This window comes from Pelmatolapia mariae, linkage group LG20, assembly GCF_036321145.2.
Source record: "Pelmatolapia mariae isolate MD_Pm_ZW linkage group LG20, Pm_UMD_F_2, whole genome shotgun sequence".
Lineage (NCBI taxonomy): Eukaryota > Metazoa > Chordata > Actinopteri > Cichliformes > Cichlidae > Pelmatolapia > Pelmatolapia mariae.
The window spans coordinates 868,115-930,000 of NC_086244.1; the positions used below are offsets into that span (position 1 = coordinate 868,115).

The 61,886-nt window shown below is 46.5% G+C and overlaps 3 protein-coding genes and 2 non-coding genes across 17 annotated transcripts; 4 read left to right on the top strand and 1 right to left on the bottom strand.

Annotated features, from left to right (window-relative positions):
• Window positions 1–10,526: 10,526 nt before the first annotated feature.
• LOC134618257 (tripartite motif-containing protein 54-like) lies at window positions 10,527–21,026 on the top strand. The gene is made up of 13 exons (XM_063463583.2): window positions 10,527–10,709; window positions 13,210–13,379; window positions 13,466–13,646; window positions 13,844–13,939; window positions 15,023–15,100; window positions 15,816–15,971; window positions 16,049–16,071; window positions 16,184–16,308; window positions 17,358–17,587; window positions 18,219–18,320; window positions 18,384–18,734; window positions 19,252–19,380; window positions 20,213–21,026. The coding sequence occupies exons 1-12, from the start codon at window positions 10,527–10,529 to the stop codon at window positions 19,336–19,338; spliced, it is 1,782 nt and encodes a 593-aa protein (XP_063319653.1). The 3' UTR covers window positions 19,339–19,380; window positions 20,213–21,026.
• An 8,317-nt stretch (window positions 21,027–29,343) lies between these two features.
• Window positions 29,344–49,237, top strand: tpd52l2b (tpd52 like 2b). Of its 12 annotated transcripts, none has more exons than XM_063463179.1 (10): window positions 29,344–29,545; window positions 33,033–33,190; window positions 35,229–35,377; window positions 36,382–36,441; window positions 39,634–39,681; window positions 42,762–42,863; window positions 44,991–45,017; window positions 45,538–45,582; window positions 46,778–46,826; window positions 47,220–49,237. In XM_063463179.1, the coding sequence occupies exons 1-10, from the start codon at window positions 29,527–29,529 to the stop codon at window positions 47,304–47,306; spliced, it is 744 nt and encodes a 247-aa protein (XP_063319249.1). In that variant the 5' UTR covers window positions 29,344–29,526; the 3' UTR covers window positions 47,307–49,237. The 12 variants fall into 12 exon arrangements, with proteins under 12 accessions (XP_063319249.1, XP_063319250.1, XP_063319251.1 ...); XM_063463180.1 differs by having other exon boundaries at window positions 45,541–45,582; XM_063463181.1 differs by lacking the exon at window positions 39,634–39,681.
• Window positions 49,238–49,623: 386 nt separating this feature from the next.
• trnae-cuc (transfer RNA glutamic acid (anticodon CUC)) lies at window positions 49,624–49,695 on the bottom strand. The gene has a single exon. It is a non-coding gene; the product is annotated as a tRNA-Glu (tRNA).
• A 168-nt stretch (window positions 49,696–49,863) lies between these two features.
• On the top strand, window positions 49,864–49,945 carry trnas-aga (transfer RNA serine (anticodon AGA)). Its single transcript has one exon. It is a non-coding gene; the product is annotated as a tRNA-Ser (tRNA).
• Window positions 49,946–50,608: 663 nt separating this feature from the next.
• Window positions 50,609–53,782, top strand: ppdpfb (pancreatic progenitor cell differentiation and proliferation factor b). 2 transcript variants are annotated; one of them, XM_063465335.1, is made up of 5 exons: window positions 50,609–50,779; window positions 51,794–51,888; window positions 51,972–52,049; window positions 53,128–53,221; window positions 53,318–53,782. In XM_063465335.1, exons 2-5 carry the CDS (start codon window positions 51,834–51,836, stop codon window positions 53,430–53,432), a joined length of 342 nt encoding a protein of 113 aa, XP_063321405.1. In that variant the 5' UTR covers window positions 50,609–50,779; window positions 51,794–51,833; the 3' UTR covers window positions 53,433–53,782. The 2 variants fall into 2 exon arrangements, with proteins under 2 accessions (XP_063321405.1, XP_063321406.1); XM_063465336.1 differs by having other exon boundaries at window positions 50,613–50,737.
• The last annotated feature ends 8,104 nt before the right edge of the window (window positions 53,783–61,886 follow it).

A 61,886-nucleotide genomic window follows, 5' to 3' on the forward strand; every position in this document is an offset into this window, starting at 1 on the left:
GCTCATGAAGTTTAATGCATAGAGACATTGAATAAACCTGGTTAAGAACATAAGCATATGCAATGAAGATCTGCTTGCTGCTTGTATGAGTGAGAGAATGGTGTGAATGGTTAATAAAATTGATGGAAAGATTTAAAAAGATGGAAAAAACACAAGAAAAGTATTAAAGCAGTTTTAAAAGGGTGACTTAGGAGCGCTGTTGCACTGATTGATAAAAACAAGTGATTAGTATAGAAAGAAAATGAAAATAATTGAATAATGTGATAAGGTTTAAACATGTATTTATCTTGTGACTGAGTATGAAAATTAGTTGGAGAGCTAATGTGAGTGATGACAGAGGACCTTGCTGTGTGTGTGTGATTGAGGCCTTGAAGGAGGAGTAGACAGTTCAGAGGTGCAAATTTGATTAAGAGGTTTATAAATTAGTGTTGACATATTGTGAGAACGTGCTTATATGTTAGGTTGAATGTGAGTATGGTAAAGTGCTTAAAGGGGGATATTGTGTACGAAACGGTGTAGCTTTTAAGTTTTGGGTGTGTTCTATGGGTGAAATTTAAGATTGTTGAAGATTTTTGAGGTTGTTGTTTTATTTTTAAAGAGGGAGTTTTAATAAACATGGACATGTTTAAGGGGTTTTGTAACAGTGCACTTATAAAGAAAAAACCTGTCAGGTGATTTTGTTTGTACTTTGATGAGCTAATACTCAGCTCTCTTTTTTCTCATTTTTGTTCTAAGCAGGCCTGCAAAAGACAACAATGAATAACGGCGCCGACAATAGTCTCAGGAAAACAAAAAGTAAGGTGACCTTTTCCGAATTACAATGGGTCAGATTGTGGGTCCCTGTCTAAGAGGATTGCAGCGAGCCAATCCAGTCCAAAAGTATAAAGAACTATCTTCTTAAGAAACGAGTAAAAAGAAAATAAATGATTATATAAATAAACTGAGTTTGCTGAAGGTGGTAAATCTGATTATTTGTGTGGAAGTCAACCAACACCCGATGTTAATGCGTGTGAGTGAATGTGTGGGTGAATGGACGGACCAGGAAGACCATAGGTTGGACCGACTGGACACTGACAAAAGACTGGACTAAGGTTGGACACATGACTGATAATTGTTATGTTTTAAGTTTTGTTTTATAACACAGGTTGGATCATAAGTGGACAAAGTGAGTATGAAATGTGATGTTCTGGTTAACACACAGGCTTTTGTTTATAGGACGTTTCAAGGATGCAGGCTGTGGATGGAGCCAAGAAAAGATTTGACATGATGATTAATTTGATTTCATTCCTTAAACACAGGTTTGAAGGCCCGGAGCATCTATACCTAATATGATATGATTAACTTTTCTTTTAATTCCCTAACCTGAGTGAAGGATTTTGAGTTTGTAACACATGAGATGTGTCACAAAAAGGGGGGTCTTAATATATGCGATTAGCTACATGAAATGTGCTCTTTTAGGGTTACTAAGCAAATGTCTACGTGACCTTTACCTAACAACCTTTGTGATGATAAACTTGTTTACCGACTTGCTCTCTTGTAGAACATACAGACTTAGGAAAGGGGAACCTCAGCTCTGAGTGTATTAGAGCTTGTAATTAAATGTGGGACTTGAAAAGAGGAAGCAAATTTGGTACAGGACGTACTTGAGATGATCAGATGAGAGAAGGAGAAGGTCAGGAATAGTTTAAAGTAAGATTGAGAAATTAAATGGGGTAAAAGGGGGTGTAGCTTCAGGGCAGTTCACAGCCCGGCGTAAACGCAAGGTGCTGTCACACAGCTTAAGTTATTTGGTTGATTTATTTTATGACAAAATAATAAGGAAATATTAAAAATATACAACACGTTGAGAAGATCTCTTTTGTTATATTTTAGTGTTTAACATGGAAGATGCCTCTCTGGAGCTTCTCTCCTGATGCTACCCCACCAAAAGACGCTTATCCATAGAGACTATGTCAGCTCCCAAACAGACAACAACAAACCAAGACTAGCAATAAACAATCTAAACATAAATAATAACAAATAAAGAACAATACAGAATAAAAATTTGAACCGAAGAATAAAATAGTGAAATGTGGATTATTAAATATTAAGTATTTCTCTTCAAAAGTCTCTGTTAGCTGACGCCAAGCGGTCGCAGCAGATGGCCGCCCGTACCTGAGCATGGTTCTGCTGGAGGTTTCTTCCTGTTAAAAGGGAGTTTTTCCTTCACACTGTTGCCAAAGTGCTGGCTCAATAGGGGGTCACAAGATTGGTGGGTTTTTCTCTGTATATATGAAGCGCCTTGAGGCAATTTTTGTTGTGATTTGGCGCTATATAAATAAAATTCAATGGGAATGTATTGAAGTAAACTTAAATGTCATAAACTAGGAATTAGTTCATTTCTCAGGGGAGAAAAGAAAAAAAAAAAAAAAAAAAAACGGGGACTGGTGTTAGGAACAAAAGCTATATTTTTAATATGAATCTCCTCATTATCTTGTTTTATGTACTTTAATAATGAAGGCTGGCTTGTAGAGCAAGGCCACCTTTTACTCACAAACAAGTGCTCAGCCAGACTGAAAAACAGGAAGTTTTAGTGCACAAGGCATATTAATAAATATAGACACAAAAAGAGGAACTCCCCATATAAACAACATTCAAAACTGTGTGAAGTATAAAGTACCGAAATAACACTATATAAGTCACAGCTGATGATTCTAATGTTAGAGAGCTCTTGCAACTGGCGTCTGAGCTGTGCAGAGGTCGCTCTTAAGACAGGTACTTATGTAGGTTAGCATAAGGTTGAGTCCAACAGAAGCAAGGCACAGCATGCAGCAGGGGTTGCCAAAATAATATAGGAAACAGCACATGTAGGGAGAGAACACTCACTAAAAGTTCTGACTACACATAGTGTGGTGGCTTATGTGAACTTGCAGGCGTTCACTATGACATCATTAGCACAACAGAGACTGAGTAAAGTTTTAGATGCTCTAAATCTGACACTTACTCATGAAGAAATCAATATGGCAGATTTAATGGGATTAGGAGGACCTAATTATTGTACTAAGAAAGCAGAACTTGAAGGGAAAGTCAGGGAAGATTTAAAAGCAGGACCTGTTGGGATTGGGGATTTAGAGATTCTTTTATTGCTATGATATAATGTGCGTTATGATGACTGCATTAATAACAGGTTGTACAGTATAATTTTAATAGTATTGCATATGTTTGTGATAACAGTGATGTCTCTATTTACAGGTTGAGTTTATTTCATACACAAAGCATAACTGTGCTTGTTTAGAGTTGATGTTCCGTCCAAAAGGGTTTTAAGCTTCACGGGTGAGAGTGTCCAGGTGATACATGTTGAGGGAAGATGAGAACATAGCAGGTTAATTGCATGCACGCTTACAAACACACCTGATTTAAATATAGGCCAGGCCGAAGGCATGCAAATTATGTGCTTGTAACTTGCAGGAATGGCGTGGAGTGTAATGAATGAATGCAAAACATGCTTACAGACACAAACATGACATAGATTTATTTTGGAGGGTAAAGGTGGAATACATGGTGCTTTGTTTCTGCTTAGCCAGTACTGAGGTAAAAGGTGTTAAAGATACATATGCAATAAGTGAACAGGAAATGTGTGAGGGTGAGCCGGGTGAAACAAAATGTTGTAGATAATGGAAATTGTCTAAACTGGTATTAACAGTAACTTTTGCATGTTATGTATATGCTTGAAGCAAAAAGAGGCGTAAATGATGATGGAAAATTTTGAAGTGTGTTTTCTAGCGGACATTTAGGCTGACATAGGGCTGGTGTATATTTTACCCGGGGTGTTTTTTAATAGAACTAAAAGCGTTGCTCACACACATAAAGAGTATTGAGATTAAGTAAAGTTAAGATAATGGATAGAGCCCAGAACATGATATTGTCAACCGACTTTGAATAATTAAAGGAACATTAGATGAACAAAGTAGGTTAGTGAGGTGTAGCAGAGAGAGGCTGTTTGTTTTTTATCCCTTACAGGAGAAGATTTCCACTAGAGAGGGACCCAGAAAAGGAGCAGAGACCACTTAAGCATGAAGTGTTTTCAAGTGGGAGCTGGTGTTTTATTACTGGACCACCTAGAGGACATGAGGTGGTTTTCTGATGTGCTGAGTCAGAGGACGGCTAGAGAGGGTCAGAGCGAAGGCAGTGGACCTGGGAATGGTGGTTTCGGGGCCCATGATGCCATTAATGGATGTGGAGGTGACAGAGTGGGTCGAGGAGTGACCCAAGGAAATGGTGTGGTGATGTCTCTGGAGAGACATCAAGAGAGGGAATTGTAATATTTAAAGAAATTAGGTCACTGCTGAACTGTATATAACCATCATCCTTAACATTACATTAATTATCATTTCATCAAAGTGTTTATTGAAGCTGCTGGCATTATGTTATAAGTTATATTATAGGGGTTATCATAATCAAATATTAACATGTTTATTACAGGTGCAGTTATAACTACTTTAAAATGATTGAGTTAATATATATATATCATAACTCAGAGCCTGAGTATATTGTTACAGTAAAATAGTAGCTGAACAAAGGCCTGAATGTATTCAGCTTCTTGTGGTATTTGAGTTTGCTTAGTTACAGGTGACGAAAGGATGTCCAGTCCATGGGGACCTCAAAGGCCTGAGATCTTCACCATATTTGGATGGATGGGGAACTTCTGTGTCTGCAGTTATCTCTTAAAATACATGGATGTTCTGTACATGCAAATTATGTGCTTGTAAACGCAAGAAGGGGCGTTACAATACCCTGATGTTATAAAAGCAATCTAGAGTGTATTTTGGGTAGAGATGTACAACTGATGTTTTGCAGTTTACACCTCTCCACGCTGCGTGCATTCAATAAAATCAATTGTTTGACCGACCTCTTCTGGACCATCATTGTTTTACTCTCGTCCTCAATTTCGAACCCGTAACACCTTACTCAGGGCAGATACACATGGAGACACAACCAGGTTCTCAGGTGTCTAGCCGAGAAAGTTGAGCGCAAAAGAAAATCCATCAATGCTCAACCTTTCACAAACCAAGAGGAGCGTCAGTTTTCATCAACATTTATCCGGGAAGGAGACAAGCCAAGGACGAGCCCCTCAACCCAGACCTGGGCCCGCTGAAGGTTGCCAGGGATTGACAGATGCAAGTGGACTTGGATCAGAGGCTAATTTTTCTCACAGAGATCGTAACAATTACTCTGCGACCAGACCTCGTCCTTCGGTCTAACTCCCAAAAACTTGTGTACGTCATTGAGCTGACGGTACCATGGGAGGAGGCAATTGAGGAAGCATTTGAGCGTAAGAAGCTGCGGTATGCCAACTTGGCAGCTGAGGCAGAGGACAGAGGCTGCAAGATCAAGGTGCGCTCGGTGGAAGTGGGGTGCAGGGGCTTTGTTGCCAGCACAACAGCAAAACTGCTCAGAGAGATTGGGAGCCGGTTCTCTAAAAAGGGCCAGAATTCCCATCACTAGTGAGCTTCTCTGGCTCACTGACTCGTATCATACTCCTTTCACCAAGTTTTACAGCCTCCCCCAGAGGAAACACAGACAGAGCATTATCATTCCCAACATGTAACATACTGACGATTCGTCACGCTCGTTGGTATGTTACACGCTGGGATGAGAACGTGTTGATACAGATGCATGCTTCTCGTCTGCAATGACAGCTGAGGTAAACAGCAGACTGCCAGCCTACACATGTACTGAAACACTACTGGGTGGATCAGGTCCACAGTACAAATAAAAGTTATTTTATTCTTTATTTAGCGCTAATTGTTTATATTATTCTAATATGGTAAAATATATTTGTCCTACAGTGGCCACCATAGCTAGGATTATGCACTTCAATTGGGTAGAACACAGAATTCTGCTGACATCTAGTGGTGAGGTTTAACACTACTCACACAGCTGGGCATACTTTGGACTTGGTCTTCACCTGTGGTGTTTCCCTTGACCACTTGAACTTAAATGATGTTGTTTTTAGCGACCATAAGTCACTTTTTTTTTTAATGTATCTGTCAACTCAGAGTCTCTTCCCCAAAGTTTTATTAGGCGCAGGCGCTTTATTGATGACTCTGTCATTTTTAAGTTTTCTTCCCTTTTTAATTTTAAACCTTCTTCTGATGATGTTGACATCCTTATTAATTCTTTTAATGAACACTGTCTTGCCATTCTTAATCAGGTTGCTCCTTTCAAAACCAGGCATCGCTCTGTTAGTTCCCGCACACCTTGGTTAAATAATCAAACCCGTGGTCTTCGACGCTCCTGTCGAAAAGCAGAGCGTCTCTGGAAGTCCACTGGTCTGGTTGTCCATCGGGAACACTTCAAAGAACTTCTTCACTTATATAATGAGTCAAAGAGGCCAGATCCTCTTACTTCAATAATCTAATAAATAGTCATTAAAAATAACCCAAGAATTCTGTTTGATACCATCAATAGTATTGTTTCTCCTCCAACTCAGCATGCTGTGTTACTTTCTTATGAAGACTGTAACACTTTCCTCAATTACTTTGTAAATAAGGCGATGGACTTGAGATCCAAAATCTCCTCAAGTGCCTCCCCTTATGAAGATGCCCCTCGTTGTCCCGGGTCATTTACTTCTTTTTCTCCAATCACACTCAATGACTTGATTGCAGTAATAGGTAAAATTAAATCCTCATCATGCTCTTTAGATATATTACCTCCCTCTGTCCTGTCTGGGACTCTCACCAGCATTGGTCCCACACTACTTTCCATCATCAACAATTCACTGAGGCAAGCCTGTGTTCCGTCTTATTTTAAAAAAACAGAATCTAGATCCTACCTCCACTAGTAATTATCGTCCTATTTCAAGATTGCCATTTATAAGTAAATTACTAGAAAAAATTGTAGAAAATCAGTTCAGGTCCTTACTATGCCAATTGCAGATTCTTGACCCTTTTCAGTCTGGCTTTCAAAAGCAGCACTCTACAGAGACCGCTCTCTTAAGGGTCTATAATGATCTACTAATGGCATCTGATGCAGGGAGTTGTTCTGTGATCATTTTGCTTGATCTTAGCGCAGCCTTCGATACCATCGACCACAAAATCCTACTTAACAGGCTGAAGGTTCTGGCTGGTATATCTGGCTCTGCCCTAGACTGGTTTTCTTCCTACTTATCAGACAGGACCTTTTCTGTTAGGACTGACAGGTTCACCTCTGACATTGCTGCCCTGACCTGTGGGGTTTTAGGTTCATTATTATTTTCTTTTTGTATGTTCTTTTAGCTGGCATTATTCAGTCTTTTAGTGACCTGTCTTATCATTTCTATGCCGATGACATTCAGCTGTATATGTCCTTTAAGCCTCATCAGCTGGATAGGCTGTCCACCCTAGTCCAGGCTTTAACTCAAATCTCTGATTGGCTTTCTAACAATTACCTTGTTTTAAACATGAACAAGACAGAGACCATGATCATAGCTCCTCCTGATCTATATTCTAAAATCAGTCAGGTTCTTGCCCCTTTCTGTTCTTCCGCTAAGCCAAATATTCGAAATCTTGGAGTAATATTTGACTCTTCTTTGGGCCTTGACTCACACGTAAAATCTCTGTCTCGTTCCTGTTTCTTTCATTTAAGGAACATTTCTAAACTGCGACATATGGTCTCCTTAGCTGAACTGGAAAAAATTGTCCATGCATTTGTGTCATCGCGTTTAGATTATTGTAATTCCCTGTTTACCAGCTTGGATAAATCATCTCTTTCCCGCCTCCAAGCTATACAAAACGCAGCAGCCAGACTACTAACTCGCGCTAGCAAGCGAGCTCACATCACTCCTATTTTATGTTTTTTACATTGGCTCCCAATAGATTTAAGAATTCGTTTTAAAATTATTGTTTTAACATACAGAGCACTAAATGCCCCCAGATTATTTATCCAAGCTTCTCACAAAATACACTGCTGCTCGTCATCTCCGCTCACAGACTCAGAGTTTGTTGGTTGCTCCCCGAACACGACTGAAGACGAAAGGGGGCGGAGCCTTTCAGTCTGTGGCACCAAGGCTGTGGAACAGTCTACCTCTACAACTACGTTTGGTTGACTCTGTGGAATCCTTTAAAAAGCAGTTAAAAACTTTACTGTTTAAACAAGCCTTCGGTTGACCAACGCTTTTTACATTTTTAATTTACATTTAACCTCTTATATTCTGCATTTTGCTATTTATTGTACTGTTTATTTTAATCTTTGTGCACAGCGCTTTGTGACTACCTGTCTATGAAAAACGCTTAATAAATAAACTTTACTTACTTACTGTGTCTTAAGTATTGTAGAAGAAGAGTGTGGAGACAGTTAAGATACATTTAAGCTTAACTACTGAATTATAGTGGTGAGATTTAATTATTATATAATAACTGATCCTGTGTGAGGAATAAAATGTAGTCTGGTTCAGAAGTGTGCAGTGCTGGGTTCCCTTGTTTCATAGAATAATATTATCAAGATGTGACAGTACCAAAGTGGTCAGCAGGAGGCGCTGTTGTGTCAGACTGAACAACAAGAAAACTAAAAACCCAAACTGCTGCAAGTGTTTCGCTGTTTCAGAGTCTCACAGGCTTACTGGCCGGGTGCTGGAGCTCTGAAACAAATGATTTTCACAGTCACACACCTGAACTGCCCCACCAACATGACCTCACTCCCAAAAAACAGAGAGCCCTTCAAAATAAAGGCCCACACAGGAAACGGTTAACTGTTGAGGATAAACGCTGTAATCTGACAGCCATTCTCAAACACTTACAACAGACAGATATTGTAAACTATCAGATAAAAGCTGTACTGATGTGTTGTCTTCCTCTGTGACCTGTTCGTGAAATACTGCTTCAGATCTAAAACCTTAAAAGGTCGAAGCAGAAAACCAGAGCTGAAGGATCGGGCTGAGCTTCAGTGATGGTGTAACTGAAGGAAAGGCTGTTCCAGCAGGGCCAGGGCTTAATCTGTCCACATACCAGCCTCCTCATATGGAGAGTGTGTGTGTGTGTGTGTGTGTGTGTGTGTGTGTGTGTGTGTGTGTGTGTGTGTGTGTGTGTGTGTGTGTGAGAGAGAGAGACTGAAACCCGACGCCCCCTCAGGTCAGCCCCCCTGCACACATTTCTGCAGATGGTGAGGAAGAACAAGCAGACTCAGAGAACAGGACAGAGTTTTGGTGAGGAAGACTTCTGGACTTCTCGCGGGACACATTTGGCGTCTCTGAAGAGAAGAGCTCACGAACCGTCTGACCTCCGGCTGTCTCTGGGTGGGTGAGCACCCGTCGAGTACTCGCAGCACCAGCAGGACGACGGCAGAGGTAAAACATCCAGTGAGTCTTTGATAATCCATCTGAAGTATCAAGAGGACCACTTCCTGCTAGTGGCTGTCTCTGTTTACTGTGTGCATCACTTAGAGAGTTCCTGAGTTTGACAGCCCACAGAAGGATCAGCAGTGTGACGTCCTGAACTCTTCCACCTGCGGCAGATACACAGGAAGGTGAGCTTGTTTCCTGTCTCTTTCTCGTGGCGCAGCTCTGTGGTCTCTCCATCGTCACCTCCGCACTCGTCAGCCTCATTAAACTGAACCACAACTCAAACTGTGTGGAAAAAGTGGGAGAGGAATGGGCTCTGAGTCGGGTGTTTGTGTTGTGACCGTATGCATGGAGTTGAACAGCATTCATCTCAGTATGTGGCAGACAAATGCAGCATTTTGATTGGCTGCTTTTCCCTAAAGTCCACACAGTTGACTGAGAGGTGCACAGGTCTGTGTGAAACCCAGAGAAGGTCCAGCAGATGAGCAGCAGCTGAGGCTGAGAAAGTGTTTAGTTACAGGAAATAACACTATGTTACACTGCATTTATATCTGATGTTCACACGAGCGGTGAACTTCAGTGCCAAAGGGAAAACCTGCAGTCTGAGCTCGTGTGTTCACAGGTGTCCCAACCCCCAGCCCTGGGAGACGCCGCGATACTAAATGAATTATTAATAATTGCATTAAGTCTGATTCAAAGTCTCATCTGTCACCTTATAAGAATTAATCTCCTGTCAGTGTAGCAAAGGCATCGCGCCTTTATTTTGAAAGGGATGCCAAAAACAGTCCAAACAGTGTGAATAAGAAGGCTGGACAGATGTTGACCATGGATGATTTTAAATGATAAAAATCCTCCCATGAATCACCACAGCTGCCAAACACTTGTCATTTTGCACAAACAGAGTCATGATGAACAGCCGTCTCACAAAGTCGGGGTTATGCAGCCATCTTGAAGTTTCTTTCATCAGCAGGCTGATTACAAGAGCAGATGTGCAGATGTTGGTACCTGTGAAATGAAATGCTTTGCTTCTCTCTTAGAAAAACTGCAGATTTAACTTTCACATCTTAGACCCCGAGGTTACGTCCACCTTTTAACTACAGTCTGTGTGTGTGTGTGTGTGTGTGAGTCACCGGTGCTGCTTCACAAACTTCACAGCTTTGTGTCTTTGCTGATGTGAAGTGAGTGTTTGTACTGCTTCTACCAGGAGGAGGTGAAGCTCGGCGGAGTGGCCATGTCGCTGTCAGCTGACCTGAGCTGCCTGCAGGGCAGCAGAGGCGCCGAGCGCGAGGTGGCGCTGGCCACGCTGGAGAAACAGCTGATCTGCCCCATCTGCCTGGAGATCTTCAACAAACCCGTCGTCATCCTGCCGTGCGAGCACAACCTGTGCAGGAAGTGTGCCAACGAGCTCTACCAGGTCTCACACACACACACACACACACGTGGTGTGCGGACAGATTAAGTGGATTATCTGTGGCTAAACTGGGACATGTGGATGTTTAACTGGTTTGCTCATGGAGGCACCACAAAGTCAGCTGTCATGAACACATTCACTGTTATTGTTCTGTGTGTGTGTGTGTGTGTGTGTGTGTGTGTGTGTGTGTGTGTGTGTGTGTGTGTGTATGTGTGTGTGTGTGTGTGTGTGTGTGAGTGAGTGAGTGAGTGAGCATGTATTCATATGCACAGCACAGACACACACACAGACACACACAAGTAACCAAGTAAAGATGGCTGCAGTGATGTCACACAGGTTGGTGAGCGCTCGAAGCTCCACCCTCATACAGAGGTTACCTGTCCATCACTGTGTAGCCCCGCCCTAAACCCTCCTCCACTACCTGCTCCTCTCTGACTCTAACAGGACCATCATTTCTAAAATGAACTTCCTTTTTGTTCACTCACACCTGAAACCATGAACCAATCAGGAAAGACTTCATGGAGCGCAGAGATCAGCTGAGCAGGACGTTCATTTTCTCACAGACTGCAGACGAGCTGCCCTCTGCTGGACATTAGAGAGAAGGAGCCCTATATTCAGTGTATTGTATATGCAGCGTGTACCATGCAGAGCCTTCTCCCCCAGCAGTTCACCTCCACTCGCACATCCAGGAGATCTGGAGCTGCATCAACAACATCTACACTGCTGCCATTTTTCTTATTTCACTGTCTGTGTATGAAGATATGACTCCAACTGTGCAGACATGGTAATGAAACCTGCTGCTGCATCACATCTGCAAACATTTTCATGTAAATCAGAGCCGTGCTAATGTTGACCTCCTCCGGTGCTCCTGCCTGAAGACAGAGGAGGGGAGGGGGAAGAAGAGAGGAGGTGGGAACAAACGCTGGGACTGTGATGGTAAAGGAGGAGCAGAGCGAAGGTTCATGGATGCAGTGAAGGAGGACAGGCAGAAGGTTATGTTGCAGAGGAAGATGCTGGGATAGGAGGAGGTGGAGGTAAATCTGCTTCGGTGCCCCCTAAAGGGAGAAGAACAAAGCGGTTTTATTAAGAGACGGTTGGAGGCTGCTCCCTCAGGTGGTACTCCAGTTCTCCGGGTTTGTCAGTGAAACCAGGAAAACTGCAGGTTAGCCGGTCCATCCACGCTCCTCCTCTCACCGATGACCACGAGTCTGACTGAGTGAGATCGTGGCTGCAGAAACGACTTCTGTGGATGTCTGGGAGTGAGGAGTACAGCTGCTCCTCCTCTATGTCAAAAGGAGCCAGCTGAGGAGCTTCCTAGACATCCGCCTCTGGAGGTTTTCTGGGCTCCTCTCTGGAGAGATCTCCTTTCACCGGGGAAGACCTGAGCTCCTCAGGAGGAAGTGGAAGATGTTTCTGGGAAAAAGAGGAGGATGAGCTGCTGTTCTGTCATGCCGTACAGCTGAGCTGCAGACATTCATCTGCTGTTCTGATGAAAGCCGTGTTGTTGTATCAGTCCTCAGCCTCTGGTCCCTCGATCTGCTCAGCAGCAGCTGACGATCGACTATTTCAGGAATCACCCTCCTCCACACTCCCTGCTGCTCTCAGTGTTGGAGCATCATCTCTAACACAGCAGTTTAACATGCTCATGCAGCACTGCATCATTAGACGAGTGGGCACTGATCAGCGTTTTCACTCTGACCAATCACACAGCACAGTTTATTCAATATCGTGTGAAGGAGAAACTGCAGCTCACTGAAGCTTTGCAACGTCTCGATCCGCTCTGGAGCGTCAAGCTCAGCGTTCCCAGGAGCAGGAAGCAGTCTCTGCCATCAAACAGCTCACTGACACTCTGACATATCCTTCATTCATCATGGAAGCTAATTCTGCAAGTTTAACCCATCCCAAGCATTAGGAGGCACCGAGCACCGACTCCAGCTGTGAGCAGTGGCTGGGGAAGGAGCTGGGAATGAAACAAAGGTTTGCTTAAATCCAGACAACTGCTTTGTTTGAATGTCATTAGTAAAGGTTGAACAGAAATAGAATAGAAAGAAGTCCCAGTCCATCCTGTAAGGGAGTGCAGACGTGGAGGTGAACATAAAAGCAAAGACGAGGTTTAGTTTGGAAAAGCTTCTAAAAATCTGACAAGCTTACATCCAACAAGATCACAGTAAAGCAGTGAGGAAGGACACAGGTGGGAACAGGTAAGCCGGGGCTGACAACAACAACAGGAAGTAAAACCACAATAAGACAGACCGCCAAAGTAAAACAGGAGGTGACCAAACACAGCTAATAGTACAGCTGCAGCAGATACACAAAGATCACGTAGTGAGGATGATTTCTGTCGCTTTGATTTTGTGTGTTCGGGCTGTGTTGTGTGTCTTCGATGCTCCAGTAACAGATGTTGTGTGATGGGAGGCTCAGCCGCTGTTTGCAGCCCGGTTTGTGCGTCACCATGTCGTTCGGGGTTAAGCTGGCATTTTGGTTTCTTGCTTCCTGTGTGCAGCCATCTCTGTTCCACGCTCGGACCACCATGTTGGTGAACAGCGGCCGTTTCCGCTGTCCGTCCTGCAGACAAGAAGTGGTGCTGGACCGCCACGGCGTCTACGGCCTTCAGCGAAACCTGCTGGTGGAGAACATCATCGACATCTACAAAGAGGAAATCAACAGCACCAGGTTGAGACACAGCCAGGTGATGTCTGACGACAGGTGATTAAAGCAGAGACGCGGTGTTTAACCACTTCCTGTGTGTTCACCTCCAGGCCCCTCCCTCCGCCTTCAGCTCCACCTCCTGCTCATTCAACATGCTCCGACCACGAGGGAGAAAAGGTGAACATCTACTGCCTCACCTGTCAGGTTCCCACCTGCTCGCTCTGCAAAGTCTTCGGGGCCCATCAGTCCTGTGAGGTGGCTCCTCTGAGCGCCATCTACCAGCAGCAGAAGGTACTGCAGTTTGCTGCCTGCAGACGAGACTGACTGCTTATTATTGTTATTATGTGCTTAAATAAATGATCTTTGTGTTTGTGTGTCTTTATAAATAATCCCGGCTCACACTGTTGCTCTCAGCTCTGACAGCTGTTTCCTGCTGAATGACCTGCAGCTGTTAACACCTCATGCAGTCACTTCCTTCTGTTCTCCAGGACCAGCTGAGCGAAGGCGTCGCCTCTCTGAGGGACTTCAGCGACAAAGTCCAGACTCTGATCAATGAGCTGGAGGAGACCTGCAGACACATAGAGGTGTGTGATGTCAGCGATAACCAATAAACAACAATAACATATATTGTAGAAGTCTTGTGATTGACGGCTCAGTTCACAGTATCAGAAACAGTCTGAGCTATGAGACTGTCACGGTTTGAGGATCCACACGCAGGAGTAGCGAGTTAACAATGAAAGTTTATTTACAATCTCTTCACCAAGTGTATTTACAGGCTGTGCGGGGATAGTGCTATATACAAGAGGGATCTGGGGAAAAGAGGAATCACACACAGGCTCCACTCCAACCTCTCTCTCCACTTTGTGACCAGTCGCTCCTTCCACACACCGCTCGGGGAACAACGGGATGGTCCGGGGAATCTCGATACAAAGAAACGCACGCTAATATTCTGCACACGGGCACGAGAAACTTTGGCTTGAACTTGTTACTGACGAGAGTTTAACAACGATCCAGCGCCGAACAGCAGACCTCTCCCCTCTTAAATACCGGCTGCTCTTGATGAGGTCCAGGTGTTTCCAATACAGGGAGGCGTGGCCGAGGGCGTGAACCCACCATGATGTCCGCTCCGGCAAAACAGGAGAGAGAGAGAGAGACGGCAACATAATGATCAGCTCCTTGCTGATCCCCCAGGTTGTGACAGAGGCATGTTTCAGATCGTTTCATGACACCTTTGCTCATCTCTTCACTTCGTCGATTCAGCAGATGGCCCCGCCCCTCCCTGAGCCTTCTTCCTGTTAAAAGGGAGTTTTTCCTTCCCACTGTCGCCAAAGTGCTTGCTCATAGGGGGTGTTGGGTTTTTCTCTGTATGTATTATTGTAGGGTCTGCCTTACAATATAAAGCGCTATGAGGCGACTGTTGTTGTGATTTGGCGCTGTGTAAATAAAATTGAATCAATTCGAGCTCCTCAGACTGCAGCTGCAGAACATCTGCACAAAAGCTGCTCGTTAACACCTGCACGCACATCACAACAGATCCAGTTATTAAGTAAGTGATGAAGCAGAGTCTGCACGAAGATGAAAAACATATTCAAAAGTGTCAGGAGTCCATGAAAGAGCCTCGTGGTTTATCTGCGTCAGACCTGATTCACTGTGTCGTTGCTCCTCAGGAGAACTGCAGCATTCAGAAACAGAGCGTGTGCGAGAAGTTCAACCGCATGTTCTCCATCCTGGAGGAAAGACAGAAGGTCAGAGTTCAGCCCTCGTCCTCAGCGATGTCGGGACTTTTAATGATAAATGTGTGCCATGCTCGCAGGTTTCCTGTTTTATTTTGGTAGTCCCGTGTTGCTTGTGCTTTGTCTTCAGTCTGACTTCCTCCCCTGTGACGGCGTCTGCTGTGTGTCCCTGTGTCTCCTTTCCCTGATTACCCTCAGTGTGTCTGTATGAGGAGTGAGCTTCCTGTTCGGACTTTCCACCAATAAAAGTACGTTTTTGTTTTTGAAAGATGCAGACCAAATCAGACGACTGAAACCTCACACTCATTTAGTGTTTTTCCCCCAAAGTCCTTCTTCTTTTATTTGGTGAGTTGCCGCCATCACTGCTTCTGTTTCAGCAGAAAGCTTCAGTTCTCCCTGACGTCACTCTGTAAACGATGTGAGCAGGAAACTGATTTTACAGTCCCAAGCAGAAAGAAGCAGTCGCTGTTTTGTCACCACATAGAAACCGGCCTGCTGCTCTGTCGTGTCTTCGTCCGAGGGACGTAATCAGGATAACGTCCCTCGGATGAGGACACGCAGACGCGGCCGTCCTCAAACACGTTGGAGCCTCTGCGGTGAATGTTCCTGCGTCTGCTGTCTGACACGTTTGTGACAGAAAGGTCGCTCTGTAGGTTTTACGTCTTGTTTGAACACTTTCACATGCTTATGTCACGCCTCATAGTGTTTGTTTTTACTGTGATCGAAGGCGATGACGCAGCGAATCAGCTCTGAGCAGGAGGAGAAGACGGGCCACGCTCGGGCGCTGGTGCATTGCTATGATGACAGCATGGCAGCCAACAGCAGGTTGGCGGAGAGCGCCGCGAGCAGCATGGAAGAGCCCAACATGGCCGCCTTTGTTCAGGTGAGCGGCTGCCGTTTCCTGCGTGTGCGGCTGTGACGAGTCTGACTCGGCTCATTTGTCTCCTCCTCCTCTTTCAGAGTTCAGTAGAGATGATCACAAAGTGAGTGACGGGAAATATTCTTCACGCCTTCCTTCACTTCGTCAGCACTAACCAACCCTTCCTTTGCTTCTTATCCATCCTCCTCCCCTCCTCGCGTCCTCGCCGTCCTCAGGGTGAAGGTGGCAAGCGCCTCGGGTCCGTCCGAGACGCTGACACCAGGTTACGAGCGCTTGAGTCGTTACAGGTTTAACTTCAGCGAGCAGGAGAGGGCGCTGAAGAGCATCGACTTCATCAAAGGTTCGACTTGTTCGGCTCACCTCCCCAACCCGACACAGGGCAGCTCTGCATGACACGAAGGCCACAATAAGCCATCTTTATATGATCCTGCAGCGCCTCCTGTTTAGCTCCTCCCAGTGCCTTTCCTCTGATTGGTTTAAATGCCATGGGTGTGGCTTCTGTTTGGAGCACATTACTGCACAATGAGCTGGTTATGGTTTGTTGTTGGAGTAACCTCACAGCAGCCGTGTTATCGGTCAGAGGAACGCAGTGTGCGACGCCATGTTGGCGCCAACACTCTGAGGATGCAGGAGGTCAGCTGTCATCAGTGATACCTGCCCAGGTGCTTCCCTATAATCATCATAACACTGATGTCTTCAGCTGCAGAGGGTTACCAAACTAATCAGGTTGTAGTGTTTTATCTCCACTCTGGGTGCAAACATGGTTTTTGATCTTTGGAGTTGAAATACAGACACGTGCTTTAATTTAACGTCTCCTCCTGAAGAAGCAGGGCGAGGGGCGGAGCCTTCACATGTAGGCTGTAGTAGGCGCCAAGCTTGGTCCTGGAGGTCCTGACCAGAGGCAGAATAACTCACAGTGAAGCTGCTGCAGAGTATCAGGAGCCACGTCAAGAATGAAAACAATAATGATGACGAGCATGAAGGACTGGAGCTGCAGACGAACTAGTGTGAGCAGTATTCATTGGTCCAGCTCTCAGCCGTTAGACGTGGGCGTGCACGTTAAAGGTCACCTCCATAAAACCCCGCCCATTTTTAAGTCTTTATTCATTTCTGTTCATGCTCAGATTTTCTAAAATACAGAAAATGGAGCGATGCAGGAGAGAAAACAAAAATGAATTCTTAAAGTCGTGGACTAAAAGAATGAAACAGGAAACACATGATGAATCAATAAACACGTTTACATCACATCGCTGATAGAAGTAATAAACACCATAATTAATGCTGTATTAGTATTATTCGTGTTGCATTTACATCAGTTCGTCTCATTATTTCCTTTGTGATGTTGGCTCCTCCTCCCTCAGCATCATGGTTTTTGTAATATCTCTCCAGTCGTGAAGGATGTTCCTGAAGAACCACAGCTGGACCCAGAGCCAAAAGAACCCAAAGAATCTTTGATCCAGAACACAGAACCAAACGGCAACCACGAGGCCGCAGAGGAGGTTTCACAGCGGGAGACTCCTGAGCTGGACTCGGGTCACATCACGGAGGGAGAGGAGGAAGCAGCCGCCGATCCAGCTAAAGAGGGCGGCGAACGGCAGGAGGGAATGAGCACACAGCAGGTATCACACCTGCTTTAAAGACGCTCACCTTTACATTTGATTGTAAACTACTTAGAATTTATCTAACATATAATCTAATGAAAGAGTCCATCAGTGGCCTCAGAGCTGCCAACAGTCAGAGCTGAGGGTCGGTTGTGAGACTCCATCATAGTGATGAAGGTTATCAGGGAAACATAATCTGTAAATCAAAGATGGACATGTGATGTCATGTGACGTCGCTTGCTGGTTTCAGGCATTTTGAAACTTTAAGGCGGTCATCAGGTGTGTGTGTGTGTGTGTGTGTGTGTGTGTGTGTGTGTCAGTTTGTGAATGCACCTTGATAACCAAGCAAGCTAGCATCAGCTGATAAGTTAGCACTCTGCCCTCTTTGTCCAAATATGGTCACTTCCTGAAACAAAAACCAACATGGTGGCAGTTGAAACGTTACCAATGAGGCTTCAGAATGCTACAAACCGTGAACAGCTGGACCTCACTGACCAATGGGCTTGAGTCTGTGTACATCTTTTATATACAGGGTTTGCAGGAAATGCATGTTTTACTAAGAGAACATTTGCAGGTCTCCAAAACCATCGTGGAGGGATAAACACAGCGAGTGATTAAACATGTGGCTGTAACTGTCTTCACCTGTCAGTGTGAGGGGATGGATGAAGAGGAGGAGGAGGATGCTGACTTTTACCCCGGCTGGTGCACAGCTGGCTTGAGCCCATCTGCTCCTGGACAAACCCTGGCGAAGGTTCATTGATGCATCAGCGAGGACGGGTTCACCTCACGCTGCTGGGGTCAAATCCAACTTCAGCCTCCACAGATCCAGGACTCCCTGCTCCTGTCTGGCGGGGAAAGCACGCCTCTCCCCAAATCTCCTCGCTTCTGTGAGCTTCTCCTTCTCAGCTTCCAGATCTCCTGCCACAGAGCTGTCTATCTGTCCTCCATGAGTCTCCATCTCCTCTCATATCTGCTCAAAAAATCCAGCGGAAGAGCCTCAGAACGAGGAGGAGGAGGAGGTGCAGGGCTTGCGTACCTGTCCAAGGCCGCTGAGGAGCACCTGAACGAGGGCGAAGGAAAGGGAAGCAAAGGATGCTCGTCGCTGGTGCCAGCTGACCTGAGTGAGCTCAGGGTGAGGCTGAGGAGGAGCGAGGAGGATCAGCATGTGGGTCAGAGGAGGATGAAGCTGTGAGGAAGGAGAAACGTCACATGGAGAGCAGAGACGGCGAGTTTGGAAAGGAAGAGAGGACGACGAGAAGAAACCCAAAGGCTCTGACGTCACCGTGGAGACGAGAGGTGCTGAAGACGCCCGTTCTCAGGTCAGTGTCATCCTTCGTCATCATCATGGACCAGGCTCTGCACGCTGCTCCCACCCACTGATGTGGCTCCACCTCCACAGCTGCTTCTTCTTCTCTTTTTATTTGTTTTGTTTCTGCGAGCTGAGCGTGACGCCGGCGCCTGCAGCCCTCAGACATTGGTTTAAATATGGAAAAAGGAATAATCAGAGCTTTAACCCTCCATGTACTGGAGCAGGAGGGAAGCACAGCTACACCTGAATGAACAGGTGGAGACGTCCCACCTGAGCCGCTCAGCCGGCTTGTTAGAGTTAGGAAATAATCCACCGCATCATCTCACCTCCATCCTCTTCCTCATCCCTCTTCCACCCTCCTCTCCACCTGCAGGCTGTCACACTGTTCTTCTACCTGCTCGCCCTCCTGGTCATCCTGCAGAGGGCGTGGGCTTACGTCGGCTGCTTCATTTGCACATAAACGCCACACGGAGCCGCACAGCATCACTGCCGCACAGCTCAGGTATGCTCACCTGCGGCATGCTTTTATTGTGAAAAGCATGTGACTCTGACTCAGAATAGTTTTATTTTAAAAGGATAAAAACAGCTTTTCTAGGATGTTTCTTTGGTCAGACTAAATTAAAGATGAATGAATCTTTACTTTTAGACGATCGCCGATGCATTTTATTATAAACATAATAATTCTGCTTCTTACAGAAAACACACAAACTCACAGCGACTACAAATAAATGAAATCAGGTTCATCAGCTCTGCTGACACCCTGTGGTCAGTCTGTGTAATGACAGTTTTAATTCTCTGTAGTATAAAAAGAGAAGCATTATTACTGTTTTATTCAGGCTTTATTAAAGCATAATTTTATTCTTCATGATAAACATTTACATTTATTAAATATGTAAATTTCTCTCCCACCACATGTCTGTCATTAATATTGCTCTAAAATTGAATTCATAATAATAATCTGAAATATGTCTTTGGGCCAGTTTGCTTAAGCTCTGTGGACACTTGATTTAATATAAAGAAAAACTGTTTATAATTATTTAAAAGTTCATTCATACAGATTAAAATACAATAATGTAACATTCTGTAATCGTGACATCAGAGCGAGAGGAAATAAAGACCAACCAAATCCATCAGGAAGTCAGTTTGGAAATAGAAAGGTCAAAGGTCACCATTTTGAACATCAGGACAGGATTTAAATTAGTTTGAAGCAAACAGGAAGTTTATCTCAGGTATGAGACACCAGGTGAGTTTCCAGGTGAGGTCTTGGTCGTCTCTGCGTGTTAGAGAGCCAAATCAGTTTTAACCATCTTTTAATCTGAAATCTTAATCTGCAGGATTCAGGAGACTCGTACTGCTCGCGCTCATCTCCACCTGCTGTCCCTCCAGGAGGGAGACCCACGGCCCTCGCTTGGCTGCCTCCACCTCCTCCACTTCCTCCTCATCTGCCCAGTTTTTCTCCTGACTGAGCCTCGCCCACAACAAGAGTTAGCCGGTGGGTGGATGGGTGGGGGGCAATTCCTCTGAGAGATGTTATCTGGTCATTAGAGATACTGTTGGGCTCTTATTTTGAAATTGTGCCTGAGAAATTACATTTTTGGGCTTTGTAGAAAGTGTGACAGACGATCGCTGACATGACAGGAAGTGAAAGCAGAGAAATAACGAGGTTCACAGGCCGAGGAGGCGTGATACATTTATATGCGTGTGAGGGTGTGTCGTGATGATGATGATGATGATGCTTCTCAGATATTCATTGTTGATGTTTAATTAATAACTTTTCTGACGCTGATTTTGTTTCTTGACTCTGACTCATTCAGTCTTTGGACACTTTGAGTTGCTGCGTGTTTTGTCAGCGTTAAAATGACAAATCGGTGATTCCTGAGATTAGGGACTCTTCCCCCGCTGTTTTTCTTTAGACAACAATCCTGATGGCAAAAGAACCAAACGGGACAGGCAGAAAAAAAAAGAGATTAGGGACAAAACAGGTTTTAATTTTCTAAAATATATTTTTTGATTTTTCAAAGACATATTTACATATAATTGTTACACAAAGTTTTGGCTGTCTCACCATGTTTTGGTACGATCTCCCAGGTGTAACATTTTTTAATAATTTATGTTTTTGCTGGAGAAGTGCGAGGTTTTAGTCAACACCGTCAGACACAAATAAATGCAAAAATATATATTTTAACCCTTTGTATTATATTTGATACATGAGTTTGATAGACCTCTATCTCATCAACATGATCAATACTTGCCATCATTTCAAAATGTTATAGACAAAACTTTTTTTTGTCTAAAAATAACATTGTTGTTAAAAAAAAAGTTGCCAAAAATGTCCAATGTATCAAATGTGATACAAAAAATTCTATAATAAATATATAATAACAATATATCATACACAACATGTTATAGCAAAAAAAAATTTGTGGATTTTGTTATAAGGGTTAATAAACATCTCAGTTCCAAAAATTCAGAATTTTCTGGCTATTTTTTGATGGGTTGGGTCTTACAGGGTTAAATTAAGTTGTTTCAGCTATTTTGACTATTAGCAGCTTCTCTGTTCTACTCTTTATGCACCAGGCACGTGCAGAGGGGGGGGGGGGGGGGGGGGCGGAAGGGGTTTGAGCACCCGCCCCTTTCCTGATGGGTGCCCAAAGTGCCCTTTTGTTGAGGCAATTTTTTAAAAAAAAATTTTAATTGTTTTTTTTTTTTAATGTGTGCGTGCGTGCGGAGTCCTGTCTGTGCCCCTCAACAATAATATTTAACTATTAATCACAATTTGCTAAATAAAAGGATCTGGCTTGCATCACTCACATGATCACCATTAACCAATGATCGCCCTTGACGGCAGAACGCGCTGGTTACGAGCCGGGAACGAGCTCGCAAAGAGCACGCGCATTTTTTGCGGTCCGGAGCTGTAGGAATCTCAAGGCTAGACCATCCCATTTCACAGCCTCGCACTTCCGGCCTTCTCGGTCTTCGAAAGACCCGGCCCACGTAGACCGCGAAGGCCGGGTCCTTCGATGGATGCAGCCGACGTTTTGGGACACAGCTACAAATTACCTCAGACACACAGACTGATGGGACAAAACCAGTAAGTAGGTGTACAGCGCACACTGTAGTCTACAGCACACAGCAGTATTAGCTTTATCATCTACACGTTGGTAAGTTGTCTTGTGACAACTGACGAACTGAAACTAATGAGCGTGCTGTGTGTGTAACAGCGCGACAAACATTACCTGTCCTTTTATTAACTGCGCAAGTAGTGCTGGTCACAGCTGCTGGCTGACTGGGTAAGGCTGTCATGGGTCTGTAGCTCTGTCACCGTTTTACGGAACATATTTAGTTTTAAAGTAAGTTACAGCGCTTTTCCTGCCTTTCAGGAGGGATTATATTTCACTTAAAACGATCTAATATGCATGTCCACATAATAATGGATTATTATAATTATAATATTTAAAAAACACGCTGTATTTTAAAGAACATACATTAAGAAACAGATTAAATTAGATTTATATTTTAAATAAGACAAAATGCTGATTTTACAGCAGCAAAATTATTGTATCTCTACAGTTTCAAAATGTAATAAGCTTTCTGCCTGCACAGAGTGGATAGTCAAACAAATGGAATCATCATAAATACATTATTTCATATTTATTACTTTTTTTCCCTCATTGCTTTATTATTGTAGCTCTGGTAATAAATAATAAGGGAAGGATTCTGGATCAGCACCATGATGGAAACTTGTGCCCACAGTATATACAGTATTCTGAAGAAGGTCTAAAATGTCACTGTGTGTGCGTGCATGTGTGTGTTTTATTTATATGGATTTTTTAATTATTACTAATGATATAACATTGTCCAGACATGGCTGGTAAGGACATGAGGAGGAAACAGTAGGAGCTTTGTGAGGATACTAAAGGCAGTGGATCCCTCAGCAGCTGGATTACAAAGAGCACAGGTAACATTAACACATGTACCAGTTGTTGGAGACGTATTCCAGTATAAAAATAATAATAAGCACAACTGGAATGTTTTGCTTCTATAACATTTTTACGTCATCATTTTATTATAGATTAAGTGTAAGAGTTGTTAAGTGTGGATAATTAAATAATAGTTTATTGCAATAGCAGTTTGTGCCTTGTTCTCAGATGGACAGCAAGTGGAGAGTGATAGATGAGATGAGGAGATGAAGGAGGAAGAGAGGCAAAGAGTGAATCACAGGCAGAGCCTTGTTTGTTTCTCAGTTTTTTGTTGCCTTATAGTTCCAAGCGCTGTCACCAATCTTTGCATTTTGTTATTATCTCATGACACTTGTTTAGTCAGCTACCATCTCTCCTATGGACTTTTTAATGTCTACAGTCTCAGATCAACACAGCCCTGACCTCCAGCACTATCAGCAGCAGGAGCAGCAGCAATATAGGCTACGTTTGCTTTGCCTCACAACAGTGATATAGTATGATGCGATCCCGTATTAGATTCTTGATGAATGTGTGTTGTTGTTATTCAGCCTGGTTCAATGTGCCCCTTTTTAGCTTTGAGGACCCGCCCCTATAAACGTCTCTGCACGGCCCTGTTATGCACATATGTTTTCAAACTAATTATACCACATTTAAAAGTAAGATTGTTTTGGCTTTTTATTATTAGAGTTATAGTCATACATATTTTCAGAAGCTTGTATTTAATCTCTATAAGGAACAATCATAATTAGCAGCATGCAAATGACACATTTATTTAGAAAATACGTATTTTTATTGGAAGATCATGAGGGAGGAGAATATATGGTTCTTCAAAAGAGAACAATAAACAAAAAAACATAATTTTGGAACGTCTTGATGCATTCTCAATCATCTTCTTCAGTCTCAGCTGACTGCAGGTTTCAATCTTATAAACAGTACATTTGCATAAAGACTGAAACCAGCCCACTGAAGGAACAATGGGCTGTGAGGTCAGTTCCTTAATCATAATTATGCAAAGAAGTCACCTGGATGAGTGACGAAACGTTTCTCCCACAAAACGCTACGTCCAGATGAACAGAATCAACTTTTGGAGACATAATTTTGGAGTTGACAGGGTGCTGACGGTGGCAGTGTTGGGAAGGTTACTTTTAAAATGTATTCCACTACAGATTACAGATTACATGCCCCAAAATGTATTCTGTAACATATTCCGTTACGTTACTCAATGACAGTAACGTATTCTGAATACTTTGGATTACTTAATATATTATCATGCTGTTTACAACTACATGAATGTCCTATTGCTGTGATTTATTACTGTTACTGAAGGTCCGCGGCTCCGAACCGTAGTAAAGGGACCTCTGGCTAATACGTCGGGTTCGTGTCGGGCTCGTAGCTGAAAACTAGCTTTACTTTGTTGTCTGGGTCAACTTTGCTAGCGAGAGACAGAGAGAGGCGTTGAAAGGCTGCTCCAACGGAACTTATTGTTTGGGAGGAAAACACGAACACAGTGTACAGTCGAGTCTTAATAGCTTACTTACAGCTGGGCTCATCAGGCACTCTTCTTGGCTGCAGTGGTTATTATTATATTTACATGCTTCCAGCTCCCGTTTCTGCTCGGTGACAGCTCGGACTTTTCCTTTTTATCCCTCCCTCCCTCACAGACACATCACGGGTATGGCAGTCCATTCTCCCTGCAGCACGGACTACACTGCCCATCAGGCTACATGCTTTAGGGCTATGCCTGTAACACTCTGCCTGTTGCCTTCATATTAAATCATTTTTCTATAATAATTTTTAAAAATATTAAATATTAAATCATTATGAGACGTGAGATAGAGACACAGACATTAGAGCCTCTTAATGCGTGTTTTGTTTGGGTTTCCACCGGCGTGGAATTACCAAAAATAGAGAGGGGACAGCCTAACATATGAAACAGGAAAAGACCGCCGTGTAATCCCTTTATTTCAACAAAGTAACTGTACTCTGATCACCACCTTTTTAAACGGTGTCGGTGTGCTGATGCCACTCCCGATCCTTTTTTTCTGGTGAGAAACCAAAACGAACGACTCGAGACAGACTTCTTCAATTCAATCAACTTCTTTATTTCAACCCCTGCGCAGGAGGGAATCAGCTCAGCATGAAGCCTCTTGCAGATTCGAAGGGCAGTCCTTCGAACTGTTTATATTAATCCAAAGTTCCTTATTTACCTCCCACCTTTCCTGTTATTCTGATATCACGTTCGCCTACACGTCATACACAGTTTCGATCAAAACAACTTCTTCCTCATCAATCGTCTTCTACTTTTCCTTTTAAGGTCTTACTCTATCTTTAACCCCTTTCTTAAATGCATATCTTAATTGTTTATGTGTGTGTGTGATGTACATGTCTCTATCTGCAACATGTGTGTGTGTGTGTCACTGTAGGTGGGTGTGTGTGCGGGTCATGTCAGGTGTCATGAGTGTGCACTCTGTGTGTGTGTTGGGCCGGGGTTTACGCTCTCCTCCTTAGTTCTGCTTTTCTAGTCTATACTTATCCAATGTGTTAGACTGTTCTTCACGCTGCTCTTTTGCCCCCTCCTTATCTACTGCAACTTCTGTGCTATTTCTTAGTACCTTTTCTATGCATCTTTTTCCTCTGTTGTTACTTCAACTATTCTTGCTCCTAAGGTCACACAGGGGCCTGCTTAAAAGTGTAATGTTTAAACAGTACAATGCTAAAAAGCTATATAATGCTATATAACTCCACAACGGTAACTGTAACGGATACAGTTACTCATATTTTGTATTTTAAATACGTAACGGCGGTACATGTATTCCGTTACTCCCCAACAGTGGACGGTGGTGACACAAATCTGACGGTGGTGACAAACTAGTAGAAAACAAGATATTATTTCTTTCAAAATGACCATTAAACCTTAACAACTTATGTAATATCACAAGACACATTATAACTATTCTGTTTTTGCACATGTCAAGTTCTACATCTTAATAGTTCACCAGCCAGTAGCTGCCTGCTACTCCTTGATTCCTAAAGTTCTCTGTGGTTGTGTGTTTAGACCCTGCTGGACTTTCTCTCCTTGTCTCTCTGTGCTTGTTTCCAAAACCTTCTCTTCTGCCTTTTTTTCTCTTTCTTTCAGATCACTGATGTTCTTTATTTTTCCCTCTTTCACTCTCTTTCTCCATCTTTCCCTTTCTGAGAAACTCTTTCTTCAACTCAGGCTGGCTGTAAATTTCTTTCTCCTTTTTTGACCTTTTTTCATCGTCCCTGTTCCTTCTCTTTTGAGAGTTACAAACTGTCTAAATTCTGTCATCTTTAATAAAATGATCAGTGTGGCTGAGTTAGAAGTTAGCTCGCTGGTTTCCTCCTACATTCCAACATAAATGAAGACAGAAAACTGAACAGCAGTGACGTTTGTAGGGTTACTGAAGTTGGACTAGCTGCTATATAATGACGTGCTACGTGGTCGCTAGCAACACAGCTATGTTAGCATAAACACAGTGAAGCTGGAGGATGAACGCTAACTTTTTTCCACTCGATAAAAGTTAACATGAGGGTTCCTGATGGTTAGGCTGACAGTGATCACTGACTGTTTTTAGGGGCTTGTTCAGATTAAATAGAACAAGATAAAAAGCATTAAAACATTTTAACAGCACAACAGCCTTAATAAAGGCGGGGTAGTTTGGGCCCGGAAGCAGGATTACACATCATCACTTAAAGACCAGCTCTCAGGGCAGAGATAGCTCAGTAGATGCCACATGGTCGGAAGGTTGGACGTTCAAATCCAACAAACAGCAGCTATCCTGGATTTGTAGCTGCCCACTGCATCACTGAGTGAATGGGTTAAATGCAGAGGACTAAGCATGTTCCTACAGGATTAATAATGTATACATTAACAATGAGAGTTAAGATCAGGCAAATTCCATAATATTCAACACATCTATAAAGCAGAAATATCAGTAAAATACACAGGAAGTAATATGACTGAAATAGTAATAAAAATAACTTAATATAATCGATGAATAGGACACTTTTGTGGCATTTGTCAACTCCATTAGAAAAAGGGTCAACACCGTCAGACAAACATCCTGATGTTGACAAAACATCCTACTCTCTCTCACAGAAGCCATCTTGTTTTTCATCAGCTGCTTATGACCTCAACAATCGACCTAAATGAAAAAAAATAAAATCTTGCATTTCATCGACTGTGGTGTTGACGCACTGTGGTTGTGACACAGTTTTATCAGAAAGGTGTGCAATAAATGAAATTTAAATTAAATTTTTTTATCACAGCAGTGACCTCATTTAGACTCTATTTTATTTTATGTATTTTCTTCTTTTTGCTTTGTCTGAGCACATCTGTGTGTGTGTTTACATATATATTCATATTTGTACATGTAAATGCAAGTATGTGTACTTGTATATATCTTTTTTTTTACTGTATATGTCTGAAATAAAGACACAATAACAATGGCATGTGTATCAAACAGGAAGTGGTAAAGGGGTCCTCAGAGTGTAAGCTGCCCACAATAATTCCTGATTTTTTTGTACTTTTAAAAAAATCTGATGGTGTTGACAAAAACTCTGGACACGATTTTAATCACTTAAAAAATATGAAAAAATAAATTTCAATTGCATATTTTGATATTATATAAGGTATTGACTTAAATACTTAGTGACCAGAGCCATGATGTTTAATTTTACGTTACTTTTAATTTTTTTCCTGTATTTTAATATCATCACACCTGTTTCTGGATTTTTAAGGTCCTGGTGATGTATTGTACCATTTAAAATAAATTTACATGTATAAAAATGCAAAATCATACTTTTGTTGTATTAACATTGCCTTGGTTTGTCTTTTAGTCAGCTGGGTAACACTTGTATGCATATTTTTAACCCCAAAATTGGGTTTCATCTGGCAGACATGTTTTGTCCCTTATCTCAAGAATCACTGAAATCCACAGACGTGGTGTTTGTGCGTGTGTCTCGAGGGCGACGAGCGTCTCACAGGTTTAAAAACGCCATCGGTCAGATTTCTGAGGCTGGAGACGCTCTGCGTGCTGTGAAGAGCTGTTCTGCAGTTCCAGTCACAGACAAACACAAAGTGTCAAACCAAAGTATTTCAGCAGCATTTCGCAGCTGTGCTGAGGAGAAACCACTTCCTGTTTGGAGGACTGCCCTTTAAAAATAAAAGCACCAGGGTCAGTGTAACTTTAGAGCCGGACTTGAAGCGCCACATGAGAAATGAGACGGCGTGTTCAGTTAGTATGAATCAGAGCTCAGCAGACCTGTCAGACTCTCTGACGGTGTGTTTGTAGGTTTACACACAAACACGTCAATGTGACGTTTTTGTGTTTCTGCTGCTGTAAAATGTGTCATCATGATTTAAAAACACGTTGGTCTAAAGTAAATCTGTCACCTGTGCTCCTGGAGTCCACGCAGAGGCCCCCTCAGAGCCGGGTTTCTGCCACAGCTAACAGTAATGCTAATTATCAAAACATTGTTTTCTGTGGGTTATTGTAGGTCTTACAATATAAAAGCACCTGAGGCATCTGTTGTTGTGGTTTGTTGTTTCTGTAACAGGTAATCCACGAGCATGCACAAGCTCTGAAAAATATTAAAGCACATCAGTATTATTATTTATTAAGATGCTAAATTACATTTATTTACAGAAACATGCATTTGAGAGGTTGAATGTTGTGACTGCTCTCAGACGTGCGAGGTGCTCGCTCAAGTTTGTGACTAAAATCAGTAGTTCAGTTTAAAATTCCTCACTCCTGTTTAAAGAGGCACAACTCACTATATTAAATATATATGAAATAAAAATGAATGTTTGCCTTTTCTTGTTTTTATGACAAGTGTGCAGTGAATCTGATAAGCACTGTACCTGTGTGTGTCATAGATAATCTCAGAACAGCTGAGTAACAAACCGAGAAGAAACATCTGCTTACTCGTCACGTCGAGAACATCTGTGCACTGTGATGTGGAGATGCAAGCCAGAGTTAGAACAGGCCTGGGCTGTACCTTCATGTTTGTACCACAGGACGGAGCAGTGAGTCAGGGTGACCTTTATTTAGCAGGTAAAAGCATAGCAGCGTCGTGAGGAAACACGGCTAAAATAAATGAATAAAATAGAAAAAACCTGCTGATGCCGTGTCGCCCCCTGCAGGTCAAAGTTTACAGAGGGTAGTTACAAAAAACACCTTTAACCAGAGTGATGACACACCTTAGTGTGATTGGTTCACTGTGTTTCTGCCGGTTTGAAAATCTAACGTGTAATCTGTTCTTCAGAATTGTACTCGGACTGTTAAAAAAATGTGAAGACTCAGACACTGATGAATATATCGATAAGGGATTTTTTTTAAATTTCCGAGGCAGGTAATCCACTATTTCTTAATAAAATAATAGATGAGTCATCACTAAATATTTCCCAGTCATCGCCTCCAGGCACTAATGTAATCTTAGTTTTATTTTGAAATTCCCCGCCGGATGTGCCTCTGTTGTTTGGCGTTCATTTCACGGACCGTGGGATAAACAGCTGCTGCTCCCCGTGTGTTCTTGTCGACGACTTTCTGTCAGCGAAGCTGTAGTCTGGACGGTTTGTGCTCAGTGTGCCGCTCTGCTGTCCGCTGCGCTCCACCTGAAACTTTACATCTTCGAAAGAGGAGTTTAATCCGCGAGAGAGCGACGCCATGGACCCCGCCAGCCAAGGTAACGCTGAGTGTTAGCCTAGCACGGAGTTAGCCTAGCCTAGCCGAGTGTGAGAGTGCGCAGAGCGGCTCTCAGCGGATACTTTAACCACTTTAATCGGTCATAAACGGCCGACAGCCCACTGTGTGAGCCAGGTTTGACTGTACGGAGCTGGGAGATCCGGCAGATCACCGAACTTTGACCACAGGCCCGGCTCCGGGGCTCTGAGCTCGGGTTTGTGGGTTAGCCGCTGAGTGGAACTTGAATCAGATTAAAAACGGAGCTTCGTGTTTACGGACACTGCCGACGTGTTTAACCAGCTCAGACTCCAGGTAGGATTGGCTGGCTGCCACAAACGCAGCAGCAGCGGCTCCTGTATTTACCTGGAGCCTCACCTGAGTGAGTCACCGACCCCTCCTGTCAGGTGGACACAGCTAACTGGCTGTTAGCATGCTAGTTGCTGCTGTGTCATCACTGACTTTTCAGACTGACAGCTTCATGTTGTGTTGACGCTGTGTTTACAGCTGAATCAGGCTGTGTTCTCTCACACTGCCAGGGCAGCTTAGCATGATTCACAAATCAGAATAAGCCTTACAAAGGGAAGTTTTAAACAGCAGGTGGGTGGAGCTTTTGGTTTTCGTGATGACATCATACAGCTGGAAGAGTAAAAAAAGTGCAGAACAGGTCAACCTTAAAAGCAGCATTTAGTCAGACTGTGAAGGGAGCTTTGTCTTTATTTTAAGGTGAGGCGTGAATTCAGGTTTTAGGACAAAAGGGAACTTTATCATCAAAGAACTGACTTCCTATTGATCATCTGCTTTTAGTAAAGCCAGCACATGCACCTTTCTGTCAGTGGGATTAAATTTAGTCGAGCTCAAAAAACCCAGATTTGTTAAACGTTCAACATCAGTTCAGGTGAAGACGCCTGTTTTCAGTAAGATAATCCCAGAACGTGAGGAATAAACGGGACAGACATGCAAAGCCAACCCCAGGCACGAACCTCCAAACAAAGCAAGGAGGTCACATGATATTTAAAATGACCGTCTGGGCTGCAAGACGTCGCTCGCTGTCTTGCATCGATGCTGGAGCCAATAGGATCCGAGGTGACCTGATGACGCCTCGGTCGGCTCCTGCAGGCCGTGCAAGCCCTCTCTCTGTGAGCTCCCCACACTGCTCTGCAGCTCTAATGGACGTTTTCAGAGCAGAGGTTACTGCTGCCTCTCGTCTGTGCGCAGCAGAACGGATAAAGAAGGACGTCTGAGTCTGTGAAGTGACCCCGCGGTTACCCGATGAAGCAGGAAGAAGTTTGCTGACTGCTTTGGGTCCGCCTTCAGTAACGAGGCTCGGTCGCTGCTGGCTCACAGGGCGAGGCAGCAGCTGTTGTGTCGTGTTATCAGCAGAAGTTTAAGGAAGGTGTGGTTCACATGCAGGACACGGCTCAGCGTCTGCAGACTCGTCAGACCGCTGCCACATCAGATGATGAGGCTGATAACGCCCGCGCGCACACACACGGTTTCTCTGTGAGGGCAGTGAGGAAGTGAGACCACAGCCGGAAGCATGAAGGATTAGGAAAGGACTCTTCTTCAGGGGGGATCATGGAGCGATGTGCGTGAACAGACCCACAGTGATGACACTGACTGAGGAACCCTTTGAGGCAGCGTCACCTGACGCTTCCCACCCGACCCTGTCAGAGTTACCTGAAATATTCCAGGGTCTGATGGGAGTTAGCCTGATGTCTGGTCCCTGCTGTGTTAGGTCAGTAAAATCCTTTGGGGGTTCTTAATGTTTTGACCATTTTGAGTGAGGTTGTGTAAGGAAACGTGGAGGTGGAAGAAACTTTGATTTTATTTGTTACTCCCGCTGCAGTGATGTAAACTGGGAACGCCCCTATAGCAGCGACTGAACTTTCAAAATTAGAGTGGGGGGTTTGCCAGTCATAGATTAATACTGTAGCCCCCACCCCCAGCTGTGACACTAGCAGGACCATTTTACATTTTATGTTACATAAACGGTGATGTCGTTGCTATGGCATTCACGTAAACACGAGAAAGTCATTTTATACTGTGATTAAATGTTCAGGTGCTTACATGTGGCCTGTGCCGAGGGTCCGGCTATAACGCTGTGTCAGCACTGCTGCTGTAATCAGGAAGTGTGGAAGGACGTCCTTCAGTAACGACATGAATGATGCTGCTGCCGGCGAGCATCGAGAGAACATTGTGCGGTGTTTTTGTTCCTCTATCATTGCAGATCTTGTTGTCTATTATTTTGAAATGCTGGGCTGTAATTCCGAGGCTGAATCTCCCACACTCGGGTCAGTGTAGCTGCGCAGACACACACATTAAAGGGTGTTGGGTGTTTGTGCGATGTGAAACCTGATTTAATGCATTATGACTCTCAGCACAGGGACAGTGTTACTTTAAAGCACCGGGGGACGTTGGATAAGAATCACTTTGACTGCCATCGTGTCCATCGACACACCCCCGCCGAGTAAAGTCTGTGACAAAGGCGGGCTCAGACGGATGCACCAATCGTACAGGTCTGCTCTTCGACCTCCGTGAGTCAGGATTTATTGGGGCCCAGCTGGCTGTACTGTAAATGCGGGTAAACCTGCGTCGAGGCCGGCTGAGCGAATTTGGCAGCAGTCTGAGGAGGACAGCGGGACGCTGGGTAAAAATAGACTCAAACAAAGTGTACTCAGTGGGCAAAGCTGTTACGAAAAGCAAACGCACACCTCCCACCGCTTACAAACACACCGGAGAGCCTCGGGAGTGTTTCAGCATCTCACTGTGAACGTGTCTGAGCACCACAGAAGAAGAGCTGTTCAAGTTTCCGTGCAGTTTGCACAACTTTTAAACCCTCCAGGATTTCCTTCAGACGCTCTGTGATCCAGTTTGTTCAGACGGCTCCACCCTGACGGTGCTCCCATCAGTCACACTGACCTGCAGCAGGGAGCTGACGGAGAGGGTCGGGCGGGTCGGCATCAGCCGCTCTTTATTTTGAAGATGCTGCCTGCGATACTCTCCGTGTGGTCATTCCTCATTGGCTGACACACCTGCGAGGTCACCATTATGGTGGTCCGTGTCGTCTCTACAGTCGGTCATCAGTGAGTTTTTTCTCAAGTGTGGATCCTGGTTTAAATGAAACGGGTGGAGGTGGTGGCGGTCACAGGGTCATCCTGCTGATTTTGACCATGTGCCGGTCTGACCCGGGTCGCCAGCGTTTCCTGCTGACTCACGTCCTCTGTGTTGGACCGCACTGGTCCACAAGCTGCTACGCCCATCAGAACCAGTCCTCCCAGTCCTTCTGTTCCTGTTCCAGCATGGCTCAGTTTCTCTCTCAGTGAGGCGGTGTTCGCAGCAGCTGCTGCCGCTTCCTGTTTGATATCAGCCGCCGCCAGCACTCGCCTTTTCCTGTGTGTGTGTGTGTGTGTGTGTGTGTGTGTGTGCGCCTCTGTTGCTTTCAGCATTGTCTGAGTGTCTCTAATGCCTCCTCTTCTTCCTCCTCTCAGATATCAACCTGAACTCTCCTAACAAAGCTCTCGGCGTGGATCGCACAGACAGCCTGTCCGACATGCCCGTGGAGGGCGCTATGGGGAACCCGGCCAACCCTCCTCCGCCTGGCCTGACGGAGGAGGAGGCGGAGGAGCTCCGCACCGAGCTCACCAAGGTACACACCACTAGGGATGGGTATCGTTTAGGTTTTATCCGATACCAGTACCAAACCGGTACTTTTGAAATGGTGCCGGTGCTTAAACGGTGCTCGAACCGGTGCTTAAAGAATCAAGAACACAAACTTTGTCCAAAAACCTCTCATGTTTAGCTGTTTTTTTTTGTAAAAAGATAACAATGTTAGCCTTTTCTGCAGCTATGGGGCATATATGGTATCACTCTTGGCTGGAAGCAGTGCTTAAACAATGGAAAAAACAAACTTTGTCCAAAAACCTCTCATGTTTAACTGATTTCCACTTTTTCTTTGGTCATTTTAGCCTTTTTGGCCAGGGTGAAGGGAGTATCTGCCATCAAACAAGAAGACAGCCGCATGTAACTACGACGGTGTTTGCTAGTTCACCTTACATGCATTAATTTAATAACGTGGTTAGCCTACTCAACGTAAATTACACACGAACAACATTAAGCTACTCACGCAGAGAAGAACGGCTGCTGCTGCCATCATCATCCTCATCATTTCTGCTACACTGGCAGGGCTAGGGGCCAGAACTCTCCTCTTCGGGTTTTTGGGGGATGTTGCTAACTCCGGGTCCGATAACAGGCACCACACCCGCAGTAGATGTGCACGGTGTGAGGTCTCGCAGCAAGCTATCAAATACGGTGCATTTCTCGGCTTTAAAAAAACGCTATGCGTCGCCAGGTGTTTCATCAGATTCGAGGTGTTACCTCCTTTGACAGTATCAGCTTAAAGCACTTGTTGCAGGCTGCTGAGTTTGCATCTTTTGCTGTGAAGTACAGCCAGACTTTTGACGCTTCGCCTTGGGCATTTTTAATCTGTAGCTCTGCTCTAAAAGAACGTACGTACCTGGACCCGCCTACTATCCTTGGAAAGGTAAAATGATTGGCTAGAATCTGAAGTGTATGACATCTCAAGAAAAAAAAAAAGCACCGAAATGTGGCTGCTTTTCGGTCTGGTTACTACCGTTTATGTCAGAACCGGTGCCATGATGGCGCCGGAAACCGGTACCCATCCCTACACACCACACCTGCTGAGATCCCAGGTGCTCGACAGCACCTGTGTGGTGGGGGCGGGGCTTCTTTAAGTGTTTGTTTGCAGTGTTTGGATCCAAAACTGGAGCTCAGGAGTTTAGAAGGAATTTTGAAATGAGGTGTCAGGTTTCACTGAGCTGTAATTTAACCCTCTGATAAACTTCCTGTGACTGTCATGACATCATGAGCGCTGCGTTTACGTCCCAGCCTCTGCGGTTAAACCGTTACTTGAGCCTGAAATAAAAATGGTATTTGTATAGCGCTTCACTTAGTCCCTATGGACCCCAAAGCGCTTTACACGTTCAGTCATCCACCCATTCACACACTGGTGATGGCAGCTACATTGTAGCCACAGCCACCCTGGGGCGCACTGACAGAGGCGAGGCTGCCGGACACTGGCGCCACCGGGCCCTCTGACCACCACCAGTAGGCAACGGGTGAAGTGTCTTGCCCAAGGACACAACGACCGAGACTGTCGGAGCCGGGGCTCGAACCGGCAACCTTCCGATTACAAGACGAACTTCCAACTCTTGAGCCACGATCGCCACTTGAGCCTGGTGTTTTTTTTATATTGAGATCAGACGCCCAGACTCGGCGGTCGCTAATGGACCGGGTGCCGGTTACCTAGGTAACCTTCTAATGTACGTACTGCTGACTGACATATGAAGTGGTAGTATCTTGAGCGCTCATTGGTAGTCGCTACAGTTGAGAACAATTTTTATTTGCCCCGCCCCCTTTGTGTTGCCAGTGTGTGTTTGTTTTTAAAGTTTTTTTCCTTCCCGTGTGAACGCGGCTTTCTCCGAGCCTCCAGAAAACCGTTTGAGAGGTGGGGGTGAACAAGGATGGTGGTGTTCTGCAGCAGCTCCACCTGTCCCTAATGCTTCGGCATTAGTGTTTACGGTCTCTCCATCAAATAAAGTGACTTTCTATGGAGTTGGATTTAAAGCTGAACTCCTGTTTTAAGAAACTCTGTGAATGTGTTTCAGGTGGAGGAGGAGATCAACACCCTGCGGCAGGTTTTGTGCGCAAAAGAGAGACACGCCGCAGAGCTGAAGAGGAAACTCGGCCTCAACCCGCTTAACGAACTCAGGCAGAACCTCACGAGGAGCTGGCAGGACGTGCAGACCTCCAACGCGTACGTATCTGTGAACGCGGCGGGAGGTTTCTTATCTCTCGGTGCTTTACATTTCAAATGTTCTCCACAGCTTAGCCTAAATAAAGGCTCCATTCAGTCCCAGCAGATATCGCTCACAGCCTTCAGCTCAGCTCTGAATAACAAGAGGATCGAAGGTTGGACTCATACAAACATTTGATTTGTTCTGGATGGCGTCGCGTTTAATTAGTCTAAATTCATCTGTCAGTGTTTGATGGCTTTGGCTCCCTCACCTGGTTCTGTCAGAGGTTTCTTCCTGTTAAAAGGGAGTTTTTTCCTTCCACCGTCACCAAAGCTGTGTCTGGTTTGCCACGGTGTGAACTGAACCCCAGGGTTGCCAGTCTGGGAGGTTCCCACAGGTGAGGAGACGAGCTGTTGAAGTGCGAGTACTGTTCAGCAGTCGGAGGCTCGCCTCACCGAGGCTGGAGGTTCAGCACTTGTCTCTGGATCCTGATTGGTTTGCGAAGAAGAAACTGAACAAGTTGAAGGCCTCGGTTTGATTTTGAAGATGCACAGCCACATCTGCACATAGAGTCCAGCTTCACCTGGTTTGGATCCCACCTCCTGATGCTGAGGAGGTGGTGTGATGCTGAGGATGTGCAGGGAGCACCTTGTAAAAGATGAGCTTCTGGCACAGGATGTGAGAGGGCGTGTGCGAGTCCCTGCAGGCGCCGGTAGTAACGAGCTGCAGACTGACTCATCCGGTTTCACGTTACATCATTCAGATGAAACAGAAGCTGCAGAGGCAGTTTCATCTCTAACGGGCTCAGACGCAGCGGCGCTCTGCGCTTTAACGGCAGCAAAGCTTTTCTGAAGGAAGGAGAAGTCACTGCTGTGTAACCTTCTGTTTGTGAGGGGCAGCCAATCAGCAGAAAGTGGGTCTATACGGGGAGGAGCTTGTTTCAGACAGGGCTGCAGAATGAGAGGAAGGGTTATACTGAAGCGGGATTCAGGGTGAGCTGACGCCTTCATGTGTGTTTTTCCAGCTACGTGAGAACGGCTGAGACGCTGGGCGAGTGGAACGAGCGGGTGACCCGTTCAGATCTGTGAGTCCACACCGTGCTTGCTGCTCGCTCTGTTTGCGCTCTCACGCTCTGACTTTTGCACCCAGCTTCTAACGTGTGCGTGAACATTTCAGCGGTCTAGTGTGGGAGCTGCTCAGAGGCTCACCTGCAGCTGTCTGCTTAGTCTCAGGTCCCTGAGCTGGACCTCTGCACCGTGTTTGTGCTGTCGGAGCATTTTTGATGACATCATGTGACCGATAACATGGCTGCTGTGATGTTTCTGTACTAACAGACCAGGAAGAAGGCTGAGCTCCAGTTATTGAGGACTAATGAGTGTGAGTCTGTGATGCTCCCGTACAGTCTATGCTAACATTAAAGAGCAAATGCTGGAGAGTGTGCTCTGCTGTGAGGTAGCACTGAGGTGGGATTTGGTGTGGGCGTCCTAACCACACCTGAGCTGCATGCCTCACTCACCTGAGTGTGTTTGGTTATCAGATTCTCTGTGGAGGAGCTAAAGGTTCAGTGTGGCCGAGGATTTCTTCACTTCCCCTCTCAGAGATCAGGTGTCTCTTCCTCCAGATGTGACGATGTGTCCTCTCCTACTTCCTCTCAGCATCAGTCTTCCTTTCCCCCTCTGCTGTCTGAGTTACAGGCTGTTCACTGCAGTCAGTCATTCAGTGTTCCCCGCTGTTAGAAATCAAACACACCTGATGTGTCTCTGAAGGAGGCGTGGTCACTGTTTCCATGTGTAATTATTGTGCTTAGTAATTACATGTTTGTTTTTTCATTTAATAAAAGGCAGTTATTGAACCGATGAACGTCTTTGCTGGTGATTAGGAGCCATGTTGGTTTGAATCGTGGCTGTAGCTGGAGTAAACGCGCTGGGAGCTCATGGGGCGAAAACGCCACCGTGCCGTCATGGAGATGGGTGCGCTTGATTTATAAGACGAGGCAGGACAGAGCTTTGAAACGTTTCAAAGTCAAACCCAGTGACGGTAAAAAGCGACTCGTTTGACTTATTCACCATGCAGCTGCAGGTGTGTCTCCCGAGGTCAGCGGCTTCCGTTGCAGACACACCTTGGCGTTGGCGCCACGGGTGTTTTTTACGGTTGACCTTAACGGTCAAAAACCCTGTTAAAGGTGACGGCGCTCCCGGACACGTGGAGTTGGAGACCCCACAGAGGATGAGTCGTTCCCAATGAGCATGTGCAGAATTGCTGCATCACTCAGAGCCTCACGCACGCCATCTGACCCCGGGCGATCCCGGCTGACCCCTAAAACGACTTCCAGTCTGGGTCAGTCCGAGGGAAACGTTTCTGTGCCAGCAGAGCAAAGAAACGCTGTAAATCGCAGCGTTCCCGCCCGGCTGCTGAGGCCTGAGGCTGCTGGAAGTTTCCAGGTTCCTCCTCTGTAATGAACCGGATTGGCGAGCTCGCTTGGATAGTTGGCGTGACCTGACGGGGCGGCGCTGCTGACTCGTGCTCGACTCACAAGCAGCAGCAGCTGCACCGGCGGGTTTCTGGTGTTTGTTCTGCTCGCAGAAATACACCAGCACGTCGGCGAGCACCGTCGGTGTCAGTTTGCGGTCGTGCGTCCGCCACAGGCGTGCAGTCAGCGTGGCTTTTACTCTAATGCAGCTGGAAACGTGTCTGCAACCACACGGGCAGCTCGGACTCGCTGCTGCAGGAACGAGTGGGAGGAAAGGAATGTGAGAGGGGAGGAGGAGGGGAAGAGACGGTGTTTTGCTTAGTCACGCGACACGTGATATCCAGGAAGACGGGCAGGCTGGTGAGGCGCACACAGACGGCTGTGAGTTATGAACACGTCACAGCCACATGAATATTTTTAGATGTTCTCTTTTTTCCCGTTTCCTCGTTTTGTGGATCAGCTGACTGAGCGTCTTGTCTCAAAGTAAACCGTAGGCGGTGGGGGCGGAGCCGTTTGGGTTGATGTGGCCCGTGCAGTGAGAGGGGACAGTTGTGGGCGGAGGCTGGCCTCGCGGGGCGGCTCCGGTTTCTGTAAAAATAACTCGGGCTGTCTGCGAGGTCAGAATCAGATTGTTGCACAACAAAAGTCTGCTGTGCGTTGGATTCGACCTTATGTTCCAGCTCACTGTGTCCACGTTTCACAGATCAAAGTTTTAATATCATCGTATTATCCATCCATCCTCGTCCTCTGATCCTTATCAGGTTGGTGGGGGGTGGAGCCTGTCCCTGTGGTTAATATATATCACAGAGCTTCAGATAAGTGGGTGAAATGTTCAGTGAGCTGATTAAAATGACCCTGAGTCCACAGTTTTAACTCCATGGCATCATGTCATAGTGACAGGTTTCTCTGTGACTGTGGAAGTTCGACTGAGTGGACGCTGACCACGAGGGAAGCAGAAACGACCTCCTTCCTGACGCGCAGAGCGACTTGGTGTGCCGCTCACAGCTGTGGTCTCGGGTTTCTAAGCGGCGGTTTGAGCGGTGTGGCCAAAAGTCTCATCACCGTGGCAACCGTAATAGCAGCTTCACCAGCGCAGGTGTTTGAATGTTAGTGGAACACAGGATACGACTCATTGTGATTGGCTGGTTAAACCGGGACCTGCACAGGCCCCTGTTTCTGATTGGTGGGCTAGGTCAAAGGTCATCACAGCAGGCCCACAGTTACTTCATAACAATTATTCTGACTTTTAAGTCAAAGTCAAACAGCAACACAGTCAGAAATCACACACACACAGACGCACACACCTGTAGGTTCCTCGGTCAGGGTGGCGTTCCTGTTTCCTGGCTCCGCCCTCAGCTGCGTGGCCGTGTGACTCCTGTGAACTCCACGCTGATCCTCTCCCTGCTCTGTTAGGTCTGAGTGTTTACCTGTGTACCTGCAACCTCGCTTTACGCTCCGGACCCTGCTGTAGCCCCGCCCCTCGCAGCGGACCGCCGCCAACATTTAATCGGATGTGTAACTGCTGTTCATCTGTGACGGGTTCTTCTCAGCTGGCGGGAGGTTTTTATGTTGCAGATTTGTATTAAATGTGAACACGTGAATATTGTTTTCCATCAACATGTTATCATGAACGTCCAGCTCCGAATCCACGGGCGGCGGCGTTTTTAACTTCCTAAACGTGTGCTTAGGAGAGTCGGCGTTCCTGTCCGGCTGCACACAGCGGCAGCTTTTAGCATGTTTTGGACGTTTTCAGCTGACGTGTGCTGTGAGTGTCTCTGTGTGATTTTCCTGCTGTTGTGTCTTCAGATATCTGTCTGCCTCGGCCACTTTGGATGACATTACCCACTCTGAAGCGTGAGTTGACCCTTCCTCTTTGTGCTCTTGTCTGTGTCTGTAGATGAGTTAAGGTTTCTTTCACTTTGGGATTTTGTGGAAGTTTTCTCTGTTTTCATTTTGCTTCTGTGGTGCTGCGGCGGTCGAGCTGTTACTAACGAGCCGAGGAGACGTTTTCTGCTTTGGACGTAGCTGAAGGCGTTCGCCTCCTCGTTACGCTTTTACCGAGTAATCGTCTTCAGTGTTTGAACCAAAAATATTCAAACGCCCTGTCGATGTTGACCACATTTTCTCCACTTATTAATCTAAAACAGACGTCGTGCAGAGCGTTCAAACAGTCAAAGTTACAGTGACAGGAAGTGAAGCGTCACCGCCATGCACGTCTGGCAGGGATTATTGATTACAGTAAGTGTCACACGGACACGGTGGCGTTTATTCTTCACTGCAGCGACGCTCAACTTTATCAGCTTGTCCACAGCAACCCTCAGACGCGCCACCCAGCGGCGCACATGTAGAGCTGCGAGCAGGAACCTGAAGCTCTTTGTTTACGACGTCATCGTCAGCTCCCAGTCTGTTTTGGAAAAAGCAACAGTGCAGAGGTTCAACAGTTTAAAAAAAGCAGAAGATGATGACATCACAGGGTTAAATGTTTTATTAATATTAGGGCTACAGCAGGGGCGGGGCTCGGGGGGGACTTCAGGCCTCGAGGGCCGGCGTCCTGCAGGTTTTTACACATGTCAGCTGATTTAAATGGCTAAATGACCTCCTCAACATGTCGTGAAGTTCTCCAGAGGCCTGGTCATGAACTGATCATTTGACCCAGGTGTGCTGACCCAGGGTGATACCTAAAACCTCGAGGCCTGGAGTTCCCGCCCCTGGGTTACAGGAAGTGTTATTGAGGCTGCTGATTGTAGGTTTAGAAAGAAAACTGGAACCAAAAAGCAACAAACTCAGACCTGTGTGCTCATTTCCAGCTCCTCATGTTTCTTCTTGGGTTGTAGTAGAGTAGCTTTGCATGATTCACAGTTTATCATAATCCTCCTTCATCTTGTGCTGCTCCTTGGTGGAGGTCAAAGGTCACAGATGCTGCATTGCCTGACCTCCTAATGCTGCGACTGCTTTTCCTCACTAACACATCAGAAATGTTTGAATGTTGGGTTTCTCACAGTTTTCCTGTTGTTCCTGGCCGTGCGTCGTGGCTGACATTCAGAGTGAAGCCGGCGTGGAGCTGAAGCTGTCGGCCGCCCGTGTGTTTAGACGAGGAACGAGCGGCTCGCTCAGATTAGATCAGCGAAAGCTGCAGCTGTGCTTATCTGCAGACCTGTGTGTGTGTGTGTGTGTGTGTGTGTGTGTGTGTGTGTGTGTGTGTGTGTGTGTGAGAGAGAGAGAGAGAGAGAGAGAGAGATGTGTAGCTGAGGTTTTTACAAATCACAGGAGCCCTAAACGTGACATACTCTGCTCCAGCTTTTCACTCCTGCACTCTCCCAGAGCAGCTTTGCATGAGTCACAGTTCAAAATAATCCCCCTTTACCTCCTCAGGCTGTCCTCTGTGTGAAGCTCCGTGCTGGGCTCAGGCCACAGTGATCATCGGTGTTCATGGTGTGTACCTGTGATGATACGATCTGCCATGTTTGCTGTGATGTCATCATCACAGGAAGTGGCTTCCAGGAAAATGATGTAAAGAATGGTGGCAGCGTGTATAACGCCCACTGCCTTCTCCACGAGCACCATTCCTCCCTGTTTACAGCTGTGCTCCTATTGGTGGACCTCACAGAGGTCAGGGTCTGGGGGTTACGTTGAGATGCAGAGTAGAGTAGCCGGGGATCGAACCACCAACCAGCCGCTCGTCCTCCCGAGCCGCAGCTGTCAGAGCTGTTACTCTAAAAATGTTTTTTTTTTTCCCCCAAAAGTTACCAAGTTACTTTCTGCAAGTAACAATCCAGCTCTGAACTTTTCACGTGCTTTAATCGTGCTGTCATGCTGCGCACAAGACAGTTTCATTACTGCGTTACTGTAGTGTTGACAGACGCCTGCTGTGCGTGGAAGCAGTGAGAGCACGGCGTGTTCTGCCGTACGCGCCGTCCTGTCCGTGCTGGGATCAGAGCTCGACTGCAGGAATGAAAACAAGCGGCTGACTTCCTGTTGTTTTCACAGCTGGTCAGGTGAAGCCGTCAGTAAACTGCTGTTAGGCGAGTTTGATGATAGATCTGGTCTCTGATCCATTTGAACTTTAGGCCCTGCATTTCTCTGAGCTCCACAGTTTGTGTGCTGCTTTGTTAGCTGCTGGACGTTTTCTGTCTGTAAGTGTCCTCAGTCTGGACCCGATAAACCTGAGGTTCTTGTCTCGGGACCGTAGTGTGTACATAGAAGATGGACACAGCCACTGCGAGCTCGCTCTTGTCTGGAGGATCAAAGTTGGGCCTTGTTGTTTCGTGTTTGGATGAGAGGGCGGACAGCGACGTTATCTGTACGGGAGCATCACACCTGCTGATCAGTAACATCCACATAAAATCCTTAAAGTGGAGCTCCGCCTTCCTCAGCGGTCTGTTACAGTGACCTCACAGCAGCCATTATTATTGGTCACGTGACCTCATTAAAAAGGCTCCGGCAGCACAAACACGATGCCCTAAAGATGCAAACTTTAAGCCTTTAAAGCGGTGTTACAGAGGAGGATCCACAGAGTGTGAGGGGACGGACTCACTGCTGCCTCTGCTGGACGGTGTTGCACCTCAGGTCTCTCACATTATCAAACCAGTAGTGCGACTCTGTTCGCTGTAACGTGCTTGGCTCAGACGGTCTGACTCGGCTCGCCGTCGGTCGTGACCAGCCTTCGGTCTCCCTGTCATGTTTTCCTCGTGCTGTGAGGCGAGACTGAAATAAGCTCTTCCTGCCGGCTGACGCTGACTCGTGCCTGCTAACACTCCTGGGTTCTTGTTCCTGTTCTTAGTTTGTTCCAGAGAGAGGACGCTCTGCTGTGTTTAACTTGCTGTGTGTCGCGGCTGGTCTGTGTGAACACTAACACTGTGGTGCGTTTGTGTGTCTGTGGCGCTGCAGCTCAACACTAACGCCTCTGTTTCTGTGCTCCTCCTTCATCTCTGCAGGTACAAGAAGACTCAGGAGACGCTTTCCCAGGCCGGACAGAAGACAACCGCGGCTCTGAGTACAATGAGCACGGCCCTCAGCAAGAAGATCGGCGACATGAGGTACAGTGCGACAGAGCCAACATGGCCGCCGCGCCGGCTCAGCTGCAGGAACAAATGTCAGAGGGGACGTGTGGACCCGTCCTCACACCGTCCCCTGCTAGGCAAACCTGGTGACACAGTCTGTGGATCGTTTAATCAGGTGGTGTGTTGAGTCTGCACGCCTCTCCTGCTGTGGGTGTAGCTCCCCGAGTGACAGTGTGAGCACTGCTCGGGCGACGGCCCGTTAACGTGGCTCACAGCATCAACCCTGCTCTGGGAGGGTCAGTTTACACCCAGGCCCGCTCTCTGAGCCCCCGCGTTGGCGAGGACGAGGCCCGCCTCAGACAGTCACCAGGTTAAACCCGGCCACGCATTTCTTCCTGCAGCTCTGACTTCATCTCCAGTCACTTCCCGCTCACCTGCAGCTGTAAGCTTCACTGCTATGATTGGTTCGTTATCCAGCTTCAGTGCTGACTGTGAGTAAAGCAGCAGTGTGACGGCGGGCCAGGAAACGGGACGCGGTCACCTGTACTCTGCAGTTTAATCCCTGTAGCTCACACTGTGTGTGTGTGTGTGTGTGTGTGTGTGTGTGTGTGTGTGTGTGTGTGTGTGTGTGTGAGACACTGTGTGTGTGTGTGTGTGAGACACTGTGTGTGTGTGTGTGTGAGACACTGTGTGTGAGACACTGTGTGTGTGTGTGTGTGTGTTTGTGTGTGAGACACTGTGTGTGTGTGTGTGTGTGTTTGTGTGTGAGAGTGTGTGTGACACTGTGAGACACTGTGTGTGTGTGTGACACTGTGAGACACTGTGTGTGTGTGTGTGTGTGTGAGACACTGTGTGTGTGTGTGTGTGAGACACTGTGTGTGTGTGTGTGTGTGACACTGTGTGTGTGTGTGAGACACTGTGTGTGTGTGTGTGAGACACTGTGTGTGTGTGTGTGTGTGTGTGTGTGTGTGTGACACTGTGTGTGTGTGTGTGTGTGTGTGTGAGACACTGTGTACGGGTTCGTACTATCCTGGTGGGGACCAAAATCTGACTTTTACTATCCTGGTGGGGACTTTCTGCACCGTGGGGACCAAAATCCAGGTCCCCTCGGGGTTGAAAGCAATTTTCACACTCAAAATGTGGTTTTACTGTCAGGGTTACAATTAGGTTATGGTTAGGTTTAGGGTAAGGGTTAGGGTTAGGCATTCATTTTTAATGGTTAGGGTTAGGGTAAGGGGCTAGGGAAAGCATTATGTCAATGACATGTCCCCACGAGGATAGCAAACCAGACATGTGTGTGTGTGTGTGTGAGACACTGTGTGTGTGTGTGTGTGAGACACTGTGTGTGTGTGTGTGTGAGACACTGTGTGTGTGTGTGTGTGTGTGTGTGTGTGTGTGTGTGTGTGTGTGTGTGTGTGACCCTGCGTGAGCTGGTGGTATCTCTAAGTCGTCCTGCATGTTCCCTCGTCGCCTGTTTCACTTGGTCCTCGTCTGTGAGTGTAAAGAAACGTGAGAGCGCGCTCTGTTCCTCCTGAAGGTCACTGCACGCATCAGGGACAGGACACGCCTCCATCACACGCCAACACAAACGCCACAGCTCATTTTTGACCTTTTTTTAGTTTATTTATTTATATAGCACTTTTAATTACAACAGTGGTGTTGACCAAAGTGCTGTACAAACATATAAATTAACACACCATAAAATAACAATATCAATTAACATCAATCCCAAATAGCTAATAACAAATAAATAAGTAAATAACTCTCATGCAGTATAAAAAGCCAGTATTAACCCCGCTGCCTTCCTTTGGGGCGTGGCTTTTCAGCGCACACACGTTTATCATCACTGAGCTCCTTTATTGTGACGGCACCAGGAACTTCCTGTCAAACAGGATGAACTCATGTTTGGCCGTGCGAGGGCTGAGCTGCTTGCACCGACAGATGATGTCATCATCATCATCGTTTCTTTCCCCGCCGTGTGTGACGAGACACTGAGCAACAGTGTGATCAGACACGCCCCCACTGCTCCTGACTTACCTGCTGATGTCTCACCTGTGTGTGTGTGTGTGTGTGTGTGTGTGTGTGTGTGTGTGTGTGTGTGGCGCCTCACGCTCTCTCTCTCTCTCTCTCTCCTTCTTATCGCTGCCTTGGTTTGACCCGCAGAGCTCTGCCGTTCTCTAACTCCTTTAGGTAAGCCTCCACATGCCGTCATCACACGGTCAGTCACATGACCTATAATTATGTAAACGCAACGCTGGTCCACTAAGAAGTCAGGTGACCCTTTAAAGTGCCTCACGGGGACTGCTGTTGTGACTTTGTGCTGTGTCAATAAAGTTGAATTCAAAGTTTGTAGTGATGCGAGGCTCAGGTCGCCGTGGAGACAGCTTCATTTTGAATTCAGCTTCATTTCAGTTTGATGTTCATGTATCAGCGCCAGTTTAAAGTGCTGTGCTCTGATTGGCCAGCCAGACAGGAAGACGTTTCAATGATATGAGCTGAAAATAAAATAAAGAGAACGAGTTAAAGAAACGACGCTGTGCGTTTCAGCTGTGCGTTCTTTCAGCGTCACAGACTGCTCTGTACGGCTGCGATTTAACAGCTACCTGTGTGTGTGTGTGTGTGTGTGTGTGTGTGTGTGTGTGTGTGTGTGTCACTGCTTCCTGCATTGTAACACTTGCTTTTCTGTCTCTTCTCTTTAACGCATTCAAAGTAGCAACTATTCCATTCGCCACTCGATAAGTATGCCCGCCATGAGGTAACGTAACACACACACCTGTACCTGTCTGTGCTCGTTAACATCAGCTCACTGAAGGCGTTCAAACCTGGGGGCGTGGTTACACCTTTAAATAAAACAGGAAGTGGGTTGCCATGTTGGTTTGACGTGGGGAAATGAGGTGGAGGTTTTTATTGGCTACTTTTATTCAAATAAATTTATTCGACTCTGCCGTCAGCTGATCTGATGTTTCCGTGGCAACATGAAAGTTTTTGATTTTAGTTGTTGTTGTGTTGAAGTTTGTGACGCTGCGGTGAAATAATGAAACTTTGCTGTGGTGGCTGTTTTTTGTTGTTGTTTACACTCGCAGCTCGTCTGCAGTGAAACACAAACGATACAAACATGTGTACATTGTTTGTTTTTATTAAACCTGCTTTTATGTTGATTCATGATTTAGTATTTTATCAGATCTATAATCCAGAAAGTCGGGCTGCTGTGTAAACTGAGTCTGCAGATCTCAGAAACTCACATTTTATTCACAATAAAACATAAAAATGTTTGGATGGGTCTGACCTCAGATCAGTCTTAAAGGAGTCCAGAGGAGATGGCGCCGTTTCTCCATCGTGGTCACATGTGGTTTCTCCTCCACGTGATGGAGCTGTAACCTGCACGTGTGGACTGCACGCCGAGCCGCTCGCATACTGCGGTTTCTGGAAGCGTTCCTGAGCCCGTGCACTGATTTATCACAGAGTGGCGTTTGAAGGTTATCGTCCTCGTCCCCGCGCACAGATTCCTCCAGGTCCTCTGAGTATGCTGATGATGTCATGGAGTGTAGATGATGTCATGTTCACAGTGAGGATTCAGTTTCTGCAGGTTGGTGAAGCTCTGCCCGATCATGTGACCCAGCGCTGACAGGTCACCTGATCAGCTGATAAATCTTCCTCCAGCTGTTTCTCTTCTCGGTTTTCAGCGTTTTGTCGACCCGTCACAACTTTTACAGACATGCTGACGCCATCAAACTCAAACTTTATTGAAATGGTTCATTTTCTCCTTTAAATGTTTTCTGTGAATCAAATCTGGATTTATGAGACTTGTAGATCATCGCATTCAGTTTTTATTCACACGGCATCCTGACATTTGGATTTGGCGTTCCTATTAAAGAAATGTGATGATGTTTGTTAGATTTGATGTGGCGGTGTTATTCCTGTGACTCTAACATCGTGTCTCTGCTCCGCAGAAACTCCTCAACCTTCAAGTCCTTTGAGGATAAAATGGGGAACCTGAAGGTGAGCAGAGGTCTGGAGATGGACCTTCAACCTGTAGCAAAGTTTAGTGTTTGGAGAAAAAGGATCAAAGTTGAACATTTAGTTCAGATGTCTGCAGGACGAGCAAAGGTCAAAGGTTAATGCAGACTTTAACCACAAGGTGGCAGCATGTTCTTTGTGTCCAGTCTCAATTAGTTTCTTCTTCTTTGCATGTTTTTGCTCACGGTGCTCCACGAGTGTGGGACAGGAAGTCAGCTTTTCTTTAGTGTCAGGTTTGTGTTTGAAGGAAGGTTTTAAAATTAAAAGTGTTTCCTCGTCAGTGAGGCAGACGAGGCTTTAAACAGGAAGCTGATGAAGAGGCGCGCTAACTGCATCACTGACCCTCGGCTGTTTCCTCTTCCTCTCTCTCTTCAGTATAAGGTCGTCGGTCAGAGAGGAAATGGAGACGCCGTCAGCTCCCCCACCGACACCACCCCCACTCAGGAGAACCCGTCTTTCTGAACACTCGCTCCCTCCTCCACCACCTCCTCGCCGCCACCTTCTTCACGACCTTAGACTGTACTGTTACCACCTCGTCACAGAGCCACACCTCCACCTCCACCTCAGCAGCTCTCTCTGTAGCTGGTGGCAGGCACAGAGTGCACAGCCCCGCCCCCGAGCCCCGCCTCTCTGTTTCAAACCCGTCAGTGTTTCAGAAACCACCCGGCTAAACACGAGGCGCTAAAAGATGTCACCTTCTGAAACTTGACAGCTTTTATTTTGGAGGGAAACCCCACCCCCACAGTGTTCATACTCATCCAAAAAACGAACACGCAAACCTCCTGCGGGTGTAGCTTTGGAGGCGGGGCTTCTGCAGGTGGAGGAGGATTATATGGGCCTCTGTGGGTGAGCGTGCTCTCTTCTTTCTCTGCATTCACACTGTGAGCACACGCTGCACAGCGCCCCCCGCCGCTCTCTCTGTGTAAACGCAGGCAGGTGTACAGGTTAGCGCTTCGAAGGAGGATGGGTGGGGTCAGGACCCGGGAAACCCCGCCCTCCTCGGCCTTCTCCACGTACACGCACATCCCACCTGAAACCCCCGCTGTGTAAAAAAGCCCTTCAGCCATTTTGTATTCTCTGAACTCTTTTACAGCTTTGCAGACGTTTTTACGTAACTTTTATCGGCGCGTACCAACACAGATAACCAAACTGTCTCCGGTTCACAGGCGTGTCGCTGAAAACGCAGCTTCCTTTTTGTGAAACTGGCGTCGCCGTCGGTGCACAGCCGACGCCTCGCCGCGAACGCTACCTGCTGAATGTCACCGCTTCTCAGTCGGCCTTACTCGCGTTAAAAGCTTCGCCCGCTCTCTGATCCAGCCGCGGGACACGCCCACCCCTCGCCCTTTGGTTTTTCTTCTTCTTCTCTGGGTTTGGTGAAGGACGGGACGCCCGGGTGTTTGTGGTGGACTCAAACGGGGCGTGTCTGGTGTGCCGCTTCTCTTCGTTCGGGCCTGCAGAGTAACTTCCTGTACAGAAACGCCCACGCCAAACAACAGAACAACTGACTTTTTCAGATTTTTTCATTATTTGTAAAACGCCATGATTTTAAAGCACCGTGCCAATCTTTGTGCGCTTTGCCAACATCACTCCTGCCCGCTACGGGAAGTGCTGACAAGCTCGTTAATAAGACATCCTGCTTCTGTGGCGTCCAACTGCTCTGTTGAGGAGTTTAGGCGGGTCGGCGTGCCGCCACGTGTGAGTACACCTGAGAGGGAGACCTGTCATCAGTCTTGTGGCTAACGACCGCGGGTCTCCGCTGTGGCTGTTTCTGAACGAGCTGCCCGCGGCTGTCCTGCCTTCTGTGTGCGTCCTTATTCTTTGTGTTGATCATTTTGGTAGACGATGAAGATGATTTGTTAGCTGCTTCCTGATTTTCTTTCCTTTGCTTTTCTGAGGTGGTTTCTTCTTTGTACAATGTCATCAGTTGCCAATCCTGACATATCTGTTACAGACTCTTTCTTTGTGTCTCTGGATCTCCTCGAGTGTCTCTGCGCTTTGCCAAGACTAAACAAACTCCTGCACACTACAAGAAATACTCCTGAAGTCATTTATTTAATAAAAGAATCACATTTTTCTTATGCACGGGGGAAATGAGGATCGTCAGTGTGAGAAAAATGCGATTTTGAAACTAAATGAATTTTCCTCCTTGAAAGCTGCACATGAGCAGTTTGTTTTGGAGAGTAGATGATGGATGGAGTGAGTGACTTCTTAGTTTTGGGACGTGCAACACACCACGAGCATGCTCACTGAGGACTTTCAGCTTTATTCGGGTCCGGGGCCTCTCATGTAGATCGTTAAAGGGATCAGATTTGGAAGCTTATGATGAATTAATTAAAAACATTTTGGTTTATTGTAAATGTTTGGATATCAATAAAGCATTCCTTTAAATGAAACGTGCCCTGTGATCTCTTTTGTCTTGACTTTCACATAAATTTACTGACACATCTTTAAAATCTGTAAATTGAATAAAAATTAATTAAAGTTTGATTCTGGATTTGAGGCTCTCCTTTTTCTGAATTTATGGAAATATTATTGCTGAATTTAATGGGTTTAAATTCAGATGAAGGCTGCAAAGTTAGAGAAATAAAGCCATGACCATCTGGGTTGCTAAATTTCCTGAGTTTAGAGTCGACTATGACACCTGGGCCTAAACAGGAAGTCAGTCTGACGGTTTTTGGGTTTCAATATGAGATGCAGAGAGCGTAGGTGACAGAGCCTGAGGTCACCGAATGTTTGCAGAGTTATGTGTATACACGCTCCGGTTTTCGGAAAAAGGACGTTCCCTGACCGGGAATCGAACCCGGGCCGCGGCGGTGAGAGCGCCGAATCCTAACCACTAGACCACCAGGGAAAGTTATTGAAGAAGGTCACAATCAGGCTTAAATAGCGACGTAAAACCATCATGTTAGTAATATGAATGTAGTCACCGTTCACTGTCCTGTATCACACGGACTGTACAACGGATCATATAATAACCACACCTGTACACTGACAGGTGTAGTCAGAGGTACACTTGTAGGTTGTCGTGGCCGAGTGGTTAAGGCGATGGACTAGAAATCCATTGGGGTCTCCCCGCGCAGGTTCGAATCCTGCCGACAACGACCATTTTGCACAAACACTCGTTCCTGTTCTCCTAAGAACCTGACCACAGACAGGTGAAATAAAGCTGTGCCACTGCCGAGGCTCTCAGATGAGAGACACCTGCATATAATCAGCAGAACTGACCTCAAGTACCACAGTAAGAATTAACTCCCAGTAAAAACTACAAATAAAAACGCAGTAAACTACATTATGACTAAAACCTGTTTAATAGGGGTGACTCAGTAACTTCCGTGCTGCCAGTAAATTCAATAAACTCAGAGAAAAGGAGGTCGATGACGCTGATGCAGTTTAGAGTTTTACCGGCAGAGGGCGCTGGAGGCTGCTGGTCGCGCATAGAACAAAGAGAAGTGCAGGAAAACGAGCGTCGTGTTAACGGTTACAGCCTCAGCGGGAATGAAATGAACTCATGTAAAGTGACCTTGTACTGATGCTTACAGGGACATACACACACCGTCTCGGTGTGAACGGGCCGGTATTTTGTGATGATTCCGGTGGAAATGTTGAAATTTTGTTTCAGTGATGTTTCCATGGAAACCCGCTGACTCAGCGCTGATGCGGCGGGTGTTTTAGGGATTATTCAGGGGAAGCGGTGAGGGCGGAGCCTTTGTTCGTTCCACCTCCCACTGGTGTACGTCATGTCCACTATAAAGGCGGGAGCTGCCAGTTCCGCCGCATACCACAGCATCGTCGAAACTCGCTCGGACCTTGGAGGGTCACATTTACCCAAAACTTCTTTTCAAATGGGCCCCGTCGCCTAGCGTTCACTCCCCCAGCCTCGCCGACTGATCGAAGTGAGTGCTCCCGAACATCAAACACGTCTGGGTCCGCACAAGGTGAGGCTTCCGGCCGCGACGAGCGGTTAGAAAATGGTGGTTAGCGGTGCCTGTGAGGGCCGTTTCTGGCCCCGTTATGCTAACCGTTACGCTAACCGTTACGTCTCTCACGATGTTACCGGGGGAGCAGCGGGGTGCTGTCGGGCCGTTAAAGGCGGATTAATCGGATACAAAATGTCCCCGGGGTCTTTTCTCCCACCGGGCCGTTTGCAGGGTGTCCCTGATGGGGCTGATTCACGTCAAGATGTCGGTCTGCTGCAGTGACCGTTAGTTGTAAACAAGCCCGACTGGGGTGACGTCATTGCCGTGGATGTGTGTACGTGCATCACGCGAGGCTACAGAGACACTTTGTGCCCGTGAAACGTGACCGTGACGGTTTGATGGTGTCTGCGGGGGCTTGTACTGTTATATTGTCTGCAGGTGGGTTTCCCCTCACACTGTTAGGCTGTGTCTAATGTTTTGGCTGCTGTGGCAGGGTTTACACCTGGGTAGAATAAAAACAAAAGATCCTGTGATACACTCATGACGTCAGACGCTGCTCTTTCACGTCAGGCTTTATTGATGAACAGATGATCAGTGAGCTGCACGCTCATGTGTCCTGTGTAAGCACAGGTAGGAATCATGTTTAAGCTCTTTGTAGGAGGGGACGTTTGGTTCCTAGCTGGCCTTGTTTACAGTGGGACAGGTTGGGGTGTCACCCACACAGCAGAGCTGCTGTGATGGTGATTATTGGAGTAATAATACCTATGGACACAGGAAGTGATGCTTCACAGACGCTGACACGGGGAGGCTGACTGATGGCGTTCGTGTTTTTATACCTTTTTGTTTCCGTAGAGGCGGTGATTGGTCAGATCCCTCATACAGATTACACAGTAATCTTTATTTTCCCGTGTAATCCTCTGGATTACAGTAGTAACAGTAATCTGTTATTGGCTTTCTGTTTAATCAGAAAGACTGAAATGGTGACTGCAGGTTATCGGTGTGATCACTTCCTGTTTGTTTTGTCCCCTGCAGGGTTCCATCAGCACAGTGTACAGCGACCAACGGCCCAACAATGGCAGCTATCCCAGCAGGGGGGTCTCTCGTGGCGACCACTGACTACTACCGAAGTGAGTATCGCATGAAGAAGAGTTGGCAGGTTACAGTCAGCGAGGCGTGAGGTGGAGACTAACCCGAGGTTTGTGTCCCGCAGGGCGCATCGGCTCTACGTCCAGCAGCAGCTCGTGTGGCAGTTCGGAGTACAGCGGCGAGGTCATCCCTCACCATCCAGGTCAGTGCACAGTGCGTCGTGGGACAGGGCGGGGCTGGATGCATCGTTGGGCGTCGGGTGGTGTGGGAGCATCCTGTCGCGTTTCTTGTGCCGACATCATGCGGTTTAAAATGCAGCAGTCGGGGCTTTCTGAGATGCTCCACCCACTCGCTCACACACTGAGTGAGTTTAGCGGCGGCTCTTCTGGCATGAACTTTGTGTCCTGAAGCGACACCCACGTGAGCTGAAGCAGATCCAGATGTTTGTCTCTGAGCATGCTCAGTTCTTCCTCCCTCAGCCTCAGTTTGGGAGATGGTGGGGCTGAGAGACCGGTCTGATCCGGTTTGATTTACAGCTCATGTGAGAGTGCTGCTCTTCATCACCACAACACACTGCATGTCGCCAGGCGGCACGCTCAGAGAGACACACAGACACACACACAGACACAGGGTGCTCAGAGTGAACTGAACACACCCAGTTTCCCCTTTCACCTACTTTCAAGAACAGAGCTGGGAGGGTGTAATCAGGTGTGTGTGTGTGTGTGTGTGTGTGTGTGTGTGTGTGTGTGTGTGTGTGTGTGTGTGTGTGTGTGTGTGTGTGTGTGTGTGTGTGTGTGTGTGTGTGTGTGTGAGAGACGGCTTTCTTTCCATGAATAAGAGCTCTGTCTCAGAAACCTGCTCAGGGCCATGCTCGGACTCACCGTCAGATTTATGGAGGAAGGTCTGATGCAGTCATTTCCTCCTCTTTTCCTGTCGCCACAGAAACGTCTTCGTTATAAAATAACTGACCAGTTTGAAACTCTTTCAGCGTTTTTTTTTTATGTTTGAACTTGTGTGAGCGGATGGATCAGTCACTGATCATGTGATCCATCAGCTCATCAGGCTGGTGTGTGAACTGCTCACGCTTTCCTCTGTAGATGACGGGAAAAGTCTCAATTTGATTTCATTAGTTTTCAAGTTTGTGTTCAGAAATCAGAAAGTTCGTGACTTTTTCTTGTGACTGACTGAGGTTAACGTCGCCGCTGTGACGGCGGGAAACACGGCGGTCCTTTCACGGTTAAACGCTCCTGTCGTGTCTGAATGTTGGACTCTGTCTACAGGACTGCCCAAGCAGGACTCCGGCCACTGGTGGTCCAGCTTCTTCTTCGGGAAGCAGCCGGGGATGACCCCACTGACTGAGGAGGCACAGCACAAGTATGAACGCACACACGCACAGACACACATGCACATAGAATAAACTTTATTAGCAGCGATGCTCTGACTTGGTTAACGCCGCTCTCTTTCTGGCAGGGCGGGGGTCTCTGGTGTGGTGACGAACGGTCAGATCACCTGCGTCGCCCGGGAGATGGTGATGCAGCGGCAGGCGAGCGAGAGCAGCGACGCGGGAAGCCCCACCTCCTCGTGATCCCGCGGTCTCTCTCGGTCCACGCCACCACACCTGATTGGGGGGAATCGAACCATCAGCCAACGCTAGGTGACGGGAGGAAGTCCCGTTTACAGCCTTAGTTTCTTTTTCTTTTTTCCTTTTGTACGTGTCGTAGTGTGGCTGCGTCTTCTGTTCCTGTAACCTCACTTTTTAAATTAATGACCAAAAATAAAGTTAAAAAAAATAAAAAGAAGCAGCCGATAAGCTCTGTTTGTTTTTAACATTTGTAATGTGTGTTTGTATTCAGCCTGAAGGTGGCGCTGCCACAGGCTTTTCTTAACCTTTCTCACTTTGTCACTGCAAACGAAATAAAGTCGAGTGCATCCCGACGCTCTGTGTGTTTGTTCAGCCTCCAGGTGACATCAGGGTGAGGAGGCGACGCTTCATTGGCCTCAGTACAGGACGGAGCAAACGCCTCCTCCTGCTCCTCCTCAGGGCGATAAACTCAAACCCTGATTTCATAGAAACTGCTTCAGGATCGATAACACGTCACCTGAAAGCCCGCAGCACTGTACGTTATTACTGTGACATCATCAGGAGCCTCTAATCTGTCACACGTGGAAATACTGAAGCTCTGATCAACACTAATGTCCAAAACAATCCAGCCCCAAGCAGATTAGGAATTACTCAGATTACTTTAGCAGGCTAAACTGGATTATTACTGATCAGGTGCGAGTGTGGAGATCAGCTGACTGATCGTTCATAAAGCGGTGCTGTGGGCTGATCTCATCTTTGTCACGCAGCTTCAGTCACATATAAATGATGAAGACTATGACATCATCAGCTACGTTTTATTTAAACGCTGGAAGCTTCAGCGTACTGTGGGACGTGTGAGAGGATGGAGGCTCAGCACGTAAACAGGCCCAGCTTATTTTTGTGATTAACTGCTAGTCTAAAAATGATTTACTGATTGAGAAATATTAATTTTATGTATTTATGTCTTAAACTTTCACCAATCGAAGTACAGATTCCAAACACAAGTATTTAGAGGGGTCGCAGAGGTTTCAGCTTCCTGACCCCCATGAATACCCCGGGTCGACTAGCATGAACAGCTGGTCACGCCTCAGATTTACCTGACAAGGTGAGGTCTCTGAACCTCCTACCGGCAGGTAAAGTGAGTCTCTGGAGCAGTGTTGGTTCTCAGGTGAATGAGCAGCTTTCATCTGTTACCTGGGCTGTGTGAGTGTGAAGGCAGCAGAAACGCTGCGCGTCACATGACGTTTTCATTACGTGTGATGAGTTCGACTAAGGCCAGAGCGGGCACAGACTCGGGTTTGTAATGAGGAGGCCTGCTGGATGGATCCATCCATCCTCGGTGTTTTCAGATCAGATGAAGCGAGTGCTGGCTGTCACGGTGATAGCCTCCATCTTTTATTTACAGTCTGTGGTTAGGCTGTGAGGATGAAGCGGTCCCGCTGCGTGGAGAAAGCTCTGCGGCTGACGGCGGTGCTGCAGAAACCCTGACGCAGTGATAGGTTTGTGTGAGCGCTGCTCATCGCTGCGCGTCTCTATGAAACACAGGAAAGACAAACAATGTGCTGCTCCACCGCACCGAGGATTTAGTCTGCGCCTCATTTGTTCTCCATGCTGCACTTTTTCCAGGTCACCGGGTGCTTCGAGGAGCCGTTCTCCTCCACCGCTGCCCGGGCCGTGGCTCCGCCTTTCTAGATCCAGGTGAGAGGAATCAGTGACTGCAGCGTTCATTCATTTTATTATCAAACATGGGAGGAAAAATCACAGTGGTCCACGAATATTTTTCATTGATCAATCCCTGTAAACAAAGAGCCACAACCTGTCAGTGGGAGAACAGGTGGTGGTCTCCACCTGCAGCACTCCTGTAATGTGACTAACAGCTCATCAGCCCCGTCTTTGACCTGTGACCCCGTAACTGCTCTAAATGACCGTCAGTTTGTCCCGCTGTTATTGTCATGTTAGAGTCACACACACACGTATGTGCATAGCTCAGCCTGCTGTGTGGCGTGGTGTCTGAGGGTGTGAACAATCATCAGATCTGAGTTTGTGTCCTCAGGTGGCGTCTGGGTCGTGCTTCGTTCGCGCTGTCTCTGCCAGGGGCGGATCTAGAGGGGTGGCATGTGCCACCCTAGTTCTGCATATGACAGTGTTGTTTATTAAAATAGGACAGCATTAAAACTTTGAGCGTAGTTACAGTATAGTGACTGTGAATATAAATGCTAAAACTGAATATATTACATAGTGTCCCCCCCTCCGCCACTAACAAATGGTTCAGCCCACAGCGGGCCTTTTGTCTTGTTGTCAGTAGCAACCGATGCCTGTGGTTGTGCCAGAGCACGTTCTGAATCAGCATTATGGGCACGTCAGATTCCACACAGGTGGCTGCAAATATAATGAAGGTGAGTGTTATTAACCCTCTGTGTGCCACACCTCCAAATCATGTGACGGATTTAAGCTGACATAGCAACAAGCTGCAGCCACGCTGAGTAAACTTTTAATGACAGGCCGCTAAATCCACAGTTATGATAGAGCTTTTTTCTGAATACTGTCGTCACGTTTAGTGCAGAAGCAACGGTTTAAAAATGCATTTTCTAAGGACAACCCGAAAACAGTAAAAGAAGAAAAAAAGCCACCCTTCTCCTATTGGTGGAAAATGTACCATGTAAAAAAAACAGCAACAAGTGGGATTGGTTGTTTAGGAAGAGGGGAAAGTTTTGGGAGTGACGACAGTGAGAGCCAGGTTTAGTGTGGAGTGTGTAGAGAGGCTGCATCCACACTAATGCGTTTTCCTCCCGTTCACACTGAGACGGCGTACGCATACATTTCAAAACGGTGCTTTCGCGTGGCAGTGTGGACAGCGAAAACGGAGACTTTCTAAAAGTCGACACGTTAGTCATGTGATGCAGTCATGTGAGCAATTAAACAAAGATGGCGGAGGGCATTATACAGCAGCTGTTTTGTTTGACAGCCCTATTAAAGATTAATATCAGTCTGTACGTGCTCCAGAGAGCTTTTCTTCAAATTCTTTAATTCTCACTCGCTTTTCCAACTTTGTACTTTTGTGTTACTCGCAGCAACAACTCCACCTCATTGTTAGTCTGTTTAAAAAACTCGCTGCTTTTCCTCGACTTTTTGCTGCGACGTTTCAAAGAGCCGGAAAGTAAATAAGCGGCAGACAGAAATGAGGCAGGTCGAGTCTTCTTGTGTTTCACGCATGCGCAGTACTGGAACGTAAGTGTTTTTGGCCGTTTCAATGTGGACGCACAACTCTGTGAAAACGACTGAAAAGGATAGTGTGGACGCGGAGCGTTTTCTGACGAAAACGGTGTTTTCAGAACTATCCGGGCTAGTGTGGACGGAGCCTTAGAGTGTTGTGTAGTTGTTGTTGTGTGTTGTGTGTCAGTGAGGGCACTAGTGACTCTCACAGACTGCAGTGTAAACACTGTCTCCAGGTGAAAACAGCTGCAGGTGTATCACTGCTGTGGCAACAATTGAGTTTTTTCACTGGCACAAATCATTTGTGTGACACCTGATTGTTGTGTCGTTTCAGTTATAGTAGTATTTTTAAATGTTGCACAATAATCCACTGGCTGTGTTTTTAGATAAATAGTTGTTTATAACTTTATTGTTTACAAACTTTGTGCAAGTTTTCAGTTTATATTTGCATTTCAAGTTAGGAAAATCATTCAGTAAACATGTTTGGGCGTTTTACAGTAAACAAATATAACTACTACGAGGATTTTATGTTTTTGTGTGAGTTCAGATTAGTTGTGTTACTACAGCATGTCAGTGAAACAATCAGTGTAAATTTAGACACGAGAGGTTGAGCTGAAGAGAACGAGACCAAACACGGCGAGGATGGGAAAAGGTGAAATGCAAATGTCAAAGTGTCCGGTTACATCGTGCTCCCCAGAGGGTGAACCCAACAAATCCTGAAAAACGAGCTTTAAATTTTTGTTCATGACGGTGCAGATTTCTGACATTTTGTGTAAATTTAAGCAACAATTAGATTTTTTCTAACAAAGTGTGAAACTTCAGTTTGACTGGTGTTTGTGAATGAACCGCCCCATGTTGTGTAGCGTTATTGGGAGCATATTTATTTATACAGGCTACACAGTACATCCAAACTCACATGTGTTATGTAAGTCAGATGTTTCATTATGTGGGCTACAGAAAATAATTCAGTTACAGAAACATGTGCATACTTACTGCATTTTTAACCACATGTAACACCTGCATGTGTGGCTTTTTATTTCCATGCCACCCGAAGAAGATCTCTGTCGATCCGCCCCTGGTCTCTGCACTAATGAGCGACGCCGAGGTAACACAGAGGTGCGGCACACCTGGTTTCAGGTCGTGCTACAGTCTGAGACTAAGTTCTTTGGAGCTTCCAGCAGCTCTGCTGAATGAAAGCATGCTCAGCTGTTGCACTTTATTTGATTTCATTGTTGGAGCAGACTGAGACGTAAAGCTCACACCGGAGGCCGAATACCTGATGAAATATCAGCGTCAACCCGATGCAACGGGGAAATGTCTACCTGTCTGTGCATACCTGTAGACACCTGTCACTGCATCTATAACTACCTGCAGAATCACGCGTGTGAAATTAGTGTGATAATCGTCACACATGCAGTCAGAACGTGTAGATTAAAGCCCTCGTCACAGTTTGCACGTGGCCTCAAATATCACAGGAACTAAAACAGGAAGTGAGACGAGCTTCTGTGGCCGTGTGGGGCTCTTCATCCGGGCGCCCTGCTCTCACATCACCATCACTTCACCAATTTCACATTTTATTCACTGAGACCTGTAAACAGCGACAAAACCATAAACCAATCAGGAACGAGTTCACTCTTTGGTTTGAGGAACTGGAGCCATTTTTCAGACCACGCCCATCTTTTAGCCACGCCCTGCTCCTGGTTCTGGAGGGTCACTCTGTGGTTCGTTTCCTGCTACGGTGAGCTCGGGGGAGGAGCTTGTCCCCGGGGGATCGCCGCCCTGTTCTTAAGAGTGGGCGTTCACAGGAACGACCTGCAGGGTGAGGTGCGCTTGTTTCATCTACTTGGCTCTCTGGTCGGCGGGGTTGCTTGGTTTGGAGGAGGAGGAGGAAGAAGAGCTGAGGACGATGCTGACCCATAATCCTTTGGTTCCCACAAGACCCGGCAGTCCTGAGAGGAGAGAAACGAGGGGGGGCATTAAAGCATTTAAACAGGTTTTAGTGCAACACCTGCTCTGCTCCGCCCTCTGTGCTTAACAGGTGAATACATTAAAAACTGGGTTTCTACAACCTGTAGCTCTGTTTTCTGGTGTGGCGTTGGAGGATCAGAGTTTCAGGCGTGTTCACTGAAGGTTTACCTGGAGCTGTTTCCACGGTAACCCAAAGCGTGGGCAGTCTCTGCTTGTCCTGACAGCCGCGTGCGGGCTTGGTGGGTTCTGGACTCGGCGGTAGACCTGAGGAGAGCAGACAGACGGGAGAAAACGTACGACAGAACCGACCGGCTGTTCTGACATTAGTTTGGTGTCGGTGGACGAGTCCGTCATTTTCACCCTCAGCCATAAACGGCTGACGGCTGGCATCGTCACCCCGTGACCCAGGCGAACAACGTGGACCCGCAACAACTCGAGAATGAGCTCTTTTAATGAAGTCTAGCTCTCCTTTTGACGCTCTGACTCGTGTGGCGTCGAAGCGGCTGAGCATGCTCAGTGTGGATGTTTTCTCTTTGCTCACTGATCCAAACACACTGCTGCAGAGGAGCTTTTCCTAAAGCGTCCGCTCTGCTGCCTCAGAGGTACGTTACCCTCGTTACCCTCGACTGGCTTGTTTTTTAACCCGTGACACATGACTGAGTGAATGTTGATGCGCACCTGCTCTTCTTCTGCTTTGCTCATTTCCTGTCTCACGTTAAACACAAAGTTTCTGATGATGAGCTCAGGCGGCTCTGAACACTTCATCACACCTGCAGCTCGAGAGAGGCAGCCAATCAGAAGAGCCGTCATTGCTGTTGGTTTGTCCTTGTATAACAGGATGAACTGGTGCAGAAAACTGAATGAAGACAAATGTTTGTTTTACATGCAGGAGTTTGTCCAGTGGGGTCAAAGGTCAAAGATTCAGAACATGGTGCTCACTTTCCAGAAGATGTTTGTTTGCAGTTATCTTTACCCCGAGCACGACCAGGACGCATGCACGCCAGCACGCCAGCACGCCAACACACCTTTGTGCCACATCAAAGATTTACCATCACAATGACTCACAAGTTTAAAAATAAAGCTTATGTGTGTGTGTGTGTGTGTGTGCGCGCGCGCGCGTGTGTGTGCGTGCGTGCGTGTGTGTGTGTGTGCGTGTGCGTGTGTGCGTGTGTGTGTGCGTGCGTGTGTGTGTGCGTGTGTGTGTGTGTGTGTGTGTGTGTTCATACTTCGGTAGAAGTGGTTTCGGGCGAGCAGGCAGGCTGGAGAGTTGACGCTGGTCATGGTGGTTCAGGGTGGGTTTGCTGACCTACAGGGTCCACAATCTGCAGACAGACAGATGGAGGTCAAAGGTCAGATCCAGTTTGAAAGGTGTAACAGAGGCAGGAACAGAAACAGGATGAAGTCAAAGGAAGTAGAAGAAATGAATAAAAGCAACGAACCAGAATAGAAAAGTGATTTATTGGAGCACCCAGACTCCCCGAGCATCAACTCCTCAGGGAGGAATCCTGGAGGCCCGTTTCCATCGGCACCTCGACTTTAAAAGCAGTGACGGAGGGGGGAGGCTGCCAGCCGGCTCACAGCGTTTAAACAGTGATCAATAAACTCTGAGGAGCTGAGCCTGCAGGAAATAGGAGCAGCGCTGACGTCCACGTGTTGGTTTAATGTAGCATCTTAACGGGAAGATGCAGGAGTTTGGGTCCGACTCATTACTCACGAGAAAGAAGCTGTTTCCATGACGTCTGCTTATGTCGGTGATAAACGCTCATACCGAAATGTTTTAAGCTCTTTGAAGCTTCTGTGCTGACATGAGACGAGATGCTCATAGTTCAAATGTATGAGGGGTTATGGAAAGTGCCCCCGGGGGCACAAATATTAAGCTGAACCCTGAATTTAATATCCAGCACAGGCTTACAGGATGACTCTGCTCACATGCAGCCAGCTGCCCCACAGCCCCGCAGAGGTCGACGCCACGGAAACTGGAGGCAGGACTGTGAGAAAAACTTGACTTACAGCAAACCAAAGACCAGTCAGAGGCGCGTCACACCAGTATTCAACCAAACATCTGTCTTTGGTGTTTCTGTTCAGCAGCAACTGAGAGCCTGAAAGTGACATCATACAGACGTGGGAGAGAAACAGGAAGCTCAGTGCGGGCCTCAGTTACTGAGTCAGCTGGAAAAATTCATAACTTCAGTTTTTCTGATGATCAGAAAAGTTCAGCGTTAATGTTTGACCTTTGTAAATGTTTGGTTTGCAAAGACCTCTGGGGTCAAAGGTGGCATCAGCGTGATGTCAGCAGCTTGAGGAGGAGGACGGAGCATCTGTGGAAACGAGCTCAGCCTCTCTGGAATCGGGACACGCTTTGAGCCAGCTTAAAAGGCTGTTAGCGCGAGCAGCTATTGCTGCTATAGGTGGACAGCAGAGAAGAGCCCCCCCCTCAGGAAACGCTGATGCCTGAGTCAGTGTGACCTTTCACCTGGGCGTAGGCGTAGGAGCTCGGAGGGGGACGTCTTCGCCGTGTTTGTGTTCCTGGTATTCGTGTGTACTCGGTGCTTCGACCTTGTTGAAATACATCTGCCTGGAAACCTTCGGAGGTCATTCAGTGTAATGTGATTACTTTGGCAGGTGTGTTTTCCTGATAAGCTGAGGTCAGAGTCGTAGACCGGAGGCCGGCGTGTTTGCGTCCTCGTGGTGTTCAGCGGAAAGTCGACCTGTTGGTTTTAGATAAGTTCCTTTTTTTGGTTACAGAAAATATTTGCTGTTGGAGGACTCTGGACTGGATGTTTATTTTTAAACCCGCCGGCTCCGGTTTGGCCCACTCCGGGTCCTTTACACTGAGCTCTTACACAATCTGAACTTCCAGACACTTTATCTGCACAGATGATCTTAACCTGAAGCTGTGGACGGCGGATCGTTCCTGTCGCTGTGTGGCTACGGCGCACGCTAACATTTGTACACAAATCTCTGAAGTTTGTAGATTTTAAAATCAGAGCTGTTACTTTACATTCAGCTGTGTTTACTCTGCAGAGAGCGCTCAGCGATTCTATCAGCTCGACCAACATCAGCAAACACACAAACTGTGTGTGTGCAGCTAAAGCTCCAGCTGCTGTATCTGACTGAGAGCTCAGAGATGGAGACAGATCAGAAAAGGAAGCAAACGCAAAGCTGACATGTGACGTAGAATCACATGACGCCTTTTGATAAATGTCCTGCAAAACAAACTGAGCTGCACAAACTTGTGTTATTCAAGTGTTGCATGAAGACACTGGGCAGTGTCCT

Excerpts from the sequence above, each read along its gene's own strand:
- LOC134618257 (XM_063463583.2), top strand. The coding sequence starts at position 10,527 with ATGTCGCTGTCAGCTGACCTGAGCTGCCTGCAGGGCAGCAGAGGCGCC. Across the intron at positions 10,710-13,209 it reads GTGCCAACGAGCTCTACCAG|CCATCTCTGTTCCACGCTCG; the intron begins GTCTCACACACA and ends TCCTGTGTGCAG. Across the intron at positions 17,588-18,218 it reads AGGGAATGAGCACACAGCAG|TGTGAGGGGATGGATGAAGA; the intron begins GTATCACACCTG and ends TTCACCTGTCAG.
- tpd52l2b (XM_063463179.1), top strand. Across the intron at positions 36,442-39,633 it reads CGGGTGACCCGTTCAGATCT|ATATCTGTCTGCCTCGGCCA; the intron begins GTGAGTCCACAC and ends TTGTGTCTTCAG. Across the intron at positions 45,583-46,777 it reads ATAAGTATGCCCGCCATGAG|AAACTCCTCAACCTTCAAGT; the intron begins GTAACGTAACAC and ends TCTGCTCCGCAG.
- ppdpfb (XM_063465335.1), top strand. The coding sequence starts at position 51,834 with ATGGCAGCTATCCCAGCAGGGGGGTCTCTCGTGGCGACCACTGACTAC. Across the intron at positions 51,889-51,971 it reads GACCACTGACTACTACCGAA|GGCGCATCGGCTCTACGTCC; the intron begins GTGAGTATCGCA and ends TGTGTCCCGCAG. Across the intron at positions 52,050-53,127 it reads GGTCATCCCTCACCATCCAG|GACTGCCCAAGCAGGACTCC; the intron begins GTCAGTGCACAG and ends CTCTGTCTACAG.